The 72,089-nt window shown below is 47.5% G+C and overlaps 1 pseudogene; it reads left to right on the forward strand.

Moving 5' to 3' along the window:
- Positions 1–12,889: 12,889 nt before the first annotated feature.
- On the forward strand, positions 12,890–19,282 carry LOC140711145 (uncharacterized; annotated as a pseudogene).
- Positions 19,283–72,089: the final 52,807 nt, after the last annotated feature.

Genomic DNA, 72,089 nt, shown 5'->3' on the forward strand with positions numbered 1-72,089 from the left:
TTTCTACACTCAGCAGCTTCAGAAATTCCTGCAGAAGCAGAACACATCATGAGAACTGAGACTGGAACACCCCAAAGAAAGGGGACAAGGGGTCATAAAAAGCATTCAATCATTACCAAGGAGCGCGGGCATGAAGCCGCTTTAAAGACCGTGTGAGAACTCGTCTTTAAAGTGTGAAACTCATAGGCGTTTCAGAAAAGAAGGGTAGCGCGAGATTGCTCGATCAGCTCAAACAGGCTGCCGTCCCTCAGGCCATGAAGTCCCTGAGATGAGCCTCTCACTGAGCAGAAGTCACTCGCATCTCTGCCAGAGAAAGGACTACAAGTTGACACATAACCTCATGAAACCTGGGCTTCAGCCCGTCGACAACAGTGAGTCTGACACAGTCCATCCTTCCACATGGTTAAACACCACAGGGGTTCATCAGACAACCTCGAAGGGCTGTGTCTGTCCAGCTCCTTTACCAAGTTCTGGATTTTTCCTAATGCACTATAAGCAGCATGTTCCAGTAGAGACGTCATTAACTGACTCTGGGTCCTCTTAATTTTGAAATTAGAAACACACTTGGCCAGGCACGGTGGCTCATGCCTGTGATCTCAGTACTTTGGGAGGCTGAGACAGCTGGACCGCTTAAGTCCAGGAGTTTGAGTCCAGCCTGGGCAACATTGCAAAACTCCATCTCTACAAAAAATACAAAAATAAGTCAGGCATGGGGACACGTGGAACATGTGCCTGTGGGTCCTGGCTACTCAGGAGACTGAGGCAGGAGGATCGCTTGAGCCTGATAGGTTGAGGCTGTAGTAAGCTGTGCTCACACCACTGCCTGGGCAACAAAAAGGTATTTTTTGCCTGTCTCAAAAAAACCAAAGAGAAAAAGAATTATATACCTGAGTAGGCCAAAATAAAAGAGGCCTTGTGGAACAACCTGAAACACAGCTGCAAATTCTGGCAGGGCCTCCCCTGGCTTGTTTTGTGGTAAGTGTAGGACCGCTCTGAAGAATAGAACCCCAGGCACCTTCCGAGACTAGACCTTACAGTACAACTTCCCTTCGCTGGACAGAACACTGGCCTTGGAGCCTGGGACACCCTGGGGCAGTGCCACCATCCGGAGGCTGCCATGGCACAAACAGGCCCTACCATCATGAAGCCTGGGACGTCCGTCAGAGCAGTGCCACCGACCTGAGGCCGCCATGCCAGGAGAGCCTGGACATCATGAAGCCTGGGACATCCTGGGGCAGTGCCACCAACCCGAGGCCGCTGTGACACAAGGGAGCCCTGGTGCCACTGAGAGGCTGCACAGTAGGTCCAAGCCCAGGTCAGGAGTGAAGAGGCTCCACATCCTTTCCATCCCTCCAGCTGAGTCCACAGATGTCTTGGGGCAGAAATGCATCACCCTCAATGTCCACGGGTGAGTTTTTGGACACAGAATCTGGAAGCATAAAAGATGGTCCTGGGCTGGTTGGTTGCCAGCTCGGATCTGTCCTCTTTCCACACAAAACCTGGCTCACACCAAGCAGCGTCTAAGTCCTGGAAGACCTGCTAAACACAAGTGCAGTTACAAAGCTAGAAGGGGCTGGGCTGTGCTCCAGTGGCACCAGCGTTTCTCAGGAAGACCCCGGGCATTACAGGGTCCAGGGCAAGGGCTTTCTGGGATCCAGGACATGGAACAAGAACCCATTTCCCGGTCCTGTTGAATATGAATCGGCTAAGGGCTGATTCCCTCCCTCGGAGGACTGAGCACCGCCCCACAACACCTTGGTATGGGTATGTTATTACATACGTTGGTATGGGTATGTTATTACATACGTTGGTATGGGTATGTTATTACCCATACCAAGGAAATAACAAGCCCGTTACCAGCAGGAGGCTGGTGATGACGACATGAGGACCAGATGAGCACGAGGGATCCTCACAGATCATCCCTGGCACCGAGCAAGGGGCAGACAGTACCCTCTGTTCCTGACGCATCAGCCCTGGCACTGAGAGAGGGGTGGCAGCACGGCCTGTGCCCCTGCAGATGCAGAGGGATGTGAGGGGGGCGCAGGCTGGGCTTGGAGGCTAACTCAACCACCTGCACTTGCACTTCCGTTCCTCATGGCAGGGAGGCGAGGCACAGGCAGCATTAGGGCTCACCTTGGCCCCGGGCTGCACTTTTTTCTGCTTATGAGTCGTGCTCGCTTTACATGGACAGGCATAGCTATAATAACGATTCCCTGATTATTTCGCTGCCTACATAAAGGGCTTTCAGAATTCACTTCCATCCTTAGGAAAGGCGGCCAACACCAGGCTGTCTCCCTTAAGATGCTATGTCTCATATGGGGAAAAAAAAAATCAAGAGAAATCAAATAAAGGCCATAAAATACATCAGTTTCAACACTAAAATTTAATAGTACGCTTAAATTGAAGATGAGTTAAGTCACATTTCAAAACCTCTGAAAGTACAGTTACTGGGAGGGAATGGTGTGCGACACACAAACACAGCTCTGTAGAAGGGCCCAGGCTGGATGAAGGCTCAAACATCAGTGCAAGGAGAAAGTCTGAACAAACTCTCTCCTGCCCTGCTGCTGTCCTCTTCCAAAACACACTGGTTATCTGTCAGTTAAAACTAGGCCTAGGGAGGTGGGAGGCAGGCCTGGGAGGGTCACCTAGCATCCAAGCTCCTCACCCACACAACTGCACCAGGCTGAGCTGAGCAGCACACACAAACACAACTAATTCTCCCCAAAAAGAAGATGGAAGGCAGCACACTGCCACACCAGGTGCCCCGCAGATGAGAAGATTGAGAGGAGCCAGAGGTACCATTAATCTTGCTTGCATGGTGGAGGGAGAGGAATAATGCCACTCACTTGAGTGTTGCACAATTCTTTCTAGCACTGAGTGGCAGAAAACAAAAATTATAGATGCTTCCTCAGATAAATGTTTCTGAAGAACTGAACATAAATTATGTTCAGGAAATAGCATTATGAATGCCTCAAGTGCTTCTGTTTTCAATAATCCCAGAGTAATTCTACAAACCCAGGAATCAGTCTCACCCAACTCCAGGATCACAGCCCAGGTGACGTGGGCACACATATCCTGAAGCTCCAATGCTCAACTAAAGTGGGGCGAGTGAAAATGATCCTGGGTATAATTTACACGGACCCAGGAAGGTAGCTGAGCCCCAAACCCCTAAACTAGGAAGACCAGCGTCCTTCAGGGGCCTCACCTCTGTCCTTTCCCAGCCTCTGGGAACCACCACTCTGCTCTCTACTGACACAAACGCCCCTCCAAGGTACAACCAGGAAGATCATCATTCAAAACTGAGGAACGTGGCAGAACAAAGCTGTCAGGAGATTTTAATCACCGACACCACTTGTTACATGACCCAAAGATGATTAAAATCCCAGGCCCTTCAAGACTGAATGTTATCTATACTTAAATGCATTTCATCACCATATTGGGGGGTTATTCCTTTGTTTTGCTGCAAATATATCCAACTGCTGTAAAAGGAAAAGGCAATTTGTTAATGAAGCTTCTTGGAGTGTCTCAACAGGCCTCGAGGCAGGATAAAAGGCAGGACCTCCTGGCAGAAACGCTCAGCTCTGAGGTCAGGTGGAGTTCTTGAGCACCAACCAAGGCAAAATAAGGTTGAAGACCACACCACACTTTCCTCAATCACATCTTCATTCCACCTTTCCTTCTATTTCTCACGACTTCACTGGGAGAAATTGTGCTGAAAGAAAAATGGAAACACACATACATAGGAGACCCTACAGATGCTGAGAATCGGTGCAGCCATCACAGTCCGAATGTTCTTTCAGGGCCATCTGACCTGGCTGGGATCCAAGTATCCAAGTGCAGGATTGTATATCAGACCCGTGAAGCCAGGATTAAAGCCACTGAACGGCAGTTTTCCATCCCACGGAAACCGGCCTTGCTAGAGGCTTCCTCGGGGACCACTGTCCTCACGCCACCACCCCTCAACTACTTCAACTAACCTACATCATGGCAGAGGCCTCCCTAGGCAGACCAGCCCTGCCCAAGTCCTGCTTCATGGCAAACCCTCCAGGCAAACGTCCTTGGCCTCCTCCGGGAGGCTGTGCTCAGAAGGTGCCCTTATTTACTTCTGTGGCTCTGAGACATTTAACTAGAGCCCAACACATTTCTTCCTGTTCACATAGTATTGAGTTAAAAGATTTTTAGCAGTAAACTTTCACTGGGAAAAATACCATTTCAGGAGCCCCAGTGACCACAATGAAAATGTTTTTACCTTCCCTTACGTGACATCGGCAACGCCAGGTCCAAGAAACGTTCTGGATCTCAGATAATGGCATATCCACTCATAGTAAGTCTTGGTCTTGTTTCACAAGCTATCAAATGCTGCCCAGAAGCAGGAAAAACCCCACAACGTGGCAGGGAGGGGCGACCAGCGTGAGTTCTAAGGCCAGACCACCCGGTCTGCTGACAGCGTGGTGAGGAGCAAACAGTGCAGGGTCTAAGGCCAGACCACCTGGGTCCTGCTAACAGTGTGGCTTCAGGAGTTTCCTAAACCCTCTCCTCTCCAAGTTTCATGTCAGAAAAATGTGGTAATAACCGTGTCCACCTCGTGGGATGACAGGAACACACACAGTAACAGTGTCAGCAGGTGGCTTGCTGAGCACCTGGCGAGGCCACACTGCTGTAGGTTGCCCCACGTGAAATCCAATTCATTTAAAAATATATATACATATATATACCCCAAACCTACAACCGTATAAAGGTCATTAATCCTAGTTATCCTCAAGGCATTGAGCAATCAATAATGAGACATCCCCCTGCTGCTGACCTGCCTCAGCCCCACCCTCCGGAAACCCCGCATCCACACCAGCCACACAGGATGAGGCCCGGGAAGGAGCAGGACTGTGTCTTGAGAACTTAAACTCTGGAAGCTGAGTTAAATCAGTGTCGCTCAAATCTTGTCACCAACTATCTTGTTAAATTGGGAGATTCCATCTCTGGGGATCTTGAAGGAACCTGAGGCTCTGCATTGAGTGAGGTGAGCACTCGTGCTGGAATGAGACGGCAGAGAAAGCAACAGAATCTGGGGTCGCAGCTGCCTGAGACTTGGTTCCCACCGGGAAAGTGGCATCAGGGCCCTCAGGACAGTGGCAGAGATCCCAGGAGGCAAGTCCCTGCACAGAGACTCATAGACCTAAACTTTGCTCCAGGACCAGGAGGGGCTGTTGCACTGACAACCACAAGGCAGGCAGCCTTCGAGCTCCTCCAGCTGCCCTCCGGCAGGCAGGGAGGACAGTGCCCAGACCACCCCGGGGCTCCCCCAGCCTACCAGGCTGGTACTCTTACTCCAGCCACTGACAAGAGTCCCCATGTTTCAAGCTAGGTTGAAACAGTGCCTCAGGCCTCGGGGCACATGCACCCCCCTGCAGGGCCACTCCTACCCAACACCTGGGAATGGCTATTCCCACACATCCCCAACTCACAGCAAAACTTAAAAATGAAAGTCAGAAGATACAGCCAGGAAACCAATGCTCAAGAAGTAACTCTAGGGTGACTCTTCCTAGAGCTATTGCTACTGAACATCTTTAAAAACATTTCCAGGCTGACTTCCTAGAGCTATTGTTGTTAAAAATCTTTCTAATACTTCATTTCAAAATTAGCTTTTATTACACTGTCTTCCCTATTCTACCAAGACTCTAGAAAACAAAACCATTATAAATTCCAATTCTATCTTATAGGAAGTTAGAAATACACATGTTTCTTCAAAGGATTCTACATGTTTCCTTGGCGATATCCTTTTCATGCCCCATGCTACTGCCCACAATAGGAAATGCTTTTCCAACCCCACAAAACTCAACCCAACCCAACCCAACCCAAGGGCCCTGAGACAGGCCCCTAACGAATCGTCTACCAACTCCTGAGACAGGCTTGCCCTAATGAATCATCTGCAAACTCCATCTTCCATTAAAAACAGTACTGAAAATGAGCATATTACTGCTTTTTAAAAATTGCTGTAGAGCGGACAGTGTTCATTTCTGTGAATTTCGGCACAAATATTCCCATAATCATCATCACACAAACAGAACAGTCCAACAGCCCCAAACCCACTCACGGGGCCTCATAAGCATACCCTCCCATTCCCAGCAACCACCGTCTCCATGTTCTCCCATCCTCCGGGTCTGTCTTTTGCGAGTGTTGTGGCAAAACACTAGCAAAATCATGATTTCCTAGGCATCGTGCTTGGAGGTGCACCCAGGGTGTCCTGTGATCAACAGCCAGGCCTCGGGGCTGCTGGGTGTTTATTATTCCACGTATGGCTGTGGCACATTGTAACCTGTTTTGGGCAACTATAGACAGCGCTATTAACATCTGGGCACAGTTTTTCTTAAACATCAGCTTCTGTTTCTCTAGGGTAAATACCCAGGATTGGGGTCACCAGGCCCCACGTTTGTGTGAGTTCAGTTTTGCACTTCTGTGATTCTTCAGTTACCTCAGGTCATCTGGGTGTACATACGTGCAAGTCACAGGGGATGCGATGGCTTGGCTTGGGCTCACAGGCCTGACGACTATAGTCTTTACTTTTAAGGTGTGGGGTAAGATCATATAATCCCCAACTAAGCTCCTGATGCTGTGTGCGGCATCCAGCAACAGCACGTTTCATTCCTGGATTACATTTGACTCAAGAGTCCACAGTGAGAACGATTTCTGGTGAATGAAACACCAGGCAGGAGGGTGATTCCGCTGGGCAGCTCTTCACACACAGCCCAGGAGCTGGGGGAAGAGGAAGAGGCCCACGCACGTCCACCGTGCTCACGTCCCCTTGGAATGCCCCCCACTCCTAGAGGCCCGGACCCAAGGGAAATCTGACCTGAAAATGGGCAAACCCTCACTTTGGCAGAGGGACAGGGACTCGGGGCCACAACTTGACCTCAGAGCAACACAAGTGCAGACACAGCACCCCAGAACACCCTCCCCACCCAAATTCAAGGAGGAAAACCAACGCCCCGCCCCCTTGCGGAAACCCCCGGCTGCTGCAGCAGACGCCTGCCGGCGTGTGCAGCCTCTCCCGTCCCACGTTCCGGGCTCAACACCTGTGCCTCAGCCCTGGCACTCCTCGCCACACCCACAGGTGTGCCAGGAGGGGCACGTCCCAAGATCTCCACAGCACCAAAGCCTGCAAGGCAAAGGGGCCGCTCCCTCCAGCAGGAGTCCAGAAGCACACACTGCACCAGTGACAAGGCGTGAGAATTCTCCCCTCGGTCTCCAAGTCTCCAGTCTGTTGCCCGCCAGGGTCTTCTGCCAACGGTGAGGCCCAAGCTGGGAGGCACATTTGGTTCTCACCATTTCCCTTGTCAAGATCAATACTGCAAACATATCCAATTCATCCTGTCACTAAAAATGAAATAATCTGCCATCTCCATCACAGATGACGCAATCAGGTTTCCATACCAGGTTTTTTTTTTTTTTTTTTTTTTTTTTTTTTTTTTCTATTTTGAGATGGAGTTTCTGCTCTGTCGCCCAGGGTGGAGTGCAGTGACGTGATCTCGGCTCACTGCAACCTCTGCCTCCCGGGTACAAGTGATTCTCCTGCCTCAGCCTCCCAAGTAGCTGGGATTACAGGTACCTGTCACCATGCCAGGCTAATTTTCATATTTTCAGTACAGACGGGGGTTCATCATTGACCAGGCTGGTCTGGAACTCCTAACCTCAGGGGATCCACCTGCCTCCTCCTCTCACAGTGCTGGAATTGCAGGCGTAAGCCACCACGCCCAACCATAACTGGTGTAATTTCTAAGCCACTCTCTCACACCCACTACCATTTTTTTTTTTTTTAAAGAACCAGCTATATGGCTATATTTTTTCCAAGAGAATCAGTTACCCATTTGAAGTACAAATAAAACACCGTGTTTAAAAACCAAAAATGCCCATTTGTACAGAAGTCTCCAAATACCTAGTCGATTTGAGCCTTGAGAATAACATCTAGCTGTTGGCTGAATACAACTTCCCTTTCCATCTGTCTGCCTGTGAGTTAGACACAAGGACAAAGCCACGAGCTAGGGACATAAAGGCAGGAACCAACAAGGCAGCCGAGACTCCAAATAAAACCTCGAAGGACCAACACAAATGCACCACACCCTGTACGCCCTCCTCTCCTTCCTTTTCCAAATTTCAGAGGATGAAACAGGGACCTCCTCAGACGTCCCATGATGCAGGCAGCCAGAGGGGAAAGCCGCGGCAGCCTGAATGAGGTGACCGGGAAATCACATTCCACAAACAGAAATTCTCCATGTGCTTTACATCCTCTGTCTCTGAAGAACTATGCCAGGCTAACAGTGGCTAGAAAACCGCCTTCAAGTGTCATTTCCCATTTCAAGCAAAGAAAACAGTGGTGGGCCGTGAGGGAAAAACATAGCCATGTGTTCTGGGGTATTAAATAAGTTTTTTTTCTGTCATAAACATATAATTTTATATTCTCAGATTTCTGTACAATTGATATGCTTCCTAATTAGCAGACATAGTAATAAAAAGTGAATTCCAAGTGTAAGATCAGAGGACCCGTTCACATGGCTTCAGGTTCTGCTACTGTGCTTCAACTTAGGAAAGTGGTTCTGTGCGTTGGTAACAAGGCCTGAGAGTCTGTGTGTGAGTCTGTGTGGCTGTAATCAGGGTTCGTGTTGGCTCCGTAGCAGAGGATGTTACACTGTTACGTTATCTTCTACAAAAAATCCTGAAAAAACGAAGGCTGAATAGACATACACACCCTCCCAAAATAATCCAAATGTCCACCGATATGAAAAACAGATGAATTACAGTTTCCATCATGGAATATTCTTCAGCAGTGAAAACAAACTATAGCCACAGGTGCCAACTAGGATAAAGAAAACCTTTTAAACAAGTTTAAAGTCAACTGACTAGGCGGAATTCCTCGATTACAGGCGTCTGCTACAAAATGGTCCTGTTCTGAATCCTGTGATGTAGAATGATAGTTAGCAACCCTGTTTCAGGGCATATCTAGAAAAAAGCAAAATAATGACTACACAATTTTAAATTCTTTGTAAATTATAACTATTACTATGAAAATTCTAAAAATGTGAAAATCTTCCCAACTGTTATTGGACAAGCTTCAAAATAAATACCCTAGCCTTGTCACACCCACAGATGTGCCAAAATAAATGAAAATATAGCTCAAGTTAGTAGAATCGAAACCTGAAGATGTACGAGCCATCCCTGCCTCGCTATCTATACATCGTGTAGAAATTTAAGAGCAGGTAGTGACACTGCAATGCAAGGCTCAAACCAACTGGGTATTTGGAAACTTCTATGCAAATTGGCATTTTCGGTTTTTAAACACGGTGTTATTTGTACTTCAAACAGGTAACTGTTTGGTTCCCTTGGAAAAAATATAGCCATAAACCTAGTCTTAAAAAAAAAAAAAAATACGGGAGTGGGTATGAGAGAGAGTAGCTTAGAAATTTTAAAAGTATTGGCAGGGAGCAGTGGCTCATGCCTGTAATCCCAGCACTTTGAGAGGCAGGCCCCACGGGGCCTTTGAGGACACCAGTCTCCTCTGCTGCCTTTCACTGGGTTTCCGCCCCTGTCTCATTCAACATCCCAAGGGTGGTCTTCATCCTCATCTGGGGCTCAGCTCTGCCCCAATTTCCTAAATCTTTGCCTTCAGAGCCTGAAAATACCCACGCCCAGGGTCACCCTAAGTCCACGTTTACCCCAGAGAGTCCCAATTTTATGTTTTCCCAGCATCGCCTTAGTGATAATTTATCCTGTCAATTCCAACTGCCTTTACACCTCACCCCTGCTGTCTCCCAGCAGACCCCACTCAGATGCACATGCCCCAGACCCCACACCCTGGTCTGTGCATGCTGCCCTGCTCTGCCCATGTAGGGACCACCTCTCTTTCTTAAGGAATCAGCTGGCGATCATCTCCTTGTGGAGGGCTGCCCTGACTTCCAACTCTCTCCAGCAAAGGCAGAAGCCATCCTTGGTACTTCCCCAAAACTCAAGCCAAGTATGAAGATGGCGCAGATGCTAGCTGTGCCTGGGATGCCATGGGCAGTGTCCCCACATGCTCTGCACGTGGCCCGGGGCACCACCTGAACACAACAAGTGCTGAAGAAATGAAACTGACGTGCGCTGACCTCTGATAGGGCCCCCTTCACCAAACACATCTGTCTCCCCTCTGGACAGTAAAATCCACGACACAGAGGGCTTGTCTCACTCATCTTCAAACTCCCAGGGTCACCCTGGTAGGTAAAGGGGACTCAAATGTCTTCTGAAGGAAGCGACTGGTTAGCTGCCGAGTTAAAGGGCCTCTGAAATTCAGAGCTCTGCATAGGAGTCCAGCACACTTTATTATGAATGACCCCAACCACGGCAGAAGTGGCCGTGGAACCAGTGCTAACCAATTCAGGGTTTGTTCACTGTTTCTCAGTTCATTATCACAACTCATTCTCACAGAGCAGCCATGCACAGATCCTCAGATGTCTACACAGAGTGGGACGATGGCGCCGAGTCACGTCAACGTCCTGTTGCAGACTGGGAGACACCGGTCAGACACGGTCCCAGGCAGAACACAGATCTCGCGTTAAATTGGCTCCGTGTAAACAGCACTCCCTGAGGCCCTTTCCTATCCGCACAGCTTCTACAAATTCAACTCTCGCACCTGACACCTAAGAATACTGCACACCCCCATGTGAAACCCCCATTTACCTCCCAAATGACTTGGCATGGCCGAGTACAAAAAATTTCAACATAAGGGAACTGGAGGGCATGTGCGGCTTTCTCGAGTCCCTGCTGCCTCCTAATGGGGGGCCCAAGGCTTCACACCCCGAGTGAAGGGCGGGTCTCTTCGGTCCCCCGGCTTTGACCTGGAGCTTAAATCAGCATTAACTAATTTCACTTTCCAGGACCAACGTCAAAGGCCTGCAAAGCCAGAGAAGGGAGAGGAGATGGAACACGTCCTCACTTCAGACCTGCTGCAAGCACGTACTTCTCAGATGCATCCCAAGGTGCACAGCGTGTCCGTTGCCAGTTTCACATCCATCGACCTGCAGGTCTTCTATGTGGCATCAACCTCCTGAGCACTGGAAACAAGAGGAATAATGGCAAGTCCCCTCTGCAGCAAAGGTGAGGAAAAGGGACCCAACGCAATGGAACTTTCCTTTTTCTGACAGTCTCAAAACAGAAGGAAAATACTGTACAGCCAACTTCCCCTCACACAGGTTTATTTACCTGTGACTCAGAGGCCATGACAGACAACTTCAGGTTCTCACCGATTCCTATTTTCCCCATCCAGGAAGCCTTGGTTTTTAATATCGTACAAACTTGCCATTTTGTAGGCCAAAAACAGCAAATACTGGCAGTTTCCTACAGTTCAACCAAATAAAATATGATCATGGCCTTTTGTGAAACCATGACAAAAAGGTGGATATCTCAATATGTGTTTCCAGACTGGCTTTGTTCCTGAAGCACTAACTCTGTTCACTCAGGATTTTAGACACTGAAGAATAAACATCAGTATCCCACCAAGAAAACCAAAAGGATGAAATAATTTTGCATCCACCTTGGAGCCTTTTTAGGACAAGGCAGGACACAAACTTTTAAAAAGCTGCAGTTGTCCCTCTGTATACACAGGGACATGGATTCCAGAACACCCCCCGAGTTTACCCAAATCTACGTATCCACAGGACTCGGCGGCCACCCTATGAAACCGCATGTAGGAAACGTCAGCCCTCCACAAAGCCAGGTGTTTTCAGTAAGGGTTGGTTGGAAAATAATTAACATAAGTGATCCTTCGAAGCTCAAAACCCATGTTGTTCAGGGTCAGCTGCATTTATTACTTGTGTCATATCTGAGGCCTGAAAGCCATCATTCTCGATACCTTAACGTGATGGTTAACAAACTAACTGTTCTGATTAGAAAGAGGAAAAAGCTTATTTTTAAGCTGACAATGAGAGTGGATGCGGCTATGGTGAACGGAGAACAGACCTAAGCAAGCACCAAGGCTGGGGTGACTACCTGTGCTCAGACCCACCAGGGCGTGTTCCTCCATCTCCCTCTGCTGAAAGGGATAACTGCTTCTCCTCCACGAGTAAAGGGCCTTTCTAAAATATTCACACGAGAAGTGCTATGAAAAGCTGAAAGGTCACAGATAATATTTTTAAAAATAAACATTAACGTAAGCATTTAACAAGCCCATTATGATTAAAAAAAAAAATGGTAGTAAGTTCTTGGGTGTGGTGGCTCATGGCCGTAATCCCAGCACTTTGGGTGGCCGAGGTGGGTGCATCACCTGAGGTCGAGAGTTTAAGACCCACCTGGCCAACATGGTGAAACCCCGTCTCTAACAAAAATACGAAAATTAGCCAGGCATGGTGGCAGACGCCTATAGCCCCAGTTACTTGGGAGGCTGAGGGAGGAGAATCACTTCAACCCGGGAGGGAGAGTTTGCAATCAGCCAAGATCATGTCATTGCACTTCAGCCTGGGCATTGAGTGTGAAACTCCATCCCAAAAAGAAAAAAAATTATAAAGTTTTCCTTCTAATGAACCTATCATTCAGCCACCGAGGTTTACTATAGCTACTTATTCAACCATGAGATACACCACAGGAGATATAGGCGAACAGGACAGAGTTCTTCTCTGAAAGAAGGCTGCACCCTCAACAGAAGGGAGGCGCACACTCCGAATGGCATCAGCATAGGGAACAGATGCTGCTGCAGGTGGAACTGGCTGCACAGAGCACCCGCTCAAGTGTCTGAGAAACAAGGAGCCGTTGATGCCATCACCTTCCATACCTGAGCTGGGGTAGTGGGGAGCCTGTCATCACCACCACCACCACCACCACCGGGATAAAGAGCCCCAGAACCACACAACGAGCTTACAAACTCACCGAGGCGATGACCGAGCAATGTGCGTGGAGTGATGCGAACAAGCAGACGTCAGGGCCACGCGCGGCGTTGGTTTTGTGCATCAACCTGAGCGTGCCCAGGGTGCCCAGATGGCTGGTTCTGCATTATTTCTGTGAGATGCATGTTTGCCTCTGGACTGAGTTGGAGACCCATCCTGGCCAGTGTGGGGAACACCACCTCATCCACCCAGGGCCCGAGTAAAACAGCAAGGCGGGGAAAACTGGGTTCACTCCACCTGTCTGGCTGATGGGTCAGTGACATTTGTCTTCTGCAGCCCGTGCTTCTGGGTCTCAGCTCCTCAGACCCGGATGGGATCTGCACCCTCCGCTTCTCAAGTCTTCAAGCCACACCCTCCCAGGATTCTAGCTTGCAGGCTGTGGGTCCTGGGGCTTCTTGGACTCTGTAGCCCCTGCAACAGCCCTCCCGCTGGAGACACAGGCACACCCGGCTGGCTGTCTCTCTGGAGAGCCCTGACCAGAAGCCGCCCCTAAAAGTGGTCTTCAGAGTTTCTTTCTAGCCCTAAGATCCTAGCACCCCTCCTACAATTCTAGGCGGAAAGGTGAATGGAGACCAATGGACAGAGTTGTGTGTGAGGACACGCCAGGGAGCAGCACTGGGCAGGAGGGCACTAACGCTCACTAAGCAAAGAATCAATGTTGCTTGCCACAAAAATGAGAATCGTCAAGATTTCTTCAAACAGAAATGAGTTTGTTTCATGATTTGCTCTTAATACATAAGAAAGCATAAAAGTAGGCCTCTTAACAATTACATAAGTCTTTAGAGGCCCTTGAACTACTTCTGTCCCTTTGTGTTTTCATACAAAATAAGCCTGAGGTTAAAGAGAATAACATCACTGGCCACAACTGGGGCCACACGAGGACACAGCTTACACCCCCTGAGGTCCCTGGGTGCCCTGAGTCCTTCCCTTGCTATTCCAACGATGAAGATGCCAGGCAAGGAGTCGGAGAGCCGGGGATGGAGCAATACTCACCCACGGAGGCGAAGGCCAACAGCGGCCACCACCGAGGACCTCCCTTCCCACCCTGAGGGCAGCTCACCCAGGGAAACGAAGGCCGACACCGGCCACCACTGAGAGCCTCAAGGGCTCTCCCCACCCTGAAGGCAGCTGTGATCACATTTCTCATCGCACCAAGAGACCCGTGTATTGAGCACAAACCTTTTCAACCTTCGAATCAATAAGGAATCACAACACGGACATTCCCTCAATCCAAATGGCCAGCCCACAAAACAGACACGCAATCAAACACGTTTCCTGTGGGAAAATCAGTCAGTCCCTGGGGCCTCGTGCCAGGGATGGGGGAGCAACATGAGGAGATGCCACAGCCCCAGCCTGGCTCTTCCCTCTACAGCTCCTTTTCCCTCCTCTTCCCACCACCCCTTCCCACCCCCTCCTAGCCTCAGAGGCTCCTTCCTCAAATTCTCTCCCCTTGATGAAGTCATTCATGCCCAAAATACAAGGCAAAGTCATGGGAGCTCAAGAGAAAATCCATACCGTGGCTCGCGTTTTAGATTCTCATAAGTTTGAGAATAACCAAACAAGAATCTTTGGCATCTGAATGTGGTCTGAATGCATCTGAGCTCAATGTCTGGCACTGGCCCGGAGTGGATCATGGGTGTTTTGGACATCTTCGTAACTCTACACCAATTATTTTGAAACACACTAGCAGAATAGAACCATGTGAATAGCTACCTCTCAGTTAAAAGTAGGAAAAGACTCCAAAAGTTGCCCTCAAGGAACATCCTTCCCACGAGGTGTTTCTGCATCGGGCCCTTCAGGCACAGACAAGGCCCCCGGGCCCAACTTCCTCATCCCTGCATCATAAAGCAGCAAAGACCATGGGGAATAAAGCAAGTGAAGGAGTCAGTCCCGCACAAAACGGGCTCCAGAAGCCACAGCCACTCTCCCAGTGTGGGAGCCAAGTTCAGAGACCTGGAAACACCAGCGTTCCCAGGGAGGAGGGCATAACAAGTCATTTCCCCCTAGTTTAGGGAGACACCACCCCACGTCCTCTGGCCTTAATAGAAGAAAGACTTCACATAAATGATTTCAATGACTCCACCACACACAGAAAGTGGGATAAGGGCTAACACAGCCATTTAAATGCCTGGCAAAAACACATTAAATGAACACGCAGATAAACAAGGTTCTCCTGTTATCCACGAAATAGTTAGAAACAAATCCAGTAAGCAATCTCTTTGCAATCAAAAGACCAATTCAGAGGTGCAGATTAAAAAGAAACATACAACTGAACCCTTAATACACACCAAGAACCAAGTTCCAAGGAAGTGTTATCACATCACCACCTCCCAGCTGAAGGAAGCAGCACTGGCCACTGACCAGCTGTTCACTCGTGGGTCAGTGAATGAATGGCAGTGCTGTCCAGGACAACGATGAGATGTTAACCTGAAAAGGGCAAAATGGCAGAGGCTGGAGGGACCTTCCGGGTAATCCGGCCCCTCAGTGGACAGAGGACCCCCGTAAGGCCACAGAGCCCAGAGCCCCAGTGTGTTCGGGGCAAGCACTCAACTGCAACCCTGATTATGTCCGAACACCTTCTGCCCTTCTGCGTCTCTGCCCCACTAACAGGGAATCCGTGAATGCTAAGGAAATGTAATGCATTTCACAATACATGTAGATTTTTAGCAAATTAAAGATAGTGACAAACTTTGAGAATTAACCAAAATATGGTTCAGTGAATGCCCAAACTCAAAGCTAGTCTCCAAGAGGTGATAATCTGTGTGTGGTGGTTAACGCCTGTAAATCCCAGCAGTTTGGGAGGCTGAGGCAGGAGAATCACTTGAACCTAGAAGGTTGAGGGTGCAGTGAGCCGTCATTGTACTACTGCACCCAACCTGAGAAACAGAGTGAGACTGTCAAAAACAAACAAACAAAAACAAATTAAAGGAGTTCAAATGAATTCACCCATACCCTTTAAATTTTCATTTGGGTACATGGGGTGTTTGAGTTCCTTTTTCCCTTGCAATATATGAATAATCTAATAGTTAAATATAATCTAACAATTAAATTGGAAAATTTAATTATTATTTTATTAAAATAATGATAATTATTTTATCATTAATTATCATAATTATATGATAATAATGATAATAATTATCATTATTTCCTATCTCAGGGAAAAAATTAAAATTATTCCCTGTTTCAGGGAAAAAGCTAAAAATCATTTTAAACCTTACTTCCACAAAACGGTATACTCAGTCATCTCTATCTGCTTTATCATGCGGAATTCAGCTTCACATGTCTACAATACAGTTTTTGTTAAACAGCGTTTATGTAGACAGGCAAGAGAAAGAAACATTTTGTCTATGTAGAAGCAGCAGAAGACATGTTTTAACAGAAAAGGGAGAAGATACCACCGTGTGAATCTGGAAATTCTGTCCTCATCTTGTCCACACACAGAAAACACCCAAGCACGTGCCTAGTGTCCAACAGGAGCACAGAAAGGACAGGGATCACTCCAGTTGTTTAATGACCAGCCCCCACATGTCACCGCCACATAACAAAATCCGCACGGCAACTTCAGCACGTTTCATTCACGATTCCACGGAAATCAGGCTGAAGAACATACAGATGTTTTGCCCACATTTAAAAATCCAAGTGTGGGACTCATAGAAATAAAACACATTATGGGTTCACTTAACATTTCCAAATTGTTACTTGGAGAAACCTATAAAGTTCTTGTCAGTTACATCCTTAAGTTTTTCAATAATTTTTAAATGCAAAGGTCGGGCAAGACTTGTAAAGAGGTACACACATATGGCCCGGTGCGGTGGCTCACACCTATAATCCCAGCACTTTGGGAGGCCGAGGCGGGGAGATCACAAGGTCAGGAAACCGAGACCATCCTGGCTAACACGGTGAAACCCCGTCTCTACTAAAAATACAATTAGCCAGGCGTGGTGGCAGGTGCCTGTAGTCCCAGCTACTCGGGAGGCTGAGGATGGAGAATGGCATGAACCCGGGAGGCAGAGCTTGCAGTGAGCTGACATTGTACCACAACACTCCAGCCTGGGTGACAGAGGGAAACTGTCTCAAAAAAAAAAAAAAAAAAAAAAAAAAAAAAAAAAAAAAAAGGAGGTACACACACACATCCATTCTTCTCTCAGGGAGACGGGCCCTTTTTTAAGATTCCAGATGTAAATGTGGTTGTCACCCTGCCTTTGAGAGGATGGGCTGTGTTTTAAGGGTGAACACACTTTCCTCCATGCACCAAGGATGCACCATGGGGGACAGTGCTGCCACCTCCTGCCCAGTCTCTGCTCAGGGTGGGGCAAAGGGAGCTCATTTGTCTCCCGTGCACACCATCAACAGGCCAGGTGCGCAGACGAGGGCTTTCAGGACTCGCTGCAGGCATTCCTTAGCAGGGCAGGCAGGGCCTCGTGGGTGTGGCGGTTCGATTCCCGAGCTCTGCGGAGACCCGGAACCTTCCAGGGAGGCGTGGAGCGCCAGCACCGTGTCTTCGCTCTACTGGCCTGTCTCCGGAGCGGGCCACAGTGGAGACTCCCCCTACGTTGCATGATGCAGGCCTCCATCGTCAGGCCGTGACGCCGGGGATGCAGTCTTTCTCCGGGCTTTCGCTCGGCCCTTCCGCACGGAAGTGAAAGCGACCCACACACCTGCGTGTGTGAGCCTATGATGGCAATGGCGACAACCACGGGCACGGCCTCCTTCGCGGAGAGAGGGCCCGGAAACCTCAAGACTCTCACGGGGGGGTCCAGTTCCACACTCCACTCCACCCTTCCGGGCTGGCTTCTGCCTGCTGAAGACGCCCTCGGAGCCCCGAGAGCGGCTTCCAGTCCCCGCAGAAACCCGGGAGAGGCCCAGAGAGCCAGCCCCCGAAGCCCGCTCCCCGCCCCCCGCCCCCTCCCCCCTCCCCCCACCCCACTCCCCACTTCCCGGGCTTCTCCGGCCCCACCCACACCCAGGCCACAGTGACCTGGGCCCTGTGGGTCCCGGCTTCCGAGGCCGGGCAGGCGCTGGGCTCCTCAGGCATTCCTGAAGGGGTGGAGCCTGTGGGCCTTTATAAGGGCCGCTGGCCGGCTGGGCCGGCCTCCTGGCTGGACCTGCTCGCCCTGCACAGGCCGACTGAGGGGCACGGGAGCCCGCCGGCCTCTCTCTGCCCGTGTCTGTCAGCGGAATTCCGGCCGGGTCTCCCCGCGATGGCTCTCCCGACACCTGGCGACAGCGCCGTCCCGGCGGAGGCCCGAGGACGAGGACGGCGAAGGAGACTCGTTTGGACCCCGAGCCAGAGGGAGGCCCTGCGAGCCTGCTTCGAGTGGAACCCGAACCCGGGCATCGCCACCCGGGAAGAGCTGGCCCGGGCCATCGGCATTCCGGAGCCCAGGGTCCAGATTTGGTTTCAGAACGAGAGATCACGCCAGCTGAGGCAGCACCGGCGGGAATCTCGGCCCTGGCCGGGGAAACGTGGCCCGCAGGAAGGCAGGCGAAAGCGGACCGCCGTCACCCGGTCCCAGACCGCCCTGCTCCTGCGAGCCTTCCAGCAGGATCGCTTTCCGGGCATCGCCACCCGGGAAGAGCTGGCCAGAGAGACGGGCCTCCCGGAGTCCCGGATTCAGATTTGGTTTCAGAACCCGAGGGCCAGGCACCCAGGCCAGGGTGCCGGGGCACCGGCGCACGCAGGCGGCCTGGGCGACGCGGCCCCCGGCGGGGGTCCCCCCGCTCCCTCGCCGGTGGCCTTCGCCCACCCCGGGGCGTGGGGGACGGGGCTTCCCGCGCCCCACGTGCCCTGCGCGCCCTGGACGCTCCCACCGGGGGCTTTCGTAAGCCAGGGAGCAGGGGCCGTCGCCCCGCTGCAGCCCAGCCAGGCCGCGCAGGCAGCAGGGGTCCCCCATCCAGCCCCGGCAGGCGGGGATTGGGAATTTTCCTATGCTGCCCTGGCGACTCCGGAAGGGGCGCTCTCCCACCCTCAGACTCCCCGGGGGTGGCCTCCGAGCCCGAGCCAATGGCGGGGGGAGGAGCACCCACAACACCACAGCCTGCCGGGCCCTTGCTCGGTGGGACAGCCTGGGCCCGCCGGAGCTGAGCCGCAGGGCCAGGGTGTGGTCGCGCCGCCCACGTCCCAGGGGAGTCCGTGGTGGGGCTGGGGCCAGTGGCCCCAGGTCGCCGGGGCGGCGTGGGAGCCCCAAGTCGGGGCAGCTCCGCCTCCGGGTCCCGCGCCCCCGGAGGAGGCCTCCGCGGGGCGGGAGCAGATGCAAGCCATCCGGGCGCCCTCCCCACCGCTCCAGGAGCCTGGGCGCTGGTCTGGTCTGCACTCCCCTCCAGCCTGCTGGCTGAGCTCCTGAAGACCCCCGAGTTTCTGCAGCAGGCGCAACCTTTGCTAGAAACGGGGGCCCCGACGGAGCTGCAGGACGTGGGAGAGCCCGCTTTGCTGGAACCGCTACTCCTCAGCGAGGAGGAATACCGGGCTCTGCTGGAGGAGCTTTAGGACCCGGGGTTGGGACGGGATCGGGGGCGGGGCGGTGGCCTCCCTTTGGCGGTGGGCACCGGGCTCGGTGTGGAGAGGCCTGTTTTCCCTCCGGGCTGACCAGCCTGGCATTCCTGCCTTCCGGGTCTGGGCGCGGCGGCGGCGGCGGCGGCCAGAGACTCCACACCGAGGAGAGCTGAGCATCCCAGGGATTCCAGAGCCGGCCCAGGTTCCAGGAGGGGGATCGTCTGCTGCTCATGCGCGGGTGTGCGGGCAGCAGCCTAGGCTCTGGGAGCGGCCCCTGCAGAGCTCTCATGCTTTTCCACCACCCGACCCCGCTTGATCCCCCACCCCACGCCCCAGCACAGCGCGCGCGCACCCGCGCGCCCACACGCACACCCCCACACACCCCCCGACACACCCACACAACCACACACCCACACACCCAAACACACCACCCCCACCCCCACCCCCACCACGACCGCCAGCACCACCACCGTGTTCTGCACTGGGCGGCTGGTTGGAGACCTCCATGCCCCGAAACACCGGGCCCGGGCAGCGTCCGGGCCTGCTCTCCCTCCGGCGGCTCGCCTCCTCTGTGCCTCCGCTCCACCGTCACTCGCCCACCCGTGCCCCTGCAGCCTGCCCGCTGTCTCCATGGAGCACCTGGCGGCTACATGCACACCCCAGATCCCACACGAACCCGGGATGCTGACCGCTCCAGGCGGGGGGAAGGCAGGCGGACATGGAGAGATGAGAGCCAGACCTCGGGGGATGCGCGGAGGAGGGACGTTGGAAGGGAGGGAGGGAGGGAGGGAGGGAGGGACGGAGGGACGGAGAGAGGGAGGGAGTGGGGAACGGAGGGGAAGACGGAGCGACGGAGGGACGGGGTGGGGCGGGAGGGAGCAAGGGTCAGAGGGACTCCGACAGGGAGGAAAAGCGGTCTCCGGCCTCCAGCAGCAACAGGACCACCCCTCCCCCACGCCCCCCCGCACCGGGAAGCAGGCGAGCGCCCAGCGCGGGCAGAGGGCTGGGCCCAAGGCCGCCGCGTCGGCCGGCGGCGCACTCATTCCCCGAGGAACCGACCATGTCCGCACAGGGAAAAGACCCAGACTCGGGTGGCCGTCCGGTTTTCACCCGCATGCTTTACAGACCTCCCATCCCCAGGCTGAGCCCTGCAATGCAGCGCGAGGCGGGCAGCCCCGTCCGCACAGGAGTCACACTCAGGACGACTGAGGCACGAATCGGGATTCCACGTTGCTTTGCTTTGCCGTCTGCCAGGGGGCCGGTTGCTCACGTCTCTGAAGCCCCCGGAAGCCTGACCGTGTTGACGGTTTGATTCCCGAGCTCTGCGGAGACCCGGAACCTTCCAGGGAGGCGTGGAGCGCCAGCACCGTGTCTTCGCTTTACTGGCCTGTCTCCGGAGCGGGCCACAGTGGAGACTCCCCCTACGTTGCATGATGCAGGCCTCCATCGTCAGGCCGTGACACCGGGGATGCAGTCTTTCTCCGGGCTTTCGCTCGGCCCTTCCGCACGGAAGTGAACGCGACCCACACACGTGCGTGTGTGAGCCTATGATGGCAACGGCGACAACCACGGGCACGGCCTCCTTCGCGGAGAGAGGGCCCGGAAACCTCAAGACTCTCACAGGGGGGTCCAGTTCCACACTCCACTCCACCCTTCCGGGCTGGCTTCTGCCTGCTGAAGACGCCCTCGGAGCCCCGAGAGCGGCTTCCAGTCCCCGCAGAAACCCGGGAGAGGCCCAGAGAGCCAGCCCCCGAAGCCCGCTCCCCGCCCCCCCGCCCCCTCCCCCCCTCCCCCCACCCCACTCCCCACTTCCCGGGCTTCTCCGGCCCCACCCACACCCAGGCCACAGTGACCTGGGCCCTGTGGGTCCCGGCTTCCGAGACCGGGCAGGCGCTGGGCTCCTCAGGCATTCCTGAAGGGGTGGAGCCTGTGGGCCTTTATAAGGGCCGCTGGCCGGCTGGGCCGGCCTCCTGGCTGGACCTGCTCGCCCTGCACAGGCCGACTGAGGGGCACGGGAGCCCGCCGGCCTCTCTCTGCCCGTGTCTGTCGGCGGAATTCCGGCCGGGTCTCCCCGCGATGGCTCTCCCGACACCTGGCGACAGCGCCGTCCCGGCGGAGGCCCGAGGACGAGGACGGCGAAGGAGACTCGTTTGGACCCCGAGCCAGAGGGAGGCCCTGCGAGCCTGCTTCGAGTGGAACCCGAACCCGGGCATCGCCACCCGGGAAGAGCTGGCCCGGGCCATCGGCATTCCGGAGCCCAGGGTCCAGATTTGGTTTCAGAACGAGAGATCACGCCAGCTGAGGCAGCACCGGCGGGAATCTCGGCCCTGGCCGGGGAAACGTGGCCCGCAGGAAGGCAGGCGAAAGTGGACCGCCGTCACCCGGTCCCAGACCGCCCTGCTCCTGCGAGCCTTCCAGCAGGATCGCTTTCCGGGCATCGCCACCCGGGAAGAGCTGGCCAGAGAGACGGGCCTCCCGGAGTCCCGGATTCAGATTTGGTTTCAGAACCCGAGGGCCAGGCACCCAGGCCAGGGTGCCGGGGCACCGGCGCACGCAGGCGGCCTGGGCGACGCGGCCCCCGGCGGGGATCCCCCCGCTCCCTCGCCGGTGGCCTTCGCCCACCCCGGGGCGTGGGGGACGGGGCTTCCCGCGCCCCACGTGCCCTGCGCGCCCTGGACGCTCCCACCGGGGGCTATCGTGAGCCAGGGAGCAGGGGCCGTCGCCCCGCTGCAGCCCAGCCAGGCCGCGCAGGCAGCAGGGGTCCCCCATCCAGCCCCGGCAGGCGGGGATTGGGAATTTTCCTATGTTGCCCTGGCGACTCCGGAAGTGGTGCTCTCCCACCCTCAGACTCCGGTTTGATCCCGTCTGATTTGGTTTTATCCGGTTTGATCAGGTCTGATTCTTTCCGATCCCATCTGTTCCATTTTGATACGTTCTGGTCCGTTTTGATGCGGTCTTTTCCGTTTGTATCCGGCTTGATCCGGTCTGATCCGGTTTGATCTGTTTCATTGCAGTCTTATCCTGTTTGATCCGGTGCAATCCGTTTTTTTCCAGTGTGATTTTTTCCAATCCGGTCTGATCCGGTTAGATGCGGTCCGATCCGGTTTTATCTGGCTTGATCTGGTTTGATGCGGTTTGATCCCGTTTGATGCAGTCCGATCCGGTTTGATGTGGTCTGATCCGGTTTTATCCATTTTGATCCGGTCTGATCCAATTTGATCCGGTTTGATCTGGTCTGATCCAGTTTGTTCCGGTCCGATCCGGTTTTATCCGGTTTGATCCAGTCTGAACCGGTCTGGTCTGGTCTTGTCTGGTTTGGTCTGGTCTGGTCCGGTTTGGTCTAGTCTGATCTTGTCTCGTCTTGTCTGGTCCGGTCTAGTCTGTTATGTTCTAGTCTTGTCTGATCTGGTTTAGTTTCATCTGGTCTGGTTTGGTCTAGTCTGGACTGGTCCGGTTCAGTCTGGTCTGGTTTAGTCCGGTTTGGTCTGGTCTGATCTGGTTCGGTTTAGTCTCTTCTGGTCTGGTCAGCTTTAGTCTGGTCTGGTCTGTTCCGGTTTAGTGTGGTCTGGTCTAGCCCGGTTTGGTCTGATCTGGTCTCGTCTGGTCTGGTCCGGTTTGGTCTGGTCCAATCCGTTTTGGTTCAGTTTGTTCTGGTTTCTTCCTGTTTGGTCTAGTCTGCTCCGGTTTGGTTCGGTTTGGTATGGTTTCATCCAGTTTGGTCTGCTATGGTCTGGTTTGTCTTGGTATGGTCTGGTTTCTTCCGGTTTGGTCTGGTCTGGTCTGTTTTGGTCCGGTCTGATCTGGTCTCATCCAGTTTGGTCTAGTCTGATCTGTTCTCGTCTGGTCTGGTCCAGTTTGGTCTGATATGGTCTTGTCTCGTCTGCTCCGGTTGGTCTGGTCTGGTCTCGTCCAGTTTGTTGTGGTCTGATCCGCTTTGGTGCGATTCGCTCTGGTTTCGTCCGATTTAATCCGGTTTGGTCCGGTATGGTCCGGTTTGGTCCAATTTGGTCCGGTTTGGTCTGGTCTGGTCCGGTTTGGTGTGGTCTTATCCGGTATGGTCCAGTTGGTCTGGTCTGGTCTGGTCTGGTGTCATCTGGTCTGGTCCGCTTTGGTCATGTTCGGTCCAGTTTGTTCCGGTCTGAGCCGGTTTGATCTGGTTTGATCCGGTCTGGTTCGGTCTGGTCCAGTTTGTTCTGGGTCTGGTCCGGTCTGGTCCCATCTGTTCCTGTTTGATGTGGTTTGAATCAGTCTGGTTCTGTTTGGTGCAGTTTGGTCCAGTTTGTTCCGGTTTGGTGGGGTCTGATCTGGTCTTGTCTGGTCTGGTCCAGTTTGGTCTGTTCAGGTCTGCTTTGGTGTGGTCTGATCTGGTCTCATCTGGTCTGGTCTGGTTTGATCTGGTTTGGTCTTGTCCGGTTTGGTGTGGTCTGATCTGGTCTGGTCTGGTCCAGTTTGGTCTGGTCTGATCCAGTCCAGTTTGATCTGGTTTGATCCGGTCTGCTTAGGTTTGGTCTGGTCTGGTCCGGTTTGGTGTGGTCTGATCCAGTCTGGTCTGGTTTGGTCCAGTTTGGTCCGGTTTCATCGGTTTGATCCGGTTTGTTCTGGTCTGGTCCCATTCTGTAGGTTGCCTGTTCACTCTGATGGTTGTTTCTTTAGCTGTGCAGAAGCTCTTTAGTTTAATTAGATCCCATTAGTCTATTTTGGCTTTTATTTTCATTACTTTTGGTGTTTTTTTCAAGAAGATTTGCCTATGTCTATGTCCTGAATGCTACTACCCAGGTTTTCTTCTAGGGTTATTATGGCTTTAGGACTAACATTTAAGTCTCTAATCCATCTTGAAATAATTTTTGTATAAGGTTTAAGGAAGGGATCCAGTTTCAGCTTTCTACATATGGCTAGCCAGTTTTCCCAGCGACATTTATTAAATAGGGAATCCTTTCCCCATTTCTTGTTTTTGTCAGGTTTCTCAAAGATCAGATGGTTGTAGATATGTGATGTTATTTCTGAGGCCTCTGTTCTGTTCCATTGGTCTATATCTCTGTTTTGGTACCAGTACCATACTATTTTGGTTACTGTAGCCTTGTAGTATAGTTTGAAGTCAGGTAGCGTGATGCCTCCAGCTTTATTCTTTTGGCTTAGGATTATCTTGGCAATGCAGGTTCTTGTTTTGGTTTCATATGAATTTTAAAATCGTTTTTCCAATTCTGTGAAGAAAACCATTGGTAGCTTGAATGGGATGGCGTTGAATCTGTAAATTATCTAGGGCAGTATGGCCATCATGATATTGATTCTTCCTATCCATGATCATGGAATGTTCTTCCATTTGTTTGTGTCCTCTTTTATTTCATCAAGCAGTGGATTGTAGTTCTCCTTGAATAGGTCCATCACATCCCCTGTAAGTTGGATTCCTAGGTATTTTATTCTCTTTGTAGCAATCAGGAATGAGAGTTCACTCATTATTTGGCTCTATATTTGTCTGTTATGGATATATAAGAATGCTTGTGATTTTTGCACATTGATTTTGAATCCTGAGTCTACGCTGAAGTTGCTTGTCAGCTTAAGGTGATTTTGGGCTGAGACGATGGGGTATTCTAAATATACTATCATGTCGTTTGCAAACTGGGACAATTTGATATCCTCTTTTCCTAATTGAATACCCTACCTTTTTGAGTTATCGGTCTGATAAGCTATAAACAAAGTATCTTTGATTGATCATCCCAGTAGCTCATCCCCTGAGATTATACTGACGTGTCCTACACTGTGAGGCGACAAGCATAACAACCCCTCCTCAATCAAGCTGTCCCTAGGAGTTTCTTTCTTTCTCTAGCATAATAATCATTCTCATCCAGTTACGGCAGGTACTTTGCTACATTGCCATGGGGATTACACTGAAGATAATCACTTGTGAACGTTTGCAGATCCTGACAACCCACTGGGGCCTGATGATGCTTCGCCCCCTCAATCTGAACATGCTCATTGAAGACTCATCCACTTGGCTCTTGATTTTAATCCTAATGCTGACCCTCTTCCTCACAGCTGTGAGTCTTTGAACAAATCTTTTCCAAACCTGTTTCCTCAGCTGAAAATGGGGTGGGAGAATGTGTGGTTGGTACAGACGATGGCTAACTCCAAAATTCCAGGGGCTACAATACTACTGTACACATCCAAGGGACACTTCTCTATCATGACTCTATTATCAGGCACTTTAAAAAATTTCAAAGCACCTATTAAATGATGCCCAGATGCCCAGCAATAATAAAATTACATCCCAATGCAATTGCTCGGTTTTTTAACAAGAGAATTATCAGTATACAACTCAGGTGGTGGGGTGGTATGAGGTTGAGATAGCCTACTTTCTTTTAAAATCAACCCAGAGTTTGCTTAAAACAAACAAGAACAAAACAAACGCTCCTCTAAGTGTGAGCTCATCTGAGTGTGTGCTCCTATGAGTGTGATCTCCTCTGAGTGTGCGCTACCCTGGGTGTGCGATCGTCTGAGTGAGAGCTCCTATGAGTCTGCATTCCTCTGATTGTGAGCTCCTCTGAGTGTGTGTTCGTCTGAATGTGAGCTCCTCTGAGTGGGCGCCCCCCTGAGTGTGAGCTCCTCTGAGTGTGCACTCATTTGTGTGAGGCCCTCTGAGTGTGCACTTATCTGAGTGTGCGCTTGTCTGAGAGGGTGCTCCTGTGAGTGTGCGCTTCTCTGAGTGTGCGCTCCTCTGAGTGTGTGCTCACCTGAGTGCATGCTCCCCTGAGTGCACGCTCGCCTGTGTGTGTGCTCCCCAGAGTGTGCACTCCCCTGAGTGTGCGCTCCTCTGAGTGCATGCTCCCCTAAGCGCACGGTCATCTAAGTGTGCCCTCCCCTGAGTGTGTGCTCCCCTGAGTGCATGCTCCCCTAAATGCGTGCTCCCATGAGTGCACGCTCGTGTGCGTGTGCGCTCCCCTGAGTGTGTTCTCCCCTGAGTGTGCACTCCCCTGTGTGCATGCTCGTTTGAGTGTGTGCTCCCCTGAGTGTGCACACCCCTGAGTGCGCGCTCCCCTGAGTGTGCACTCCCCAGAGTGTGCACTCCTCTGAGTGTATGCTCCCATCAGTGTACCCACGTCTGAGTGTGCCCTCCCCTGAGTATTCGCTCCTCTGAGTGTGCGCTCCCCTAAGTGAGCGCTGCCCTGAATGTGCACTCCCCTGAGTGTACGCTGACCTGCGTGCTCACTCCCCTGAGTGCACGTTTCCCTGAGTGTGCCCTCCCATGAGTGTGCACTCCACTGAGTGAGCAGTCCCCTGAGTGCGCCCTCCCCTGAGTGCACGCTCCCCTGAGTGTGCATTCTCCTGAGTGTGTGCTCCCCTGAGTGTGATCTCATTTGAGTGTTCGCTCCCCTGCGTGTTCGCTCCCCTGAGTGGGCTCTCCCCTGAGTGTGCACTCCTCTGTGCACTCCCCTGAGTGTGCACTAGTCTGAGTGTGCGTTTCCCTGAGTGTGCTCTCCCCTGAATGTGCCCTCCCCTGAGTGTGTACCCCCTGAGTGTGCGCTTCCCTGAGTGTGCTCTCCCCTGAGTGGGCACTCCGCTGAATGTGTGTTCCCCTGAGTGTGCTCTCCCCTGAATGTGGACTCCCCTGAGTGTGGACTCCTCTGAGTGCATGCTCCCCTGAATGCACACTCCCCTTAGTGTGCGCTCCCCTGAGTCTGCACGCCCCTGAGTGTGCACTCCTCTGAGTGCTTGCTCCCCTGAGTGCACGCTGGTCTGAGTGTGTGCTCCCCTGAGCGTGCACTCCCCAGAGTGTGCGCTCCTCTGAGTGTATGCTCCCCTCAGTGCACCCACGTCTGAGTGTGCCCTCCCCTGAGTATTCACACCTCTGAGTGTGCAGTTCCCTGAGTATTTGCTCCTCTGAGTGTGTGCTCCCATGAGTGCCTGCTTGTCTGAGTGTACGCTCCCCAGAGTGTGCCCTCCCCTGAGTGTGCACTTCCCTGAGTGTGCACTCTCCTGAGTGTGTGCTCCCTGATTGTGATCCCATTTGAGTGTGCACTCCCAGGAGTGAGTGCTCCCCTGAGCATTCTCTCCCCTGAGTGTGCACTCCACTGAGTGTGCACTCCCCTGAGTGCGTGCTCATCTGAGTGTGTGCTCCCGAATGTGCACTCCCCTGAATGAACGCTCCCCTGAGTGTGCACTCCCTTTAGTGTGCACTTCCCTGAGTGTGCTCTCCCCTTTGTGGGCACTCCTCTGAGTTTGCTCTCCCCTGAGTGTGTCCTCGCCTGAGTGTGCACTCCTCTGGGTGTGCACTGCCCTGAGTGTGGGGTCCCCTAAGTGTGCACTTCCCTGAGTGTATGCTCCCCCGAGTGTGCGCTACCCTGAGTGTGCACTCCCCCGAGGGTGCACTCCCCTGAGTGTGTTCTCCCCTGAGTGTGCGCACCTCAAGTGCGCACTCGTCTGAGTGTTCGCTCCCCTGAGTATGCATGCCCATGAGTGTGCACTGCCCTGAGTGTGGGCTCCCCTGAGTGTGCACTCCCCTGAGTGAGCACTCCCCCGAGTGTGCACACCCCTGAGTGTGTTCTCCCCTGAGTGTGCGCTCACCTGGGTGTGCACTCCCCTGAGTGAGTGCTCCCCTGGGTGTGCACTCTCCTGAGTGTGCACTCCCCTGAGTGAGCACTCCCCTGAGTGTTCACTGACCTGAGTGTGCACTACCCTGAGTGAGCACACGTCTGAGTGTGTGCTCCCATGAGTGTGCACTCCCCTGAGTGGGTTCTCCCCTGTGAGTGAACTCCCCTGAGCGTGCGCTCGCCTGAGTGTGCACTCCCCTGAGTGAGCACTCCCCCGAGTGTGTGCTCCCCTGAGTGTGTTCTCCCCTGAGTGTGCGCTCCCCTAAGTGTGCGCTCCCCTGAGTGTGCCCTCCCTTGAGCGTGCACTCCTCTGAGTGTGCACTCCTATGTGTGCACGCTCATCTGAGTGTGTGCTTCCCTGAGTGTGCACTCCCCTGAATGTGTGCTCCCCTGAGTGTGCACTCCCCTGTGTGTGCGCTTCCCTGAGTGTGCACTCCTGGGTGGGCACTCCTCTGATTGGGCACTCCACTCAGTGTGTGCTCATCTGAGTGTGCGCTCCCCTGAGTGTGTGCTCCTCTGAGTACGTGCTACCCCTGAGTGCACACTCATCTGAGCGTGTGCTCCCCTGAGTGTGTACTCCCCAGAGTGTGCGCTCCCCTGAGTGTGTGCTCATCTGTGTGTACATTCCCCTGAGTGCGCCCTCGTCTGAGTGTGCACAACCCTGAGCATGCACTCCCGAGTGTGTGCTCCTCTGAGTGTGCACTTGCCTAAGTATTCGCTCCTCTGAGTATTTGCTCTCCTGAGTGTGCACTACAATGAGTGCGTGCTCCCCTGAGTGTGAAATCTCCCAAGGTGGCACTCCACTGTGTGTGCACTTCCCTGAGTCTGCACTCCCTTGATGTGCCCTGCACTGAGTGCATGCTTCCTTGAGTGAGCACTCCCCTGAGTGAGCACTCCCCTGAGTGCATGCTCCCCTGAGTGTTCACTCTCCTTTGTGCTCCCGAGTGTGAGCTCATTTGAGTGTGATCTACCCTGTGTGTATGCTCTCCTGAGTGTGCTCTCCCCTGAGTGTGCACTCCTCTGAGTATGTACTCCCCTGAGTGCGTGCTTGTCTCAGTGTGCACTCCCCTGAGTGTGAACACCCCTGAATGTGCGCTCCGCTGAGTGTGCCCTCCGGAGTGTGCACTTCCCTGAGTGTGCTCTCCCCTGAGTGGGCACTCCAAGGAATGCTCACTCACCTGAGTGCGCGATCCCCTGAGTTCGTGCTCCCCTGAATGCGTGCTCTCCTGAGTGCACACTCCCCTGACTGTGCACTCTCCTGAGTGTGTGCTTCCCTGAGTGTGCTCTCCCTTGAGTGTGCACTCCTCTGAGTGTGCACTTCCCTGAGTGGGGGCTCGTCTGAGTGTGCACTCCCCTGAGTGTGCACCTGTCTGAGTGTTTACTCTCCTGAGTGTGCACTCTGCTGATTGTGCACTGCCCTGAGTGTGAGCTCCCCTGAGTGCACACTGCATTGAGTGTGCGCTCCCCTGAGTGTGCGCTCCCCAGAGGACGCACTCCCCTGAGTGTGCACTCCTCTGAGTGTGTGCTCCCCTGTGTGCACGCTTGTCTGACAGTGTGCTCCCCTGAGTGTCCACTCCCCGTAGTTTGCACTCCCCTGAGTGCGCGCTCATGTGAGTGTGCACTCTCCTGAACGTGCACACCCCTGTGTTTGCGTTCCCCTGAGTGTGCTCTACACTGAGTGTGTGCTCCTCTGAGTGCGTGCTCCCCTGTGTTCACACTCGTCTGAGTGTGTGCTCCCCTGGGTGTACACTGTCCTGAGTGTGCACTCTCCTGAGTGTAGGCTACCCTGAGTATGATCTCATTTGAGTGTGCACTCCCCTGAGTGTGCCCTGCCCTGAGTGTGGGCTACCCTGAGTGTGCACTCTCCTGAGTGCAAGCTCGTATGTGCGTACTCTCCACTGAGTGTGCACTCTCCTGAGTGTGCACTCACCTGAGTGTGTACTCCCCTAAGTGAGCTCTCCCCTGAGTGTGCATTCCGCTGAGTGTGCGCACCCCTGAGTGTGAACTCTCCTGAGTGAGCACTCCTCTGATTGTGCACTCCCTCAGTGCGCGCTCCTCTGAGTGTGCGCTCCCCTGAGTGTGTTCTCCCCTGAGTGTGCGCTCCCCTGAGTTTGCTGTCTCCTGAGTGCCCTCTCCCCTGAATGTGCGCTGCCCTGAGAGTGCAATCCCCTGAGTGCACGCTCCCCTGAGTGAGTGCTCCCCTGAGTGCGCGCTCCCCTGAGTGTGCACTCCCCTGAGTGTGGGGTCCCCTGAGCATGATCTCATCTGGGAGTGCATTCCCCTGAATGTGCGCTCCCCTGAGTGTGCGATCCCCAGAGTGAGCACTCCTCTGAGTGTGCCTTCCCTGAGTAAGCACTCCCCTGAGTGTGTTTTCCGTGAGTGTGCACTCCCCTGAGTGCGCACTCGTCTGAGTATTCGCTCACCTGAGTGTGCACTCCCTTGAGTGTGCACTGCCCTCAGTGTAGGCTCCCCTGAGGGTCCACTCCCCTGAGTGCGCACACCCCTGAGTGTGTACTGCCCTGAGTGTGGGCTCCCCTTAGTGTGCACTCCCCTGAGTCCACGCTCCTATGAGTGTGCGCTCCGCTAAGTGTGCTCTCCCCTGAGTGTGCACTCCGCTGAGTGTGCACTCCCCTGAGTGATCACTTCTCTGAGTGTGCACTCCCCTGAGTCCACGCTCCTATGAGTGTGCGCTCCGCTAAGTGTGCTCTCCCCTGAGTGTGCACTCCGCTGAGTGTGCACTCCCCTGAGTGATCACTTCTCTGAGTGTGCACTCCCCTGAGTATGCACTCGCCTGAGTAAGCACTCCCCTGAGTGTGCACACCCCTTATTGTGCACTCATCTGAGTGTGCACTCTCCTGAGTGCGCATTCCCCTGAGTGTGCACTTGGCTGAGTGTGCGTTTCCCTGAGTGTGTACTGCTCTGAGTGTAGGCTCCCCTGAGTGTGCACTTCTCTTGAGTGTGCGCTCCCCTTTGTGTGCACTCCCCTGAGTGAGCACTCCTCTAAGTGTGTACTCTCCTGAGTGCATGCTTGTCGGAGTGTGCGCTCCCCTGAGTGTGCACTCCCCTGAGTGTGTGCACCCCTGAGTGTGTTCTCCCCTGAGTGTGCACTCCCCTGAGTGCACGCTCATCTGAGTGCGCGCTCCCCTGAGTGTGCTCTCCCCTGAGTGCGCTCTCCCCTGAGTGCGTGCTCCCCTGAGTGAGAGCTTCCCTGAGTGCGTGCTTTCCTGAGTGTGCACTCTTCTGAGTGTGGGCTCCCCTGAGTATGATCTCATTTAAGAGTGCACTCCCCTGAGTATACGCTCACCTGCGTGTGTGCTTCCCTGAGTGTGCACTCCCCTGAGTGCGCACACCTCTGAGTGTGCACTCTCCTGAGTGTGCACTGCCCTGAGTGTGGGTTCCCCTTAGTGTGCACTCCGCTGAGTGCATGCTCGTATGAGTGTGCCTTCCACTAAGTGTGCTTTACCCTGAGTGTGCACTCCACTGAGTGTGCAATCCCCTGAGTGTGCGCTCACCTGAGTGAGCACTCCCCTGAGAATACGCTCACCTGAGTGTGCACTCTCCTGAGTGTTCGCTCCCCTGAGTGTGCACTCCCCTAGGTGAGCACTCCTATGAGTGTGCACTCCCCCGAGTTTGATCTCATTTGAGAGTGCCCTCCCCTGAGTGTGCGCTCACCTGAGTGTGCACTCCCCTGAGTGTGCACGTCCCTGAGTGTGCACTCCCCTGAGCGTATGCTCCTCTGAGTATGTGCTCGTCTGAGTTTTTGCTCGTCGGAGTGTGCACTTCCCTGAGTGAGCCCTCCTCTGAGTGTGCACTCCCCTGAGTGCACACTCGTATGGGCGTGCACTCTGCTAAGTGTACTCTCCCCTTAGTGTGCACTCCGCTGAGGGTGGGCTCCCCTGAGTGTGCCCTCTCCTGAGTGTGGGCTCCCTTGAGTATGGTCTCATTTGAGAGTACACTCCCCTGAGTGTGCGCTCACCTGAGTGTGCGTTACCCTGCGTGTGCACTCCCCTGAGTGAGCACTCCTCCTAGTGCTCACTCCCCTGAGTGTGCACTGCCCTGAGTGTGCGCTCGCCTCTGTGCGCGCTCCTCTGAGGGTTCCCTCCCCTGAATGTGCACTCCCCTTAGTGTACACTGCCCTGATTGTGGGCTCCCCTTAGTGTGCACTCCCCTGAGTGCACGCTCGTATGAGTGTGAACTCCACTAAGTGTGCTCTCTCCTGAGTGCACACTCCGCTGAGTGTGCACTCCACTGAGTGTGCGCTCTCCTGAGTGTGCACTCCCCTGAGTGAGCACTCCCCTGAGTGAGCACTCCTCTGAGTGTGCACTCCCCTGATTGTGCGCTCACCTGAGTGTGCACTCTCCTGTGTGTGCACTCCCCTGACTGTGCACTCACCTGAGTGTGTGCTTCCCTGAGTGTGCACTCCTCTGAGTGAGCGCTCCCTTGAGTCTGTACTCCCTGAGTGTGTGCTCCTCTAGAGTGTATGCTCCCCTCAGTACACCCTCATCTGAGTGTGCCTTCCCCTGAATATTCGCTCCTCTGTGTGCTTGCTTCCCTGTGTGCACGCTCAACTGAGTGCTCACTCCCCTGAGTGCACGCTCATCTGAGTCTGCGCTTACCTGATCGTGCGCTCCCCTGAGTGTGTGCTCTCCTGAGTGTGTGCTCCTCTGCGTGTGAGCTTGTTTGAGTGTGCGCTCCGTGTTCCCCTGAGTGTGCCCTCCCCTGAGCGTGCACTCCTCAGAGTGTGCACTCCTCTGTGTGCACGCTCATCTGAGTGTGTGCTCCCCTGAGTGTACACTGCCCTGATTGTGGGCTCCCCTTAGTGCGCACTCCCTTGAATGCACGGTCTTATGAGTGTGCGCTCTGCTAAGTGTGCTCTCCCATGAGTGTACGCTTCCCTGAATGTGCAGTCCTTTGCGTGTGTGCTCCCCTGAGTAGGTTCTCCCTTGAGTGTGCACTCCCCTGAGTGCATGCTCATCTGAGTGTGTGCTCACCTGAGTGTGCACTCCCCTGAGTGCATGCTCGTCTGAGTGTGGGCTCTCCTAAGTGTGCATTGCCCTGAGTGTGCGCTCCCCTGAGTGTGCACTCCCCTGAGTGTGTGCTCCCCTGAGTGTGCTCTCCCCTGAGTGTGTGCTCCCCTGAGTGTGCACTCTCCTGAGTGCGCGCTCGCCTGAGTGTGTGCACCCCTGAGTGTGCTCTTCCCTGAGTGTGCGCTCCCCTGAGTGCGCTCTCTCCTGAGTGTGCTCTCCTCAGAGTGCACGCTCCCCTGAGAGTGCACTCCCCTGAGTGTGCACTCTCCTGAGTGTGGGCTCCCCTGAGTTTGATCTCATTTGAGTGTGCGCTCCCCTGATTGTGCACTCGTCTGGGTGTGCGCACATCTGAGTGTGCACTCCCCTGAGTGTTCGCTCCCCTGAGTGTGCACTCCCCTCAGTGAGCACACTTCTGAGTGTTCACTCGCCCTAGTGCATGCTCGTCTGAGTGTGCGCTCCCCTTTGTGTGCACTCCCCTGAGTGTGTGCTCCCCTGAGAGTGTTCTCCCCTGAGTGTGCACTCCCCTGAGTGCGCGCTCATCTGAAGGTGCACTCCCCTGAGTATGCACTTCCCTGAGGGTGCACTGTCCTGAGTGTGGGCTCCACTTAGTGTGCACTCCCCTGAGTGCACGCTCGTGTGAGTGTGCACGCCGCTAAGTGAGCTCTCCCCTGAGTGTGCACTCCGCTGGGTGTGCACTCCCCTGAGTGCGCGCTCTCCTGAGTGTGCACTCCCCTGAGCGATCACTCCCCTGCGAGTGCACTCCCCTGAGTGTGCGCTCCCCTGAGTGCGCTCACTTCTGAGTGCACTCTCCCCTGAGTGTGTGCTCCCCTGAAAGTGCACTCCCCTGAGTGCGCGCGCCGCTGATTGAGTGCTCGTGTGAGTGCGCGCTCCCTTGAGTGTGCACTCCCCTGAGTGAGCACTACTCTGAGTGTGGGCTCCCCTGAGTGTGATCTCATTTGCGAGTGCACTCCCCTAATGTGTGCTCTCTTGAGTGTGCCCTCCCCTGAGTGTGTGCTCCCCTGAGTGAGTACTCCCCTGAGTGTGCGCTTCCCTGAGTGTGCACTCCGCTGAGTGTGAACTCCCATGAGTGTGCACTTGTCTGAGTGTACGCTCCCCTGAGTGCTCATTCCCCTGAGTGCGCACTCCCTTGAGTGTGCCCTCCCCTGTGTGCAGGCTCCCCTGAGTGAGCACTACCCTGAGTTCGTGCTCCCCTGAATGCACACTCCCCGGAGTTAGCACTGCCCTGAGTGTGCGGTCTCCTGAGTGTGGGCTCCCCTGAGTATGATCTCATTTGAATCTGTGCTCCCCTGATTGTGCGCTTGTCTGAGTGTGCGCTCGTCTGAGTGAGCACTCCCCGGAGTGTGCACTGCCCTGAGTGTGGGCTCCCCGAGTGTACACTCCCGAGTTCAAGCTCGTATGAGTGTGCTCTCCGCTGAGTGTGCGCTCTCCTGAGTGCGCGCTCCCTGAGCGTGCGCTCCACTAAGTGTGCTCTCAAATGAGTGTGGACACTGCTGAGTGTGCACTCCCCTGAGTGTGTGCACATCTAATTGAGGACTCCCCTGAGTGTGCGCTCCCCTGAGTGTGCGTTCTCCTGATTGTGCGCTCACCTGAGTGTGCACTCCCCTGTATGTGCACTGCCCTCAGTGTGGGATTCCCTGAGTGTGCGCTCCCCTAAATGTGCTCTCCCCTGAGTGTGCACTCCGCTGAGTGTGCACTCCCCTGTGTATGTGCTCTCCTGAGTGTGCACTCCCCTGAGTCAGCACTTCTCTGAGTGTGCACTCCCCTGAGTGCGCGTTCGTCTGAGTGTGCGCTCCTCTGAGTGAGCGCTCCCCTGAGTCTGCGCTCTCCTGAGTACACGCTTGTCTGGGTGTGCACTCCCCTGAACGTGCAATCCCCCAAGTGTTTGCTCCTCTGAGTGCATGGTTCCCTGAGGGCACGCTCATCTGAGTGTGCCCTCCCCTGAGTATTAGCTCATCTGAGTGTGCGCTCCCCTGAGTTTGCACTCCCATGGGTGTGCGCTCCCCTGAGTGTGTGCTCCCTGAGTGTGCGCTTCCCGGAGTGTGCTCTACCATGAGTGAGTGCTCCTCGGAGTGTGTTCTACCCTGAATGCATGCTTGTCTGAGTGTAGGCTCCCCTGATTGTGCACTCCCCTGAGTGTGCGCTCCTCTGAGTGCCTGCTCCCCTGAGGACACCCTCGTCTGAGTGTGAGATCCCCTGATTGAGCACTCCCCTGCGTGTGCGCTACTCTGAGTGCCTGCTCCCTTGAGTGAACTCTCCTTGAGTGTGCGCTCCCCTGAGCATGCACTCCCCTGCGTGTGCACTCCCCTGAGTGTGAGCTCGTCTGAGTGTGGGCTCCCCTGTGTGTGCGCTCCCCTGAGTGTACGCTCACGTGAGTGCGCTCTCCCTTGAGAGTTCAATCCTCTGAGTGCATGCTCCCCTGAGTGCACTCTTGTCTGAGTGTTGACTCCCCTGATTGTGCACTCCCCTGAGTGTGCGCTCCTCTGATTACCAGCTCTCCTGAGTGCACGCTCGTCTGAGTGTGTACTCCCCTGAGTTTGCACTCCCCTGAGTGTTTGCTCCCCTGAGCGTGCACTCCCCTGAGTGTGCGCTCCCCTGAGCATGCGCATCCCTGAGTGTACCCTCTCCTGAGTGGGCTCTACACTGAGTGTGTGCTCCTCTGAGTACGTCCTTCTCTGATTGCACGCTCGTCTGAGAGAGCGGTCCCATGAGTGTGCATTCCCCAGAGTGTGCGTTGTGCTGAGTGTATGCTCCGCTGAGTGCCCGCTTTTCCGAGTGTGCACTCCCCTGAGTGCACACTCCTCTGAGTGTGTGGTCCCCTGAATATGCTCCCTCCTGAGTGTGTGCTCCTCTGTGTGTGAACTCTCCTGAGTGTGCGCTCCCTTGAGTGGGTACTCCCCTGAGTGTGGGCTCCCCTGAGTATGCACTCCCGAGTGTGCGCTCCTCTGAGTGCCTGCTCCCCTGAGCACACACTCCTCTGAGTGTGCGCTCCCCTGAGTGCACTACCCTGAGTGTGTGCTTCCCTTAGTGCGTGCTCTCTTGAGTGTGCTCTACACTGTGTGTGTGCTCCTCTGAGTGCACGCTCCCCTGAGGGCACGCTCGTCTCAGTGTGCGCATTAAATCCTATGGTGGCAAAGAAAATATCTTCATAGAGAAACTAGAAAGAAGCTTTCTGAGAAATTTCTTTGTCATGTGTGAACTCATCTCACAGAGTTACACATTTTTTTCCATGGAGCTCTTTGCTAACACCGTTTTCGTGGAATGTGCAAACGGATATTTAGTAGCGCAGTGAGGCGTATTGTGGAAAAGGAAATATCCTCAGATAATAACTAGAAAGACTTTACTGAAAAACTGCTTTGTGATGTGTGAATTCATCCAACAGAGTTAAAATGTTCTTTTCATTGTGAAGTTTGCTAACACTGTTTTCTTGGAGTCTGCAAAGGGATATTCGGGAGTGCATTGAAGCTTATGTTGACAAAGGAACCATTCTCAGACAAAAACTAGAAAGAAACTCTCTGATAAATTGCTTTGTGATTCGTGAATTCATCTCACAGAGTTAAACGAATCTTCTAATGGAACAGTTTGGTAGCACCATTTTTGGGGAAACTGAGAAGGGATATTTTGGATCAGATTGAAGCCTATGGTGACAAAGGGAGTATCCTCAGATAAAAACTAGGAAGAAGCACAGTGGGAAAGTCCTTTTTGATGTGTGAATTCATCTCACAGAGTTACACCATTCTTTTTATGGAGTAGTTTGCTGACACTATTTTTGTGGAATCTGCAAAGGGATATTTTGGAGTGCATTGAAGCCTATGGTCACAAAAGAAATATCCTCAGATAAAATACAAAAAGAAGCTTACTGAGAAACTCCTATGTGATGTCTTAATTCATCTCACAGAGGTCTACAATCCTTTTCTAGGGTCACTTTTTGTTACAGTGTTTTCGGGGAATCTGAGAATGGATATTTTGAATCGCATTGAAGCCTGCAGTGACAATGGAAACATCCTCAGATAAAATATATAATGTTGCATTCTGAGAATCTTCTTTGTGATGTGTGAAATCATCTCACAGAGTTACACCATTCTTTTCATGGAGAAGTTTGGTAGCACTGTTTTTGGGGAATCTGAGTGGGAATATTTTGGATCAAATTGAAGCAAGGTGACAAAGAAAATATCCCCAGAAAATACTAGAAAGAAGCTTCATGTGATACTTTTTGTGATGTGTGAATTCATCTAACAGAGTTACACGATTCTTTTCTTGGAGCTGTTTATTAACAATGTTTTCACAGATCTGCTATAGGATAATTGGGAGCGTATTGAAGCCTGTGGTGACAAACGAAATATCCTCAGATCAAAACCAAAATGAAACTGTCTGAGAAAGTTCTTTGTGATGTGTGCATTCATCTCACGGAGTTAAACCTTTCTTGTCATTCAGGAGTTTGCTAACACTCTTTTCATTTATTCTGCAAAGGATTATTTGGGAGCGTATGGAGGAATATGGTGAAAAAGGAATTATCCTCAGATTAAAACTAGAAACAAGTTAGGTGAGAAACATCTTTGTGAGATGTCAATTTATCTCACCAAGTTACAGTGTCCTTTACATTGAACATTTTCATAGTACTGTTTTTGGGGAATCTAAGAAGGGATATTTTGGGTCAAATTGAAGCCTATGGTGACAATGGAATTATCCTCAGACAAAAGACCAAAAAGAAGCTTTCTGAGAAACTGCTCTGTGATGTGTGAATTCACCTCACAGACTTACACCTTTCTTTTCATGGAAAAATTTGCTAACACTATTTTCCTGGAATCTACAAAGGGATATTCCTGAGTGCATTTAGGCAAGTGGTGAAAAGGGAAGTATCCTCAGAAGAAAACTAGAAATAAGCTTTCAGAGATACTGCTTTGTGATTTGTGTATTCATCTCACAGAGTTACACGATATTTTTCATGGAGCAGTTTGGTAGCACTCTTTTTGAGGAATCTGAGAAGTGATATTTTGGATTGAATTGAAGCTTAAGGTGACAAAAGAAATATCCTCTGATAGAAACTACAAAGGAGATTTCTGAGAAACTTCTTTTTGATATGTGAATTCTTTTCACAGAGTTACACTGATATTTTCATTGAGAGGTTTCCTAACACTTTTTTCGTGAAATCTGCAATGGGATATTCCAGAGCACATTGAGGAAAATGGTGAAAAGGGAAATAACCTCAGATAAAAACTAGAAACAAATTTTCTCAGAAACAGCTTTGTTATGTGTGATTTCATCTTATAGACTTACACTGTGCTTTACATTGAGCAGCTTACATACACTGTTTTCTTGGAATCTGCATTCTGATATTTCAGAGCGCATTGAAGCTTATGGAAACAAAAGAAATATCCTTATATAAGGGTAGAAAGAAGCTTTTGGAGAGACTGCTTTCTGATATGTGATTTCATCTTGCAGAGTTACACTGTTCTTTTCACTGAGCAGTTTGCTAACACTGTTTTCTTGGAATCTGCAAAAAGATCTTTGGGAGTGCATTGAGGCCTATGGTGAAAAAGGAAACACCCTCAGATAAAAACTAGAAAGAAGCTTTCTAATAAACTACTTTGCAATGTGTGAATTCATCTCACTGTGTTACACCATTCTTTTCATTGATCAGTTTGCTAACACTGTTTTCTTGGAATGTTAAATGGGATAGAGCGGAGTGCAGTGAAGCTTATGGTGACAATGGAAACATCCTCATACAAAAACCAGAAAGAAGAATTCTGAGAAACTGCTTTGTGATTTGTACATTCATCTTACAGAGTTACGTGGTTCTTTTCACGGATCAGTTTGGTAGCACTGTTTTTTGGGGAATTTGAGAAGGGATATTTGGATCCCATTGAAGCTAATGGTGACAAAGTAAATATCATCAGATAAAAACTAGAAAGAAGATTTCTGAGAATGTTCTTTGTGATATGATTTTTCATTTCACAGGGTTACACCTTTCTTTTCATTGAGCAGTTTATTAACACTGTGTTCGTGGAATCTGCATAGGTATATTTGGGAGCACATTGAGGCCTATAGTGAAAAGAGAAATATTCTCAGATAAAACTAGAAAGAAGCTTTCTGAGAAACTTCTTTGTGATGTGTCAATTCATCTCTCAGTTACACTGTTCTTCTCATTGAGCAGTGTGCTAACATTGATTTCTTGGAATCTGCAGTGGAATACTTCAAAGCACATTGAAGCTTACGGTGACAAAGGAAATATCGTCAGACAAAAAGTAGAAAGAAGCTTTCTCAGAAACTGCTTTGTGATGTGTGAATTCATCTCAGAGAATTACATTGTTCATTTTATTGAGTAGTTTGCTAACACAGTTTCCTTGGAATCTGCAATGTGATATTTCAGAACGCTTTGAAGCTTATGGTGACAAAGGAAATATCCTCAGACAAAAACCAGAAAGAAACTTTCTGAGAAACTACTTTGTGATTTGTGACTTTGTCTCACAGAGTTACATGATGCTTTTCATGGAGCAGTTTGGTTGTACTGTTTTTGGAGAATCTGATAAGGGATATTTTGGATCACGTTGAATCTTATGGAGACAAGGGAAATATCCTGTTAAAAACTAGAAACAAGCTTCTGAGAAACTGGTTTGTGATGTGTTAATTCATCTCACAGAGATACAAGATTTTTTTCATGTGTCAGTTTTATAGCACTGTTTTTGGGGAATCTGAGGAAGCATATTTTGGATCACATTGAAATCAATGGTGACAAAGAAAACATCCTTAGATAGAAACTAGAAAGAAGCTTTCTGGGAAAATTCTTTATGATGTGTGAATTTATCTCACATAATCTGGAATGGGACATTTTGGAGTACAATGATTCCTATAGTGAAAAGGAAATCACGCTCAGATAAAAACTAAAAGGAAGCTTTCTGGGAAACTTCTTTGTGATGCCTGAACTCATCTCAGAGAGTTACACCTTTCCTTTCATGGAGCAGTTTGCTAACACTGTTTTCGTTGGATGTGCAAAGGGATATTTGGGAGCACATTGAGGATTATAATGAAAAAGGAAATATCCTCAGGTAAAATCTAGAAGGAAGCTTTCTGAGAAACTGCTATGTGATGTGTGAATTCATCTCACAGATTTACACTCTTCTTTTCATTGAGCAGTTTGCTAACACTGTTTTCGTTGGATCTGCAAAGGGATATTTGGGAGCACATTGAGGATTGTGGTGAAAAAGGAAATATCCTCAGTTAAAATCTAGAAGAAAACTTTCTGAGAGACTACTATGTGATGTGTGAATTCATCTCACAGATTTACACTCTTCTTTTCATTGAACTGTTTGCTAACACTGTTATCTTGGAATGTTCTATGTGATAGTTCAGAGTGCCTGAAGTTTATGGCAACAATGGAAACATCCTCATATAAAAACTAGAAAGAAGCTTTCTGAGAAACCGCTTTGTGATTTGTAAAATCATCTCACAGAATTACACGATTCTTTTCACAGATCAGTTTGGTAGCAATGTGTCTGGGGAACTTGGGAAGGGATATTTTAGATCGCATTGAAGCCTATATTGACAAAGGTAACATCCTCAAATAAAAACTAGACAGAAGCTTCCTGAGAAAGTCCTTTGTGATGTCTTTTTTCATCTCACAGGGTTACACCTTTCTTTTCATAGAGTAGTTTGCTAACAGTTTTTGTGAAATCTGCATAGGTATATTTTGGATCACATTGAATCCTTTGGTGACAAAGGAAATATCCCCGGATAAAAACTAGGAAAACGCTTTCTGAGAAACCACTTTGTGATGTGTTAGTTCATCTCACAGAATTACACGATTCTTTTCATGGATCAGTTTGGTAGCACTCTTTTTGGAGAATCTGAGGAAGGATATTTTGATTGCATTGAAATCACTGGTGACAAAGGAAATACCTCAGATAAAAACTAGAAAGGACCTTTCTGGGAAAGTTATTTGTGATGTGTGAGTTCATCTCACCAAGTTACACCTTTCTTGCTTTGGAGCAGGTGCTTACACTGTCTTCTTGGAATCTGCAAAGGGGTATTTGGGAGAGCATTGAGGCCTGTTTTGAAAAAGGAAATACCCTCAGATAAAAACTAGAAAGCAGCTTTCTGAGAAACTGCTTTGTGATGTGTGAATTCATCTCACAGAGTTACACTGCCCTTTTCATTGAGCAGTTAGGTAACACTGCATTCATTGGACCTGCAATAGGTTATGTCAGAGCCTGTTGAAACTTAGGGTGACAAGTGAAATATCTTCACACATAAGCAATAAGAAGCTTTCTGGGAAACTGCTTTGTGATTTGTGAATTCATCTCACAAATTTATATGATTCTTTTCATGGAACACTGGATAGCACCTTTTTTGTATAATCTGAGAAGGGATAATTTGGATCACATTGAAGCCTTTGGTGACAAAGTAAATATCCTCAGATAAAAACTAGAAAGAAGCTTCCTGTGAAACTACTTTGTGATGTGTGAATTCACCTCACAGAGGTACACCATTCTTTTCACTGAACTGCTTGATAACACTGTTTTAGTGGAATCTGCAAAGGGATATATGGGAGCGCATTGAAGCCTATAGTGAAAAAGGAGATATCCTCAGATAAAAACTATAGAGAAGCTTTTTGAGAAACTGTTTTGTGATGTGTTTTCATCTCATAGATTTCACCATTCTTTTCATTGAGCAGTTGTTAGCATTCTTTTCGTGCAATCTGCAATGGGATATTTCGGAGTACATTGAAGCTTATAGTGACAAAGTAAATATCCTCAGACAAAAACTAAAAAGAAGCTCTCTAAGAAACTGCGTTGTGAATTGTGAATTCATCTGACAGACTTACACAATTCTTTTCATGGAGGAATTTGATAGCACTGTTTTTGGGGAATCTGAGAAGGGATATTTTGGATCACATTGAAGCCTATGGTGACAAAGGAATTATCCTCACATAAAAACTAGGAAGAAGCTTTATGAGAAACTACTTTGAGATTTGTGAATTCACCTCACACAGTTACACCTTTCTATTCGTGGTGTAGTGTGCTAACACTGTTTTCCTGGAATCTGCAAAGGGATATTTGGGAATGCATTGAGGCCTATAGTGAAAAATGAAATATCCTCAGAGAAAACCTAGAAAGATGCTTTCTGAGAAACTGTTTTGGGATGTGTGAATTCATCTCAGAGAGTTACATTGTACTTTTCATTGAGCCGTTTTCTAACATTGTTTTCGTGGAATCTGCAATAGGATATTTTAGAGTGCATTGAAGCCTGCAGTGATAAAGGAAATATTCTCAGGTAGAAATCAATAAGAGGCTTTCAGAGAAACTGCTTTGTGATGTGTGAATTCATCTCACAGAGTTACACTGTTCTTTTCATTGAACAGTTTGCTAACACTGTTTTCTTGGAATCTGCAACAGGATGCTTCAGAGTGCATCAAAGTCTATAGTGACTAAGGAAATATCCTCAGATAAAAACTAGAAAGAAGCTTTTTGAGAAAATTCCTTTGATTTGGGAATTTATCTCACAGATTTTTACCTTTCTTTTCCATGCAGCAGTTTGCTAACACCGTTTTTGTGGAATCTGCAAAGGGATATTTAGGAATGCATTTAGGCCTATGTTGAAAAAGCAAATATCCTCAGATAATGACTAGAAAGAAACTTACTGTGAAACTGCTTTGTGATGTGTGAATTCATCTCACAGAGTTAAAATTTTCCTTTCATTGAGAAGTTTGCTAACACTGTTTTCTTGGGGTCTGCAAAGGGATATTTTGGAATGCATTGCATCCTCAGACAAAAACTAGAAAGAATCCTTCTGAGAAAATGCTTTGTGACTGTGAATTCATCTCACAGAGTTACATGAATCTTCTCTTGGAACAGTTTATTAGTATTGTTTTTGGGGAATCTGAGAAGGGATATTTTGGATCAGATTGAAGCCTACGGTCACAAAGTGAGTATCCTCAGATAAAAACTGGAAAGAAGGTTTGTGAGAAAGTCCTTTGTGATGTGTGAATTCATCTCACACAGTTGTACCTTTCTTTTCATGGAGCACTTTACTAACACTTTCCGTGGAATCTGCAAAGGGATATTTGGGAGTGCATTGAGGCCTACAGTGAAAAAAGGAAATATCGTGAGATAAAAACTAGAGACTCTTTCTGAGAAATTGCTTTGTGGTGTGTGATTTCAGCTCACAGAGTTAAGCTGTTCTTTTCATTGAGCAGTTTGCTCACACGGTTTTTGTGGAATCTACAAAGGCATATTTGGGAGTGCATTGAAGTCTATGTTCACAAAGGAAATATCCTCAGATAAAAAACAAAAATAAATCTTCTGAGAATCTCCTTTGTGATTTGTTAATTCATCTCACAGAGTTGCACAATTGTTTTCTAGGATCAGTTTGGTTGCAGTGTTTTTGGTGATTTGGAGAAGGGATATTTTGAATTGCATTGAAGCCTATGGTGACAAAGGAAATACCCTCAGATAAAATCTATAAAGTTACATTCTGAGAATCTTCTTGTGTTGTGTGAATTCATCTCACAGAGTTACACCATTATTTTCATGGAGAAGTTTGGTAGCACTCTTTTTGGGGAATCTGAGAGGGCATATTTTGGATCGCATTGAAGCCAAGGGTGTCAAGGAAAACATCCCCAGAAAATACTAGAAAGTTTTATGTGATACTTTTTGAGATGTGTGAATTCATCTTACAGAGTTACACGATTCCTTTCTTGGAGCCGTTTGCTAACAATGTTTTTGTGGAATCTGCAATAGGATATTTGGGAGCGTATTGAAGCCTATGGTGATGAAGGAAATATCCTCAGATCAAAGCCAAAAAGAAACTTTCTGAGAAAGTTCTTTGTGATGTGTGAATTCATCTCATAGAGTTACACTGTACTTTTCAATGAGCAGTTAGATAACCCTGTTTTCTTGTAATCTATATTTCGGAGTGCATTGAATTGTATGGTGACCAAAGAAATATCCTCATATAAAAAGTAGGAAGAATCTTTCTGGGAAACTGCTTTGTGATGTCCTAATTCATCTCATTGAGTTATACAAATCTTTTCATGGATCAGTTTGGTAGGACTGTTTTTGGGGAATCTGAGAAGGGATAGTTTGGATCACATTGAAGAAATGGTGAAAAAGGAAATATCTTCAGATAAAAACTAGAAAGGACCTTTCTGGGAAAGTTATTTGCTATGTGTGAATTCATCTCACTGTGTTACACCTTTCTTGTTTTGGAGTTGTTGCTTACACTGTTTTTGTGGAATCTGCAAAAGGATATTTGGCAGAGCATTGAGGCCTATTCTGAGAAAGGAAATATCCTCAGATTAAAATTAGAAAGCAGCTTACTGAGAAACTGCTTTGTGATGTGTGAATTCATCTCTCAGAGTTACACTGTCCTTTTCATTAAGCAGTTTGCTAACAGTGTTTTCATAGAATCTTGAATAGGTTGTGTCAGAGCAGATTGAAGCTTAGGGTGACAAATGAAATATCTTCAGACATAAGCAAAAAGAAGTTTGCTGAGAAACTACTTTCTGATTTGTGAATTCATCTCACAGATTTACATGATTCTTTTCATGGAGCACTATGTAGCAACTTTTTTGTGGAATCTGAGAAGGGATATTTTGGATTGCATTGAAGCCTTTGGTGACAAAGGAAATACCCTCAGATAAAAACTAGAAAGAAGCTTCCTGAGAAACTGCTTCATGATGTGTTAATTCATCTCAGAGATTAACACAGTTTCTTCCATTGAGCTGTTTGATAACACTGTTTTAGTGGAATCTGCAAAGGGATATAAGGGAGCTCACTGACACCTAAGGTGAAAAAGGAAATATTCTCAGATAAAAACTATAGAGAAGCTTTTTGAGAAATTGCTTTGTGATGTGTTTTCATCTCACAGAATTACACTATTCTTTTCATTGTTCAGTTTTCTAACAGTGTTTTCGTGCAATCTGCAATGGGATATTTCGGAGTCCATTGAAGTTTACAGTGACAAAGGAAATAACATAAGACAAAAACAAGAAAGAAGCTTTCTAAGAAATTGCTTTGTGAATTGTGAATCCGTCTGACAGACTTACACGATTCTTTTTATGGAGGAGTTTTGGTAGCACTGTTTTTGGGGAATCTGAGAAGGGATATTTTGGATCATATTGAAGCCTACAGTGGCAAAGGAATTATCCTCAGATAAAAACAAGAAGGAAGCTTTATGAGACACTACTTTGTGAGTTGTGAATTCAACACACATGGTTACACTTTCTATTCATGGCACAGTGTACTAATACTGTTTTAGCGGAAACGGAAAATGGATATTTGGGAGCATACTGAGGCCTATGGTGAGAAAGGAATTATCCACAGATAAAAAAGAGAAAGAAGTTTTCTGAGAAAATGGTTTATGGTGTGTTAACTCAACTCATGGAGTTACACGATTCCTTTCATAGATCAGTTTGATAGCACTGTTTTTTGGGAATATGAGAAGGGATATTTTGGATCGCATTGAAGCCTATCTTGGCAAAGGAAATATCCTCAGATGAAAACTAGAAAGAAGCTTTCTGAGAAAGTTCTTTGTGATGTGTGTATTCATCTCTCAGACTTACACTTTTCTTTTCATGGAGCAGCTTCCTAACACTGTTTTCATGGAAACTTCAAAGGGATATTTGGGAGCATTGAGGCCTTGGGTGACAACGGAAATATCCTCATAGAAAAACCAAAAAGAAGCTTTCTGAGAAACTACTTTGTGATATTTGAAATCAACACAGAGAATTTCACTGTTCTTTTCATTGAGCAGTTTGCTTACACTGTTTTCTTGGAATCTGCAATGGGCTATTTCGGAGAGCATTGAATCTTTTGGTGACAAATGAGATATCCTCATATAAAAACTGGAAAGAAGCTTTCTGAGAAATAATTTTGGGATGTCCTACTGCCTCTCACAGACTGCTTGTGATTTGTGAATTCATCTCACAGAGTTACACGATTTCTTTCAGGGAGCAGTTTGGTAGCACTGTATGGAATATTCAAAGGGATATTCTGCAGCTCATAGAGGCCTATGATGGAAAAGGAAATAACCTCAGACAAAAGCTGGAGAGAAGATATTCGACAAACAGTTTTCTGATGTCTGTATTCGTATCATAGAGTTTAACTTTTTTGTTGATTGAGCAGTTCGGCATCACAGCTTTTTTGGTATCTGAGAGGAGATATTTGGGAGCACATTGAAGCCTATGGTGAAAAAAGAAATACCCTCAAACAAAAAATAGAAAAAAGCTTTCTGAGAAACCACTTTTTGATGTCTTAATTCATCCCAGAGTTACAGATTTAATTTCATGGAGCAGTTCGCTACCACCTGTTTGATAGAATCTGCAATGGGATATTTGGGAGATCCTGGTAGCCTACGGTGAAAAAAGACATAACCTCAGATAAAAACTGGAGAGAATCTATCTCAGAAATGGTTTTGTGAGGTGTGTATTTATCACAAACTGTTTAACTTTTTCTTTGATTGAACAGTTTGGCGTCACAGTTTTGTGAGCACATTGGAGCCTAAGGTGAAAAAGGAAATATCCTCAGATTTGAACTACAGAGAAGATTTTGAGAAACTGTTTTGTGATGGGTGAATTCATCTCACAGATTTACACCTTTCCTTTTATTTAGCAGTTTGTTAACACAGTTTTCTTGGAATCTGCAATGGGATATTGTGAAGCACATTCAACTTTTGGGTGACAAAGAAAATATCCAAAGACAAAAACTAGAAAGAAGCGTTCTGAAAAACTGCTTTGTGATTTGTGAATTCATCTCACAGAGTTACACGATTCTTTACATGGAGCAGTTTGGTAGCACCTTTTTTATGGAATCTACAAAGGGATATTCGGGAGCTCCTAGAGGCCTATGGTGAAAAAGGAAATAACTTCAGATAAAAACTGGAGAGAAACATTTCGAGAAAAGGTTTTTGATGTGTTTATTCATCTCATGGAGTTTAACCTTTTTGTTGATTGAGCAGTTCGGCATCACTGTTTTTGTGGTGTCTAAGAGGATATATTTGGGAGCACACTGAAGGCTACGGTGAAAAAGGAAATATCGTCAAATTTAAACTAGAAAGAAGCATTCTGAGAAACTGCTTTGTGATAGGTGAATTCATCTCTCTGAGTTACACCTTTCCTTTCATGGAGTAGTTTCCTAACTCTATTTTTGGGGTAACTGTGAAGGACATTTTTGAGCACTTTGAAGCTTATAGTGACAAATTAAATGCCCTCATATTATAACTAGAAAGAAGCTTTCTGAGAAACCGCTTTGTGACTTGTTAATTAACCTTACAGAGTTACAAGACACTTTTCATGGATCAATGTGATAGCACTGTTTTTTGGGGAATCAGAGGAGGGATATATTGTTTCACATTGAAGCTTATGGAGAAAAGGAAATATCCTCCGATAAAAACTAGAAAGAAGGTTTACGAGAAAGTTATATATGGTGTTTAAATTTATCTCACAATTTTGCACCATTCTTTTCATAGAGCAGTTTGCTAACACTGTTTTCGTGTAATCTGTGAAGGGATATTTGGGAGTGCATTGAGGACTATAGTGAAAAAAGAAATATCTTCAGATAAAAACTAGAAAGAAGCTTCCTGAGAAGCTGCTTTGTGATGTATGAATTCTTACAGAGTTACACCATTCTTTTCTTTGAGTATATTGATAACCCTGGTTTTGTGGAATCTACAGTAGGATATTTGGGAGCACATTGAAGCCAATGGTGAGAAAGGAAATATCTTCAGATTTAAATTTGAAAGAATATTTCTGAGAAACTGCATTGTGATGTGTGAATTCATCTCACAGAGTTACATGATTCTTTTCTTGCAGCAGTTTATTAACACAGTTTGTTTGTAATCTGCAATAAGATATTTTAGTGCGTGTTGAAGCCTACGGTGACAAAGGAAATATCCTCTGATAAAAACTAGGAAATAAACTTTCTGAAAAAGTTCTTTGTGATGTGTGAATTCTTCTCAAAGAATTACCCATTTTTTTCATTTAGCAGTTTGCTGACACTGTTTTAGAGGAATTTGCAAAGGGATATTATTGAGCATATTGAGGCCTATGGTGAAATAGGAAATATCCTCATAAAAACAGGAAAGCATCTTTCTGAGAAACTGTTTTGTGATGTGTGAATTCATCTTGCAGGCTTACACCATCATTTTCATTGAGCAGTTTGATAACACTGTTTTCATGGAGTCTGCAATGGGATATTTTGGAGCGCATTAAAGCCTCTGGTGACAAAGCAAATATCCTCAGATAAAAACCAAAAACAATTATTCTGGGAAATTGTTTTTTGATGTGTGAATTCGTCTCACAATGTTACCCCATTGCTTTCAATGTGAAGTCTGCTAACACTTTTTTCTTGGAGTCTGCATTGGGATATTAATGAGCACATAGAGCAATAAAGTGAAAAAGGAAATATCCTCACATAAAAACTAGTAAGAAGCTTAGTTATAAACAGCTTTCCGAAGTTTGAATTCATTTTGGAGAGTTACAACATTTTTTCCATGCAGCAATACGGTAGCACTGTTGTTCGGGAATCTGCAATAGGATATTTGGAAGTGCATTGAAGCCTATGGTGACAACAGAAATATCCTCAGACAAAAACCATAAAGAAGCTTTCTGAGAAACTGCTTTGTGATGTGTGAATTAATTTCACATATTACACCTTTCTTTTCATGATGCAGTTTTCTACTACTATTTTTGTGGAATCTGCAAAAGGATATTAGTGAGCGCATTGCAGCCTATGGTGAAAAAGAAAATATTCTCCGACAAAAACAAGAAAGAAGTTTTCTGAGAAACTGCTTTGTGATTTGTGAATTCATCTCACAGAGTTACATGATACTTTAAATGGAACAGTTAGGTAGCCCTGTCTTTGGAGAATCTGAGGAGGGGTATTGTGGGCAGCAATGAAGCCTATGGTGACAAAGGAAATATCCTCAGGAAAAAACTAGAAAGAAGCTTTCTGAGAAAACACTTTGTGATGTGTGAATTCATCTCAAAGAGGTACACCTTTATTTTCATCGAGTAGTTTGATAACACTTTTTTTGTGGAATCTGCAATGGTATATTAGGGAGCACATTGAGTAATATGGTGAAAAAGGAAATATCCTCAGATAAAAACTAGTGAGAAGCTTTCTGATAAACAGCTTTGTGTTATGTGAATTCATTTCACAGAGTTACACTGTTCTTTTCAAGGAACAGTATGGTAGCAATAGGATATTTGGGAGTGCATTGAAGCCTATGGTGACCAAGGAAATAGCCTCAGACAAAAAAACAGAAAGAAACTTTCTGAGAAACTGCTTTGTGATGGGTGAATTCATCTCACAAATTTACACCTTTCTTTTCATGGAGCAGATTGCTAACATTATTTTCATGGAATCTTCAAAGGCATATTCATGAGCGCATTGAGGCCTATGGTGAAAAGGAAATATCCTCAGATAAAAACTAGAAAGAAGCTTTCTGAGAAATTGTTTTGTGATATGTCAATTTACCACACAGAGTTACACTGTTCTTTTCATTGAGCAGTTTGCTAATACTGTTTTCGTGAAATTGCAAGGGGATGTTTGGAAGCACATTAAGGCCTATAGCAAAAAAGGATATATCCCCAGATAAAAACTGGAAAGAAGCTTTCTCAGAAACTGATTCATGATGTGTGAATTCATGTCACAGAGTTACACCATTCTTTTCATGGAGCAGTTTGATAACACTGTTTTCGTGGAATCTGCAATAGGATATTTGGGAGCGTATTGAAGCCTTTGGTGAAAAAGGATATATCCTCAGATAAAAACCAAAAGGAAGCCTTCTGAGAAACTGCTTTCTGATGTGTGAATTCATCTCACAGAGCTACACTGTTCTTTTCATTGGGCAGCTTAATAGCACTGTTTTCTTGGAATCTGCAATGGGATGTTTCAGAGCACATTGAAGCTTATATTAACAAAGAAAATATTGTCAGACCAAAACTAGAACGAAGTTTTCTGAGAAACTATTTTCTGATTTCTGAATTCATTTCACAGAGTTACACCTTTCTTTTCATGGAGCAGTTTGGTAGCACTGTTTTTGGGGAATCTGAGATGGGATATTTCAGATCGCCTTGAAGCCTACGGTGACAAAAGAAATGTCCTCAGATAAAAACTAGAAAGAAGTTTTCTAAGAAAATTCTTTGTGATGTGTGAATTCATCTCCCAAAGTTACACTGTTCTTTTCATTGATCAGTTTGCTAACATTTTTTTGGAATCCACAGTGGGATATTATGGAGTGCGTTTTGAGCATATGGTAACAAAGCAAAATACCCTCATATAAAAACTAGAAAGAAGATTTCTGAGAAACCATATTGTGATGTGTTAATTCATCTCACAGAGTTACATGATTTCCTCCATGGATCAGTTCGGTAGCACTGTTTCTGGGGAATCTGAGAAGGTATATTTTGGATTACATGGAAGCGTATGGTGATATAGGAAATATACTCAGACAAAAACTAGAAAGAGGCTTTCTGAGAAACTTCTTTGTGATGTGTGAATTTGTCTCACAGCATTACACAATTCTTTTCATGGTGCAGTTTGGTAACACTATTTTTGGGGAATCTGAGAAGGGACATTTTGGATCACAATGAAGACTATCGTAAAAAGGAAATATCCTCAGATAAAAGTTAGAAAAAACTTTATGAGAAACTTCTTTGTGATGTACAAATTCATGTCACAGGATTACACCATTATTTCCATTCTGCTGTTTGATAACACTGTTTTCGTGAAATCCGCAAAGGGATATATTGGAGTGTTTAGAGGTCTACAGTGCAAAAGAAAATATCCTTAGATAAAAACTAGAAAGAACCTTTCTGAGAAACTGCTTTCTGTTGGGTGAATACACCTCACAGATTTACACTGTTCTTTTCATTCAGCAGTTTGCTAACCATGTTTTGTTGGAATCTGCAATGGGATATTTTGGCGTGCATTGAAGATTAAAATGACAATGGAAATATCCTGAGATAAACTAGAAAGATGCTTTCTGAGAAACTGCTTTGTGATTTGTGAATTCATCTCAAAGAGTTACATGATTCTTTTCATGGAGCAGATTGGTTTCACTCTTTTTTGGGAATCTGAGAAGGGATATTTCGGATCGCATTGAATCCCATGGTGACAAAGGAAATATATTCAGAACAAAACTAGAAAGAAGCTTTTTGCGAAAGTGCTTTTTGATGTGTGAATTCCCCTCACCGAGTTACAGCTTTCTTTTCATTGAGCTGATTGTTAACACTGTTTTTGTGGAATCTACAAAGGGATATATGGAACGCCAAGAGGCCCATGGTAAAAAAGGACATATCATCAGATAAAAACTAGAAAGATTGTTTCTAGGAAACTGCTTTTGATGTGTGAATTCACCTCACAGTGTTACACTGTCCTTTTCATTGACAAGTTTCCTAAAACTGTTTTCTTGGGATCTGCAAAGGGATATTTCAGAGTGCATTGAAGCTTAGGGTGACAAAGGAAAGATGCTCATATAAAAATTAGAAAGAAGCTTTCTGAGAAAGTCCTTTGTGGTATGTGAACTCATCTCACCAAGTCACACCATTCTTTTCATGGAGCAGTTTGATAACACTGTTTTTGTGGAATCTGCAATAGGATATTTGGGAGCTCATTTATGCAAATGGTGACCAAGGAATTATCCTCAGATAAAAAGCAAAAAGAAGCTTTCTGTGATACTGCTTTGTGATTTCTGAATTCACCTCATTGAATTACCCTGTCCTTTTCATTGAGCAGTTTGCTAATACTCTTTTCTTGGAATCTGCATTGGGATATTTTGGAGAGCATTAAACTTTATGCTGACAAAGGAAATATCCTAAAACAAAAACTAGAAACAAGCATTCTGAGAAACTGCATTGTGTTGCTTTGTTTCACCTCACAGAGTTATACCTTTCTTTTCATGGGGCAATTGAATAACACTGTTTTTGTGGAATCTGCAAGGGATACTTGGGAGCATATTGAAGCCTATGGTGAAAAAGGAAATATCCTCAGATAAAAACTAGAAGGAAGCTTTCTGGGACACTGCTTTGTGATGTGTGAATTCATCTCACACAGTTACATTGTTCTTTTCACTGAGCAGTATGCTAACACTGTTTTCTTGGAATATGCAATGGGATATTTTGGAGCACGTTGAAGTTTATGGTAACAAAGGAAATATCCTCGTGTAAAAATTAGAAATAAGCTTTCTGAGAAACTGCTTTGTGGTTTGTGAATTCATCTCACTGAGTTACACGAAAATTTTCATGGAGCAGTTTGGTAGCACTGTTTTTGGGGATCTGAGAAGGGATAATTTGGATCATCTTGAAGCTTATGATGACAAAGGAATTATCCTGAGATAAAAACTAGAAATAAGTTTTCTGAGAAAGTTCTTAGTGACGTGTGATTTCACCTCACAGAGTGACACCTTTCTTTTCAAGGAGCAGTTTGCTAACCCTGTTTTTCTGGTATCTGCAAAGGCATATTTGAGAGTGCATTGTGGCCTATGGTGAATAGGAAAGTATTCTCAGAGAAAAACTAGAATGAAAGTTTCTGAGAAACAGCATTGCATTCCGTGAATTCATCTCAAAGAGTTACACTGTTATTTTCATTGAGTAGTTTGCTAACACTGTTTTTGTGGAATCTGCAAGGGGATATTTGGAAGTTCATGAGGCCTATGGTGAAAAACTGAATATCTTCATATAAACACTAGAAAGAAGTTTTCAGATGAAATAATTTGTGATGAGTGAATTCATCTCACAGTGTTACACTGCTGTTTTCATTGAGCAGTTAACTAAAACTCTTTTGTTGGGATCTTCATTGTGATATTTTGGAGAGCATTGAAGTCTATGGTGCCAAAGGAAATATCCTCAGACAAAAACTAGAAAGAACCTTTCTGAGAAACTGTTTCATGGTGTGTTAATTCATCTCCCAGAGTTACATGATTCTTTTCAAGGGGCAATATGGTAGCACTGTTTTTGGTGAATCTGAGAGAGGATATTTTGTAATGCATCAAAGTCTATGGTGACAAAGGAAATATTCTCAGAGAAAAACAACATAGAAACTTTCTGAGAAAGTTTTTGAGATGTGTAAATTCATCACACAGAGGTACTTCTTTCCTTTCCTGGAGAAGTTTGTGTATACTGTTTTCGTGGAATCTGCAAAGAGATATTTGGGAGCGCTTTGATACCTGTGTTGACAAAGGAAAGACCCTCGTATAAAAAGTAGAAAGATGCTTTCCGAGAAACTGCTTTGTGATGTGTGAATTCATCTCTCAGAGTTACACCATTCTTTTCAGTGAGCAGTTTGCTAACACTGTTTTTGTGGACCCTGCACAGGGACATTTTGGACCTCAATCAGACCTATAGTGAAAAAGAGGATATCCTCATATAAGAAGTAGAAAGAAGCTTTCTGAGAAACTGCATGGTGATGTGTGAATTCGTCTAAAGATTTACACTGTTCTTTTCATTGATTAGTTTGTTAACACTGTTTTCTTGTAATCTGCAATGGTCTATTATGGAATGCATTGAAGTTTATAGTGATAAAGGAAGTATGCTCACATAAAAACTAGAAAGTTGCTGTCTGAGAAACTGCTTTGTGAAGTGTTAACTCATCTCACAGAGTCACATGATTCTTTTCATGGATCAGTTTGGTAGCAATGTTTTTTTGAAATCTGTGAAGGTATAATTTGGATGGCATTAAAGTCTACGGTGGCAAAGAAAATATCCTCCATTAAAAACTAGATAGAAGCTTTCTGAGAAATTGCTATGTGATTTGTGAATTCGTCTCACAGAGTTACATGATTGTTTTTGTGGATCAGTTAGGTGGCACTGTTTATGGGGAATCTGAGAAGGGATATTTTGGATCACATTGAGGCCTATGGTGACAAAGGGAATATCCTGAGATAAAAACTACAAAGAAACATTCTGAGAAAGTTTTTTGTGATATGTGTTTTCATCTCACTGAGTTACACCTTGCTTTTCATGGAGCAGTTTGCTAACACAGTTTTCGTGGAATCTGCAAAGTGATATTTGGGAGTGCATTCAGGCCAATGATGAAAAAGGAAATATCCTCAGATAAAAACTAGACAGAAACTTTCTGAGAAACTGCTTTGTATGTGATTTCATCTCACAGAGTTTCACCATTCTTTTCATTGAGCAGTGTGCTAACACTGTTTTTGTGGAATCTCCAAAGGGATATTTTGGAGTGCATTGAAGTCTATGGTGAGAAAGGAAATATCCTCAGATAAAAACTGGAAAGATTTTCGAGAAACTGCTTTGTGATGTGAATTTTTCTCAAGGAGTTACAACGTTCTTTTCATTGAGCATTTTGCTCACTCTCTTTTCATGGAGTATGCAATAGGATATTTTGGAGCACTTTGAAGCATATGGTGACAAAGGAAATATCCTAAGACAAAAACTAGAAAGAAACTTTCTCAGAAACCACTTTCTTATTTGTGAATTCGTCTCACAGATTTACAATTTCCTTTCATGGAGCAGCTTGATAGCACTGTTTTTGGGGAATCTGCAAAGGGATATTTTGGAGTCCATTGAGGTCTATGGTGAGAAAGGAAATATCCTCTGATTAAGATAAAACAGAAATTTTCTGAGAAAGTGGTAGGTGATGTGCGAATTCATCTCAGAGAGTTACACTGTTCTTTTCCTTGAGCAGTTTTCTAGCACAGTTTTCTTGGAATCTGCAATGGGATATTTCAGAGCACATTGGACGTTTTGGTGACAAACGCAATAACATAATATAAAAACTAGATGGAAGATTTCTCAGAAACTGCTTCATGCTGTGTTAATTCATCTCACTGAGTTACACGGCTCTTTTCTTGGATCTGTTTTGTAGCACTGTTTTTGGTTAATTTTAGAAGGGATATTTTGGATAGCATTGAAACCTAGAGTGACAAAGGCAATATCTCCAGGAAAAAAAAAAATAGATAGAAGCTTTCTGAGAAAGTTCCTTGTGATGTTTGAATTCATCTCACCACTCTTTCCATGGTGCAGTTTGCTAACACTGTTTCCACAGAATCTGCAAAGGGATATTTGGGAGTGCATTCAGGCCTGTAGTGAAAAAGAAAATATCCTCAACATTATATATTATATTATATATAATACATGATATATAATATATGAATATATAATATGTGATATAGTATATATAATAAATAAGTGATATTGAATATCTCATAGATAAAACATTAATATTCCTAATATAAAAACAAACTTTTACAAATTAAAGGAAAAAAATATCCTATAGACATATGGGCAAAAAATATAAGTAGACAACTCACAAAAAGATGTTTTAAATGGTCCTCAAGCATTTGAAAAGATGTTTCACTTCACTAATAATAGTAGACACAAACTAAAGCTACAATGAGATACCACTTCTCACCTGTCCCATTGGGAAAAATCCAAAAGCGTAACAATACAGTTCATTGCTGAGGCTGTGAGGAAACAGGCACTTTCATACATTGCTGTTGGGGATCCAAAATGATTCAAACTCCATAGAAGAGGATTGGACAATAGCAACCAAAATTACATATGCATTTGTCCTTAAACCCAACCATCCCACTTCTAGGAATTTATTCTAAAGATAGTCTTACAACTACAAAATACATATGCAGAAATTCATTCATTGTGGCAGTAGTTTGTAATTGCAATGTTATCCAAAATATCCCTTCTCAGACTCCTGAAAAACAGTACTACAATACTGCTCCATGAAAAGAATGGTGTAACTCTGTGAGATGAATTGACACATATCAAAGCGCTTTCTCAGAAAGCTCCTTTCTAGTTTTTATATGAGGATATTTCCTTTTATACCATATTCCTCAATGAGCTCTGGAATATTCCATTGCAGATTCCAGGGAAAAAGTGTTAGCAAACTTCTCAATTAAAGGAACTTTGTGACTCCGTGAGATGAATTGAAATATCACAAAGCAATTTCACAGAAAACTTCTTTTTTGTTTTTATCTGAGGATATTTCCTTTGTCACAATAGACGTCAATGTGATCCAAATTATCCCTTCTCAAATTCCCCAAAAACGGTGCTACCAAACTGCTCCATGAAAAGAATCGTTCAACCCTGTGAGATGAGTTCACACAACACCAATCAGTTTCTCAGGGAGTTTCTTTCTAATTTTTTCTGAGGTTATTTCCTTTTCCACCATAGCCTTCAATGCACTCCCAAATACCCTTCTCAGACAGCACAAAAACAGTGATATCAAAGTGCTCCCTCAACAGAAACATTTAGCTCTGTGAGATGAATGCAAAAATCACAAAGGAGATTCTCAGAAAGCTTTTCTCCACTTTTTATCTCTGCAGATACAAACCAGAGAGAAGGTTTTTGAGAAACTATTTTCTGATGTGTGTATTCACCTCAAAGAGATAAACCATTCTGCTGATTGAGCAGTTTGGCATCACTCTTTTTGTGGTGTCTGAGAAGGGACATTTGGGAACACATTGAGGTTGATGGTACAAAAGCAAATTTGCTGCACAGATGAAAGCTAGAAAGGAGCTTTCAGAGACATTTATTTGTGATGGGTGAATTCATCTCCCAGATGTAACTACTCTTTTCATGGAGCAGTTTGTTAAACCTGATTCTGAGGAATCTACAAAGGGATATTCAGTGCACAGAGAAGCCTATGGTGAAAAAGGAAATACCATCAGATGAAAACTAGAAAGAAGCTTTCTGACAGACTGTTTTGAGTTGGGTGGGTCCATCTCACAGAGTTGAATCTTTCTTTTCATTGAGCAGTTTGGTAACACTGTTTTTGTTGAATCTGCAATGGGATATTTTGGAACACATAAAGGCCTAAGGTGAGAAAAGAAAATTCTCCAGGTGAAAACTGGAGAGAAGCTTTCAGAGAAAATTCTTTTTAATTTGGGCATTCATCTCATAGAGCTAAACGTTTCTGTTGAGGGAGCGCTTTGACCTCACTGTTTTTATGGTGTCTGAGATGGGATATTTGGGAATACATTGAAACCTATGGTTTAAAAGGAAATATCCGCATATAAAAACTAGAAAGAAACTTTCTGAGAAACTGCTTTTTGATTCATCTCACAGAGTTACACTTTTCTTTGCATTGAGCAGTTTGGTAACACTGTTTATGTAGAATCTGCAAAGAGATATTCGGGAGTGCCCAGACTCCAGTGGTGAAAAAGGAAATATTTTCAGGTTAAAAAGTGCAAATATTAAAACTGCCTATTTGTCTAATCATAGGACATTGTTGAAAAAACTGGTACAAACACACAATAGATACTATGTCATGGTAAACATAGAATGAGAAAACTCTCTATGGGCTGATGTGGAATGATGGTCGAAAGATCTTGTAAAATGAAAAATCAAAGCACCAGAGACTGTATATAATACCACTAACTTTGTTTGGAAAGAAGGAAAAATAAGAAAACATACATATATCTTATATTTACCAAAAATTCACCAGAATGAAAAGCCAGAAACAATTATTAATACCTTGGTTGCCTACAAATGGTGAAGGAAACGAGAGTGCCATGGCTGTAGAAGGGAGGAACACTTTTCTGAGTATACCTTTCTGTAAGTTTTGACTTTTGAAAGCATTTTAATGCTTGACGTATTCAAAACAATTAAGTCTGCAAGGATAGGAAAGGGAGAAACTGAAACAATGAACCCAACTGTATTTCAAATGAATACTATAATTACAATGGAGGGCAAAAAATAACTAATTTGAGGAACTTACAACAGTTTTGACTGCCCATCCTATAGCCCTCAGTCTTGGGCAGGGTAGGGAAATGGAAAAACTGGAAACTAGGGATCCTGAACTCTTTTGAGTAGCTTTGCATTTTTGTAGGTATGGGTGAAGTCATTCTGAAACTACTTTGGATGTATTATGAGATTGAGCAAATGAGTAAATCTATTGATTTTAGAAGACAAGACTTTCACTGTGAAAGAAGGTACATGCAAATATGGAATGGGGGAAGGTAAAAAAGATGAATTAAAATTGGAAGTATTGGTGCTCACTTATGATATCTAAAATATGCACATGTATGTGTATAAACATGTATATGTGCATATCGTGTGTGTATGTGCATTTACATGTATGTAAGTATATGTATATGCATGCATATATCTCCTGGCTCCATTCACTTAAAAAGGTATAGAAGCAGAGATATTCCAGGAGCAAACAGCACAGCTAGTGCATGGATTTTTATCTCTAACACTATTCCCCACCAAAAGGAACAAGGGGTTCTTGGAGAAGTGACTCAAAGCAGGGCTGGGAAAGTGTGATAAACCTGGAACATTTTGTTATACCAGAGGTAAGGATGTGCTCCAAAGAATAATGGACATATGGCACAGGCACACCTAGTCAGCTTGAAAGGATCCAACTGGCCAAATATGGAATAATCCATCACCAGGCTAAATAAGGATAATAATTATACACCACTTGGGGGAAAGCGGGGTAGAAAACAGAAATCCATGAGTTCATACAGATAATACACACTGCTATGGTGTGAACATGTGTATCGCCCCAAAATTTATGTGTTGAAACCTAACCTCTAGAGTAATGATATCAAGAGATGAGATCTTTGGGAGGTGATTAGAAATTAATATCCTTATAAAAGGGGCCTGAGGAAGTTCATTCACTCTTTCCACCACGTGAGGATAGAGAGAAAGCACCATGTATAAGGAAAGAGCCCTTACAAGACACCAAATCTGCTGGTGCCTTGACCTTTAAATTCCCAGCCTCCAGAACTGTGACTAATAAATTTCCACTACATATAGACTACCCAGTCTAAGATATTTCGTTACAGCAGCTGGGACAGACTAAGACACATTCATCCATACATGAGGAAAAGACAGGGTCCTTGGTTAAACTACAATGTCACATGCTGACTGGTAAACATGGAGGGAGTGCTGAAGTGATCCTCATCATTTTGTTACCATCACAGCAAAGACTGGTTCAGGTAAGAATCCCAATAGATGCTAAATCTGAGGGGAAATTGTAATGAGGAGCAGGATATTTGCATGGTCTTAAAGCGTCTCTCCTCCAACTCATTATTTGCAAGGGAGAAAATGGTAACTTTTTACTGTTGGAGAAATAGGACAACACTCCTACTGTGTGAGGAAAACTAGTGTCACCAGGGAGGGGCAGATAGACATTGTGTGCCTCCAGATATGGCTGCCTGAGAAGCATGCAATGTCACATATGCAATATTCTGGTCAGGAATGTAGAACCTGAATCCACTGATGAGGAAACATCAGACAAATTCAGAATACAGAAACTCCTGTATATAGAAAGTAGGGGGACTCTGTCTTCAAATCTGTCACTGTCACAAAAGGAAAAAAAAACATTTAAAAAGGCTGTGGCAATGTTTCAGAGATTAAAGAAACATGACAACTAAGTGCAGTATCTGTCCCGAGACTGGATCTAGTACTGGAGGAAAAGGAAGCCATAAAAAACATTGGGCCAATGAGACAATTGAAATACAAATTAAAGTATTAATGTTATATTTACCGAAATTGAGGACTTCCCTGTGGTTATTTATGAGAATATACCTATATATAAAAAATACTATTTAGGGATAAAAGACCATGCTACGTAAAACTTACTCTCAAATTCTTTAGTAAAAACAAAATATTTTATGGTATATACACAATATTATACATGTATGTATATATGTGTGTGTAGATATACATTATGCACATATATATGCATATGTGGAGAAAGAAAGAAACAGAACGGAGAGTGTGCAAATGATTAGGCAAATGGACTAACATGTTGACAATAGAAGCTGGGTAAAAGGTTAACTTATGTTCTTTCTACTATTCCTATTCGAGTAACTTCTATAAGTTTGAAATTGTTTCCAATAAAAAGTCAAAAATAAACATAGGCCTTTCTATTAGTCCGTTTTCACACTGCTATAAAGAATACCTGAGACTGTGTAATTTATAAACTGACTGACAGCTCTGCATGTCTGGGGAGGCCTCAGGAAACTTACAGTCATGGCAGAAGGCAAAGGGGAAGCAAGCAACTTCTTCACAAGGTGACAGAAGAGAGAAAAGAGCAGGGGAAACCACCATTTATAAAACCATCAGATCTCATGAGAACTCACTCACTATCATGAGAACAGCATAGGGGAAACTGCCCCCATGATCCAATCACCTCCCACCTGGTCCCTCCCTTGACACATGGGGATTTCAATTCAAGATGTGATTTGGAGTAGGGACACAGAGCCAGACCATATCAGCCTTCAAGAAATGTTTGATGTCTTACTAGTAAATTTCATGATATATAAAGCATAAAGAAAAAAAAACAGTGTATGGCAAAATACGTATTTATGCATTTTAAATGTTCATCTCTCAGTTGACTCATCTAAAGGTAGATAGAATGAACAGAAGGAAAAGATTTGAATATGTAATTGGATTAGAAGATAAAGGTCACACTATCAGGAGTAGTAAAATTAAAGTTGATGGAAAGTGTTGTCTTACTAACCTATAGGGAGGAAAAGAAATAGTGCTTATGTCTCAGAAGCATTCATTCAACTTCAGAGGACCAAGTCCACCAGTAAGAGTCACTTTTCCAAAGGATTACATTCATACATTCGGTTTTTTTCTTACATTTCAAACTGTTGACAAGTAAAACCCAAGATAATGATGCACCTTTGAGCCCTCTCGTAATCTCTTTTTTATTGTCAGTATTTTACTTCTGCGAAGAGAGTCACAAATATATGATAAACACATTCTGAAGGAGATCATAAATACAGATAGCACTGGGGTCTCTTTACAATTTCTTAATGACTCCTCTGGACATTAGTGTGATACATCAAGAGAAAAATTAAGAGACTAAATTCAAATTTCATGACAAAATGAGAACATTCTCAATGGGAATTTGAAACTAAGCATTGACACTCAAAGCATAAATAAATGGAAAACAATCAGAAGAAAATCTCCTCCAAACTGCCTTGCTTATCCCCAGGTGACGTGGTAAGAACACTTTCCCTGAGATTTGGTAGTTGCTAAAAAATTGTATCCTTTTTCTCCCTGCCCTACTATCTTTTAGAAAGGATATGACTGAACAATAACGTTTATCTTATATAAAATGCTCGGAGTTAAATATGCATTAAGTCCACTTAAGACCTCTTAAGAAACTACCAACACTTTTAAGTGACCATGACTATAAGAAGTCTTTCTTTTTCTGGTAGATATTAAAAAACAAAAACAAACACAAAAGGAACTAAAAAGGAACAGGTAAACGAAACCCAGAGAAACAGGATGAAAGAATGACCAGCAGAGATGAAAGCTAATAGCAGTATAAAGAAGAAAACCCTTTAAAAGGTCAGAGAGTGAAATGAAAAAAGGAAAAAAAAAAAAAAAAAAAAACAAGTGTTAGTTCAAGACAGGCCAGCTGGAAGCAAATGTTTTTGGATTTTTATGTTACAGACTTACAAAACAGCCCAGTCAATGCATGATGGAAGCTGCTAATTTTAAAGCCAATATATTTTGTTTAGGAGATGCTGTGAGAACCCAGTGTCCAACAAAGGAAATATTTGCATGGCCAATTTGAGTATACCTAAAGGGACGTCACTTAGTTTAAACCTCCCACTGTGAGGTTCAACAAATTGACTGGAAGCGTATCTGAATTAAAAATGGAGAGTTATGAGAATACCCCATCAGTGGCATTGTGAGAAAGTATTATCGACTGTTTTGAATCATCACCAAGGGAAAGCATAATTTCATTTTGTAAGAAGTTTGTAATATTTTCTACTATGAGATGAAATCTAAGAACTAAATTAGGAGCAAGCAAAATAGCTCTCACAATTTACTGAGTAAAACCTAAACAATATTTATATGATAAAAGTATTTATATATATATATATTTTTATTTTTTGTTTGTTTGTTTGTTTGTTTTCTTGAGACGGAGTCTCACTTCGTCGCCCAGGCTGGAGTACAGTGGCGTGATTTCGGCTCACTGCAAGCTCTGCCTCCCAGGTTCACACCATTCTCCAGCCTCAGTCTCTGGAGTAGCTGGGACTACAGGCACCCGCCACCACTCCTGGCTAATTTTTTGTATTTTTAGTAGAGACGGAGTTTCACCATTTTAGCCAGGATGGTCTCAATCTCCTGAACTCATGATCCACTCACCTCAGCCTCCCAAAGTGCTGGGATTGCAGGCGTGAGCCAACACGCCCAGCCAAATGTATATCTGTGTATTATTAATAGGATTCGTCAAACCTAAAAATGAAGACCAACTGTTTTTCATAATGTTTTCTTATTTTTTTAAGGTGTCTACTTTCACAAAATTTTCCAGAATTCATATATTTGGTTTTTCATCATTCTCCAATACTGAAAACTGACTCATGCTTCAATCTGTTTAAATGTAACTTTCTTTCTTCTAGGAGATGGTCCTAATAAGAATGCTCCTTGAAATATAGACAAGAACTAGATGTTATCTTAGTTTGAACACTCATGCAAAATCCAGTCCCTGTGAGATCCAGGATATCATCCCTCTGGCTCATCTTAAAAAACAGTTCTAAATCTGACTTGGGCTGAATCGTTGCTTTGTGTGTCTGTATCTTTTAAACTATAAACTTTCCAGATTTTATGTAACCCAATGTGCTGCATATGAATATTACTTTCTAGGTTACATCTAGCATGTGTTCAACCTCAGTACTGAAATTAAATTTACCACCACGATGGATCAGTCACTCATTAACTCTGCTCATTACCTCTGCAGCACCTTCAAGGCGAGATCACTTATTCCTTCAGATTTCTTTCCCCTGATCCAATTCATTAGATTCCATACTACCTACAACCTACCCAATTAGGTAGTTAAAGGGTGAAGTCCAGATACACATCTGGAAACATTTCTTGGGCAACAGGGTAGAGTCTGGTGCCCTAGGGATGAGCACCCTACACTCTCCTCTCCATTCTATCCATCCCTCTCCTGCTCCCCCACAACACCACCCGTCATACCCCATGCAAGAAATCCCAAGAGAGTAAACCTTGACCACGCCCACAACAAGGGCAAGGCAATGTATTGGTATTTTGAGACTACCTAGGAGGGTTGATGGAACTGCAAAGCATAATTACACACGTGGGAAAACATTCTGGATGATTATTAATTAATCAGGAACTGGGTGTGAAAACCTTCAGAACATGAGTTTTTGGAGCCTCATAAATCAAGAAATCAGGAACCTTTTCTTCCCACTGTAAAAAGTGGTTAAGTGGTCTATGTTAATAGTCAACTTACTACTAGCTACGTCTACAGTATTAATACTAGATAATTTTTCTTTCCTGAGACTGTAAAAAAACTTATAAATGTAATCTTTTCCTCTCTTCCATAGAAATTATTGAAAAGGCAAGTTATCTGAAAAGGCTTTTAGGCATTTACTTCATGGAACCAATTAGTTCTTTTTCTACTGTTTTCCAAGCAGAAAAGATAGATTTATATTGCAGAGTTTCCTAAAAGCAGATACTAAGATGGATTTTGGATCAACTATTGTGAAGGGTAGGAAACAAAGATGGATTCGGCAAAGGAAAAAGAAAGATTGCCAAGTGGGCCCAAGAAGCCTGAGGCAACCCAACTGGGAGCTCAGAAGTGTAGGATCCAACAGAGATGGCCCCTTTAGGCAAAAGTGGCTGGGCAGTTATTCTTCTTTCCGTCTCAGTCAATGGAGGTGGGCTGCTCAGGCTGAGGGCGAAAGAGCAGGTGTCTCTCTGCAGCTGAAGCAGACACAGAAGGCTATGAAGACTATTGGCTGCCTGGTGCCTGCACCCCCCACAGCTAGCCAGCAAGCCCATCCTTGAAGCAGAATCAAGCAACACACCTTCGTGTCTCCAGCCATGGTATTAACCAATTAGATCAGGTTGCTACTTAGTTGCCTCTCTTAAAGGCACTTGCAGGCTCTGATTTATAGAGACATGTCATTTAACAAAAAACATTTAACATTTGTAAACCAATTTTTAAAACCCAGGGAAAGTAATTCATGGGGAGGCCTGCCTTGAATTTGTCCACATGTTTGTTAAGCCTAGTTTCTTCAGCCGGTTGGCAAGCATTTTCTCTGGAAAAACTACCATCACATCTGTTCCTTACCCTAAAGCTCTGCAGCTTGCTTGGGTTTGGTGATCCCCATAGCGAATGGCAGAAATCATCTGGAGGAGTGTCTGTCTTTGAACATCTTCAAGAACTACAGAAACACAAACCAGAGTGATTTCTGGCTTGCTTATCAGCCCCTGGGCACAGACCAACATGGACAAGTGCTTTCCGGTTGATTATGTAAACAAGCTCCATAGGCCCCTCTCAAGCATCGCTGCCACGGCTGCCTAAGGAAAAACAACACTGCGAGGCGACATGCATAACAACCCCTCCTCAATCAAGCTGTCCCTAGGAGTTTCTTTCTTTCTCTAGCATAATCATCATTCTCATCCAGTTACGGCAGGTACTTTGCTACATTGCCATGGGGATTACACTGAAGATAATCACTTGTGAACATTTGCAGATCCTGACAACCCACTGGGGCCTGATGTTGCTTCGCCCCCTCAATCTGAACATGCTCATTGAAGACTCATCCACTTGGCTCTTGATTTTAATCCTAATGCTGACCCTCTTCCTCACAGCTGTGAGTCTTTGAACAAATCTTTTCCAAACCTGTTTCCTCAGCTGAAAATGGGGTGGGAGAATGTGTGGTTGGTACAGACGATGGCTAACTCCAAATTTCCAGGGCCTACAATACTACTACACACATCCAAGGGACACTTCTCTATCATGACTCTATTATCAGGCACTTAAAAAAATTTCAAAGCACCTATTAAATGATGCCCAGATGCCCAGCAATAATAAAATTATATCCCAATGCAATCACTCGGATTTTTAACAAGAGAATTATCAGTATACAACTCAGGTGGTGGGGTGGTATGAGGTTGAGATAGCCTACTTTCTTTTAAAATCAACCCAGAGTTTGCTTAAAACAAACAAGAACAAAACAAATGCTCCTCTGAATGTGCACTCATCTGAGTGTGTGCTCCTATGAGTGTGATCTCCTGAGTGTGCGCTACCCTGGGTGTGCGCTTGTCTGAGTGAGAGCTCCTATGAGTGTGCACTTCTCTGATTGTGAGCTCCTCTGAGTGTGTGTTCGTCTGAATGTGAGCTCCTCTGAGTGTGCGCCCCTCTGAGTCTGAGCTCCTCTGAGTGTGCACTCATCTGTGTGAGGTCCTCTGAGTGTGCACTCATCTGAGAGGGTGCTCCTGTGAGTGTGAGCTCCTCTGAGTGTGATCTTCTCTGAGTGTGCACTCACCTGAGTGCATGCACCCCTGTGTGCATGCTCGACTTTGTGTGTGCTCCCAAGAGTGTGCACTCCCCTGAGTGTGTGCTCCTCTGAGTGTGTGCTCCTCTGAGTGCATGCCCCCCTGTGTGCACTATCATCTAAGTGTGCCCTCCCCTGAGTGTGCACTCCCCTGAGTGCACGCTCCCCTAAGTGCATGCTCCCATGTGTGCACGCTCATGTGAGTGTGTGCTCCCCTGAGTGTGCACTCTCCTGAGTGTGCACTCCCCTGAGTGTGCACTCCCCGGAGTGTGTGCTCCTCTGAGTATATGCTCCCCTCAGTGCACCAATGTCTGAGTGTTCCCTCCCCTGAGTATTCGCTCCTCTGAATGTGCACTCCACTGAGTATTCACTCCTCTGGGTATGCGCTCCCCTAAGTGAACGCTCCCCTGATTGTGCGCTTCCCTGAGTGTACGCTCACCTGAGTGCTCACTCCCCTGAATGTGCCTCCCCTGAGTGTGCCCTCCCATGAGTGCGCGCTCCACTGAGTTAGCAGTCCCCTGAGTGCATGCTCCCCTGAGTGCACACTCCATTGAGTGTGCATTCTCCTGAGTATGTGCTCCCCTGAGTGTGATCTCATTTGAGTGTGCTCTCCCCTATGTGCACTCCCCGGAGTGCGCACTCCACTGAGTGTGCACTCCCCTGAGTGCACACTCGTGAGTGTGCACTCCCCTGAGTGTGAACTCGCCTGAGTTAGGAATCCCCTGAGTGTGTGAGCTCCTGAGTGAGCACTCCCCTGAGTGTTCACTTCCCTGAGTTCGCACTCTCCTGATTGAGAACGCCCCTGAGTGTGCACTCCCCTGAGTGTATGCTCACCTGAGTGTGCACTCCCCTGAGTGTGATCTCATTTGAGTGTTCTCTCCCCGAGTGTTCACTCCCTTGGGTGTGCTCTCCCCGGAGTGTGCACTCTGCTGAGTGTGCGCTCCGCTGAGTGCACACTCGTCTGAGTGTGTGTTCCTCTGAGTGTGCTCTCCCCTGAATGTAACTTCTCCTGAGTGTGCAGTCCTCTGAGTGTGCGCTTCCCTGAGTGTGCTCTCCCCTGAGTGAGCACTCCACTGAGTGTGCACTCCTCTGAGTGCGTGCTCCCCTGAGTGCACATTCCCCTTAGTGTGCGCTCCCCTGAGTGTGCACTCCTCTGAGTGCTTGCTCCCCTGAGGGCACGCTCGTCTGAGTATGTGCTCCCCTGAGTGTGTTCTCCTCGAGTGTGCACTCCCCTGAGTGCGTAATCATCTGAGTGTGTGCTCCCTGAGTGTGCACTCCCCAGACTGTGTGCTGCTCTGAGTGTATGCTCCCCTCAGTGCACCCACGTTTGAGTGTGCCCTCCCCTGACTATTCACTCCTCTGAGTGTGCACTCCCCTGAGTATTCACTCCTTTGAGTGTGCACGCCCCTGAGTGCACGCTTATCTGAGGGTGCACTCCCCTGAGTGTGCACTCCTCGAGTGTGCACTGCCCTGAGTGTGGGCTCCCTTTAGTGTGCAGTCCCCTGAGTGTGCACTGCCCTAAGTGTGGGCTCCCCTTAGTGTGCACTCCCCTGAGTGCACACCCATATGAGAGTGTGCTCCGTTAAGTGTGCTCTCCCCTGAGTGGGCACTCCCCTGAGTGTGCGCTCCCCTGAGTGTGCACTCCCCTGAGTTTGCAGTCGCCTGAGTGAGTACTCCGCTGAGTGTGCGCTCCCCTGAGTGCATGCTCACCTGAGTGTGCACTCCCCTGAGTGTGTTCTCCCCTGAGTGTGTGCTCCCATGAGTGCATGCTTGTCTGAGTGTGTGCTCCCCTGAGTGTGTTTTCCCGTGAGTGTGTGCTCACCTGAGTGAGCACTCCTCTGAGTGTTTACTTCCCCAAGTGTGTGTTCCCCTGAGTGCGTGCTAGGCTGAGTGTTCGCTCACATGAGTGTGCACTCCCCTGAGTGCGCACTGCCCTGATGTGGGTTCCCCTGAGTGTGCACTCCCCTGAGTGTGCACTCCCCTGAGTGAGCGCTCCTCTGAGTGTGCACTCCCCTGAGTGCATGCTCATCTGAGTGTGTTCTCCCCTTTGTGTGCACTCCCCTGAATGTGTGCTCTCCTGAGTGTGTTCTCCCCTGAGTGTGCACTGCCGTGAGTGCACGCTCGTCTGAGTGTGTGCTCCCCTGAGTGTGCTTTACCCTGAGTGTGCGCTCCCCTGAGTGCGGTCTCTCCTGAGTGTGCTCTCCCCTGAGTGTGTGCTCTCCTGAGAGTGCACTCCCCTGAGTGAGCGCTCCACTGAGTGAGCGCTCCCCTGAGTGCACACTCCCTGAGTCTGCACTCTCCTGAGTGTGGGCTCCCCTGAGTATGATCTCATTTGAGAGTGCACTCCCGAGTGTGCGCTCACGTGAGTGTGCACTCCCCTGATAGTGCACTCACCTGAGTGAGCACTCCTCTGGGTGTGCACTCCCCTGAGTGTGCACTGCCCTGAATGTGGGCTCCCCTTAGTGTGCCCTCCCCTGAGTGCATGCTCGTATGAATGTGTGCTCTGCTAAGTGTGCTTTCCCCTGAATGTGCACTCCGCTGAGTGTCCACTCCCCTGAGTGTGTGCTCTCTTGAGGGTGTACTCCCCTGAGTGATCACTCCCCTGAGGGTGCTCTACCCTGAGTGTGCACTCGCCTGAGTGAGCACTACCATGAGTGTGCACTCACCTGAGTGTGCACTCTCCTGAGTGTGCGCTCCCCTAAGTGTGTGCTCGCCTGAGTGTGCACTCTCCTGAGTTTGGGCACCCCTGAATATAATCTCATTTGAGAGTGCACACCCCTGAGTGTGCGCTCACTTGAGTGTGCGCTCCCCTGAGTGTGTTCTCCCATGAGTGTGCGCTCCCCTGAGTACACGCTCATCTGAGTGTTCGCTCACCTGAGTTTGCACTCCCCTGAGTGCGCACGGCCCTGAGTGTGGGCTCCTGTGAGTGTGCACTCCCCTGAGTGTTCGCTCCCCTGAGTGAGCACTCCTCTGAATGTGCACTCCCTCGAGTGCGCACATGTTTGAGTGTGCGCTTCCCTGATTGTGCACTCCCCTGAGTGTGTGCTTCCCTAAGTGTGTTCTCCCCTGAGTGAGCACTTCTCTGAGTGTGCGCTCACCTGAGTGTGCACTCCCCTGAGTGTGCACTCCCCTGAGTGTGCACTGCCCTTAGTGTGTGCTCCCCTGAGTGATCACTCCTCTGAGTGTGCACTCACCTGAGTGTGCACTGCCCTGAGTGTGGGCTCCCCTGAGTACACACTCATATGAGTGTGCGCTCCGCTAAGTGTACTCTCCCCTGAGTGTGCACCCCCTGAGTGACCACTCCCCTGAGTGTGCGTTCTCCTGAGTGTGTTCTCCCCTGAGTGTGCACTCTTCTGACCGTGTGCTCGCCTGAGTGTGTGCTCCACTGAGTTCATGCTCACCTGAGTGTGCACTCTCCTGACTATGCGCTCTCCTGAGTGTGTTCTCCCGAGTGTGCATTCCTGTGAGTGCACTCTCTACTGAGTGGGCTCTCCCCTGAATGTGTGCTCCCTTGAGAGTGCACTCCCCTGAGTGAGTGTGCCCCTGAGTGAGCCGTCCCCTGAGTGCATGCTCCCATGAGTGTGCACTCTCCTGTGTGTGGGCTCCCCTGAGTATGATCTCATTTGAGAGTGCACTCCCCTGAGTGTGCGCTCACCTGAGTGTGTGTTCTCCTTAGTGTGCCCTACCCTGAGTGAGTACTCCTCTGAGTGTGCACTCCCCTGAGTGTGTACTGCCCTGAGTGTGGCTTCCCCTTAGGGTGCACTCCCCTGTGTGCATGCTCATATGAGTGTGCGCACCACTAAGTGTGCTCTTCCATGAGTTTGCACTCCGCTGAGTGTCCACTCCCCTGAATGTGCGCTCTCCTGAGTGTGCACTCCCCTGAGTGTGGGCTCCCCTGAGTGTGCACTCCCTGAGTGTGCACTCCCCTGAGTGTGTACTGCCCTGAGTGCGTGCTGATCTGAGTGTGCACTCCCCTGAGTGTGCTTTACCCTGAGTGTGTGCTCCCCTGAGTGCGATCTCTCCTGAGTGTGCTCTCCCCTGAGTGTGCACTCCCCTGAGAGTGCACTCCCCTGAGTGAGTGCTCCACTGAGTGAGCGCTCCCCTGAGTGTGCACTGCCCTGAGTCTGCACTCTCCTGAGTGTGGGCTCCACTGAGTATGATCTCATTTGAGAGTGCACTCCCCTTAGTGTGTGCTAACGTGAGTGTGCGCTCCCCTGAGAGTGCGCTCACCTGAGTGAGCACTCCTCCGAGTGTGCACCCCCCTGGGTGTGCACTGCCCTGAGTGTGGGCTCCCCTTAGTGTGCTCTCCCCTGAGTGTACGCTCGTATGAATGTGTGCTCCGCTAAGTTTGCGCTCCCCTGAATGTGCACTCCACTGAGTGTCCACTCCCCTGAGTGTGCGCTTTCCTGAGGGTGCACTCCCCTGAGTGAGCACTCCCCTGAGTGTGCTCTACCCTGAGTGTGTGCTCGCCTGAGTGTGCACTCAACTGAGTGTGCACTCTCCTGAGTGTGCACTCCCCTGAGCGTGTGCTCGCCTGAGTGTGCACTCTCCTGAGTGTGGGCTCCCCTGAATATAATCTCATTTGAGAGTGCACTCCCCTGAGTGTGGGCTCACTTGAGTGTGCGCTCGTCTGAGTGTGTGCTCCCCTGAGTGTGCTTTACCCTGAGTGTGCACTCCCCTGAGTGCGATCTCTCCTGAGTGTGCGCTCCCCTGAGTGTGCACTCCCCTGAGTGTGTTCTCCCCTGAGTGTGTGCTCCCATGAGTACACGGTCATCTGAGTGTTCGTTCGCCTGAGTTTGCAATCCCCTGAGTGCACACGGCCCTGAGTGTGGGCTACCCTGAGTGTACATTCCCCTGAGTGTTCGCTCCCCTGAGTGAGCACTCCTCTGAATGTGCACTCCCCCGAGTGCATGCACGTTTGAGTGTGTGCTCCCGTGATTGTGCACTCCCCTGAGTGTGTGCTTCCCTGAGTGTGTTCTCCCCTGAGTGAGCACTCCTCTGAGTGTGCGCTCACTTGAGTGTGTGCTCCCCTGAGTGTGCGCACCCCTGAGTGAGCACTCCTCTGAGCGTGCACTCCCCTGAGTGTGCACTGCCCTGAGTGTGGGCTCCCCTTAGGGTGCACTCCCCTGAGTACACACTCGTATGAGTGTGCGCTCTGCTAAGTGTACTCTCCCCTGAGTGTGCACTCCCCTGAGTATCCACTTCCCTGAGTGTGCGTTCTCCTGAGTGTGTTCTCCCCTGAGTGTGCGCTCCCCTGAGTATGCCTTCGTCTGAGTGTTCGCTCGCCTGAGTGTGCACTCCCCTCAGTGTACAGTCTCCTCAGTGTGCACTCCCATGAGTGAACACTCCCCTGAGTGTGCACTCCCCTGATCATGCGCTCACCTGAGTGAGCCCTTCCCTGAGTGTGCGCTCCACTGAGTGTGCACTCTCCTGAGTGTGTGCTCCCCTGAATGTGATATTATTTGAGAGTACACTCCCCTGAGTGTGTGCTCACCTGAGTGTGCACTCGTATGCGTGTGCTCTCCACTGAGTATGCACTCTCCTGAGTGTGCACTCCCCTTAGTGTGCTCTCCCCTGAGTGTGCACTCCCCTGAGTGTGCTCACCCCTGTGTGTGTACTCCGCTGAGTGTGCACTACCCTGAGTGCGAGCTCGTCTGAGTGTACACACCCCTCAGAGTTCACTCCGCTGAGTGTGCACTGCACTTAGTGTGCACTCCCCTGAGTGTGCACTCCTCTGGGTGCGTGCTCCCCTGAGTGTGCCCTTTCCTGAGTGTCCACTCACCTGAGTGTGCATTCCTCTGCGTGCGTGCTCCTCTGAGTGCCCCCTCCCCTTAGTGTGTGCTCCTCTGAGTGTGCACTTCCCTGAGCGTGCTCTACGCTGAGTGTGTGCTCCCCTGTATGTATGATCGTCTGAGGGTTCGCTCCCCTGAGTGTGCTCTCCCCTGAGTGTGCATTCCACTGAGTGTGCACTCACCTGAGTGCATGCTCGTCTGAGTGTGTGCTACTCTGAGTGTGCACTCCCCTGAGTGTGAACTGCCCTAAGTGTATGCTCCCCTGAGGGTGTGCTCCTCTGAGTGCATGCTCCCCTGACTTTACGCTCATCTAAGTGTGCCCTCTCCTGAGTGTTCACTCTCCTGAGTGCACGCTCCCAGAGGTGCATGCTCCCATGGGGGCACGCTCATCTGGGTATGCACTCCCCTGAGTGCGCACTGGTCTGAGTGTATGCTCCACTGAGTGTGCGCTCCACTGAGTGCGCGCTCCGCTGAGTGCATGCTTGTCTAAGTGCACGATCCTCTGAGTGTACGCTCATCTGAGTGTGAGCTCCTATGAGTGTGCGCTCCTCTGAGTGTGAGCTCCCCTGAGTGTGCTCTCATCTGAGTGTCTGCTCCCCTGAGTGCATGCTCGTCTTGGTGTGAACTCCCCTGAGTGTGCACTCCCCTGATTGGGCGCTCCCGTGAGTATTCGCTTGTGTGACTGTGAGCTCCCCTGAATATGCGATCCCCTGAGTGTTCTCTCCTCTGACTGCCTGCTCTCCTGAGTGTGCACTCACCTGTGTGCGCTCCCTTGAGTGTGTGTTCCTCTGAGTGTGCACTCCCCTGAGAGGTGCTTCCCTGAGTGTGTGCTCCCCTGAATATGAGTTCTTTTGAGTGTGAACTCTCCTGAGTATGCGCTCCCCTGAGCGTGTGCTCCCCTAAGTGTGAGCTCGTTTGAGTGTGCGCTCCCCTGAGTGAGCGCTCCCCTGAGTGTGCACTCTCCTGAGTCTGCACTTCCCTGAGAGTGCTCTCCCCTGAGTGTGTACTTCTGCAGGTGT

The sequence above is a fragment of the Chlorocebus sabaeus genome, unplaced genomic scaffold, assembly GCF_047675955.1.
Source record: "Chlorocebus sabaeus isolate Y175 unplaced genomic scaffold, mChlSab1.0.hap1 unalloc_scaffold_219, whole genome shotgun sequence".
Taxonomy (NCBI): domain Eukaryota; kingdom Metazoa; phylum Chordata; class Mammalia; order Primates; family Cercopithecidae; genus Chlorocebus; species Chlorocebus sabaeus.